Here is a 72,089-nt window from a genome sequence, read left to right on the forward strand (position 1 = left end):
AGTCCTCCACTGGGGAAGCAAACTGCCGGGACAAGGCGTCGGCCTTCACATTCCTGGAGCCAGGCCGGTAGGTCAAGGTGAAGTTGAACCGTCCCAGGAAGAGAGCCCACCGAGCCTGGCGTGAGTTGAGCCTGCGTGCAGAGCGAAGGTAAGACAAATTCTTATGGTCCGTCCATACTATAAAAGGATGGTTGGCTCCCTCCAGCCAGTGCCTGCATTCTTGAAGGGCCAGAACCACTGCCAGCAACTCCCGATTACCAACGTCGTAATTCCTCTCAGCAGGGGTCAGCCGACGAGAGAAGAACGCACAAGGGTGGAGCTTCTGGTCTGCGGGGGAACGCTGGGATAAAACTGCCCCCACTCCAGAATCAGAGGCATCCACCTCCACCACAAACTGGACCCCTGGATCAGAATGAGAGAGCACAGGAGCAGTGGCAAACAGACATTTCAGTTTTACAAAAGCTGCCTCAGCTGCAGGAGACCACTCAAAAGGCAACTTGACAGAGGTGAGTTTAGTCAGAGGCACTGCTACCCTACTATAGTCCCGAATAAACCTTCTATAAAAGTTGGCAAAGCCCAAAAACCTTTGCAACTGCTTCCTGTTAGAGGGAGTGGGCCACTCGGTCACTGCTTGGACCTTGGCGGGGTCAGTCCTTAATTGTCCCTTGTCGATGATAAAACCCAGGAAACTCACAGAAGAGGCATGAAACTCGCACTTCTCAGCCTTAACATACAGTCTGTTCTCAAGAAGTCTCTGCAGTACCAGCCTAACAAGCTGGACATGCTCCTGAAGAGTGCGAGAGACATGGAGAAGAGGGGACACATGTTGATGTAGAAGAGACATGAAGAAGAGGGGACACATGTTGATGTAGAAGAGACATGGAGAAGAGGGGACACATGTTGATGTAGAAGAGACATGAAGAAGAGGGGACACTTGTTGATGTAGGAGAGACATGAAGAAGAGGGGACACATGTTGATGTAGAAGAGACATGAGGAAGAGGGGACACATGTTGATGTGGAAGAGACATGAAGAAGAGGGGACACATGTTGATGTAGAAGAGACATGAAGAAGAGGGGACACATGTTGATGTAGAAGAGACATGAAGAAGAGGACACACATGTTGATGTAGAAGAGACATGAAGAAGAGGGGACACATGTTGATGTAGAAGAGACATGAAGAAGAGGGGACACATGTTGATGTAGAAGAGACATGAAGAAGAGGGTACACTTGTTGATGTAGGAGAGACATGAAGAAGAGGGGACACATGTTGATGTAGAAGAGACATGAAGAAGAGGGGACACATGTTGATGTAGAAGAGACATGAAGAAGAGGGGACACATGTTGATGTAGAAGAGACATGAGGAAGAGGGGACACATGTTGATGTGGAAGATACATGAAGAAGAGGGGACACATGTTGATGTAGAAGAGACATGAAGAAGAGGGGACACATGTTGATGTAGAAGAGACATGAAGAAGAGGGGACACATGTTGATGTAGAAGAGACATGAAGAAGAGGGGACACATGTTGATGTAGAAGAGACATGAGGAAGAGGGGACACATGTTGATGTGGAAGAGACATGAAGAAGAGGGGACACATGTTGATGTAGAAGAGACATGAAGAAGAGGGGACACATGTTGATGTAGAAGAGACATGAAGAAGAGGGGACACTTGTTGATGTAGGAGAGACATGAAGAAGAGGGGACACATGTTGATGTAGAAGAGACATGAAGAAGAGGGGACACATGTTGATGTAGAAGAGACATGAAGAAGAGGGGACACATGTTGATGTAGAAGAGACATGAGGAAGAGGGGACACATGTTGATGTGGAAGATACATGAAGAAGAGGGGACACATGTTGATGTAGAAGAGACATGAAGAAGAGGGGACACATGTTGATGTAGAAGAGACATGAAGAAGAGGGGACACATGTTGATGTAGAAGAGACATGAAGAAGAGGGGACAGATGTTGATGTAGAAGAGACATGGAGAAGAGGGGACACATGTTGATGTAGAAGAGACATGAAGAAGAGGGGACACATGTTGATGTAGAAGAGACATGAAGAAGAGGGGACACATGTTGATGTAGAAGAGACATGAAGAAGAGGGGACACATGTTGATGTAGAAGAGACATGAAGAAGAGGGGACACATGTTGATGTAGAAGAGACATGAGGAAGAGGGGACACATGTTGATGTGGAAGAGACATGAAGAAGAGGGGACACATGTTGATGTAGAAGAGACATGAAGAAGAGGGGACACATGTTGATGTAGAAGAGACATGAAGAAGAGGGGACACATGTTGATGTAGAAGAGACATGAAGAAGAGGGGACACTTGTTGATGTAGGAGAGACATGAAGAAGAGGGGACACATGTTGATGTAGAAGAGACATGAAGAAGAGGGGACACATGTTGATGTAGAAGAGACATGAAGAAGAGGGGACACATGTTGATGTAGAAGAGACATGAAGAAGAGGGGACACATGTTGATGTAGAAGAGACATGAAGAAGAGGGGACACATGTTGATGTAGAAGAGACATGAAGAAGAGGGGACACATGTTGATGTAGAAGAGACATGAAGAAGAGGGGACAGATGTTGATGTAGAAGAGACATGGAGAAGAGGGGACACATGTTGATGTAGAAGAGACATGAAGAAGAGGGGACACATGTTGATGTAGAAGAGACATGAAGAAGAGGGGACACATGTTGATGTAGAAGAGACATGAAGAAGAGGGGACAGATGTTGATGTAGAAGAGACATGGAGAAGAGGGGACAGATGTTGATGTAGAAGAGACATGAAGAAGAGGGGACAGATGTTGATGTAGAAGAGACATGGAGAAGAGGGGACACATGTTGATGTAGAAGAGACATGAAGAAGAGGGGACAGATGTTGATGTAGAAGAGACATGGAGAAGAGGGGACACATGTTGATGTAGAAGAGACATGAAGAAGAGGGGACAGATGTTGATGTAGAAGAGACATGGAGAAGAGGGGACACATGTTGATGTAGGAGAGACATGAAGAAGTGGATTTTGCATAATAGGTGACCTTTAAAAGGGCCTGAGGGTCAGATAAGGATCCACCATGAGGTGTTCAGTCAGGAGGAGAGTAACTGGCGGCAGCTGGTGAGCAGTCTGTGCACCTTTGTAGTTTTCTGCTGGACAGAGGAGCAGATGGCAGAAGAGAGGCTACCTAATGATCTTGGACACTGTGAGACACTTATCCTGAGCTGTTGTCTTGGCTGTAAACGAGGACAGGCACACACACACACACACACACACACACACACACACACACACACACACACACACACACACACACACACACACTGCAGGGAGTTTGAAGTGTGTAACGGCTGCTCGGCTATCCAAAGTTATGTCTCCAAAGAAGGAAGTCTCATAATTGACAAATCACATCAGTGTGTGGTCATGGTGGAGTACACGTCCCAAACTTTTTAGCAGATGATCGGACACACTTCTTTCTTTATTGGTCTGAATTGTAAATAATGACGTCACCTGAAGGGGGGCTAAAGAATGTACATTCAAAGTCAGAAAAAATACATCCAACATATCTAAATGCAAATATGTATTACATGTTAGTGCATACATTTGTGGGATGGATAGATTTACATACTAAACATTCCACACGCTAAGATTTGCATATATTAGACCCACATTGTGTGAAGAATCTGGACTAATAATCATATTTCTCCTCACTATAAAAACTTCAGGCAGTGGAAGGCAGCCACTTAACCCTCTCCTTCCTGCTGTATATTTCTCAGAGTTAATGGGAAATCAATGTAATCTTTAGAAAGCACGCATCTATCAATCAATGTTTATTTATATAGCCCAATATCACCAATGTTACATTTGTCTCAGTGGACTTCACAGTTTGTACAGAATATCAGTATGACAATACGACACCCTCTGTCCTTAGACCCTCTGTCCTCAGACCCTCTGTCCTTAGACCCTCACATCGTACAAGGAAACACTTCCAGAGAAAACCCACGGTTTAAAGGGGAACATGGAGAAACCTCAGGGAGAGCAACAAAGGAGGGATCCCTCTCCCAGGACGGACAGACGTGCAAAGATGCCGTGTGTAAATTGAAAAGATAATACATTTGCAACATAGGTAGTCCAGATGTTTGGAAATGCATGTGTGTATAATGATACATTAAGTCAAATGCAATCTGTTTTAATGAGAAAAAGTTGTTGAGTGTGCATCTGAAATTATGTCGAGAGTGCTTGTACATGTTTTCTCCAGTTTATAGAACAAGAATATTTGTATGGCAGTGCATGATGGGAGATGGCACTGGATTGACACACACTGCTTGTTTGCGAAATGAAATGAACATTTTCTAGATTACCCGTCTGTCACCAAGTCCTGTAACCATTTCTAGCTCAGCGGTTCCCAACCTGTGGGCGGCAGCCCCATGGTGGTCCGCGAGGGCATTGCAAGTGGGCCGCCAAATAATTTGCAAAACATTATGATTTGTGTGGAAACATTTCATTATTAAGATTTTTTTTTATTTGAACCCCTATTCCTTTTTCTTTCTTGATGCTCCTTAGCAACGGTCATTACAGTCCGTGACGGCGGTCTGTTCTGCTGGATTTACAATGTGTCACATGTTCTGAATTGACCAATCAGAATCAAGTATTCAACTAAACCGTGTAGTACAATTGTCTGTTTGTTACTGATGGCCAGCTCCTTTTCTGATTAAAATATAAAGTACTCTGAGAACTTTATTTAGCCTCCGTATTGTTTATGGTTGAATGTGGGCCGCGAAAAGAAAATGGTATTCTTAAGTGGGCCCTGAGTTGAAAAAGGTTGGGAACCGCTGCTCTAGCTCTTGTACTACTCTGGTTTCTAATATCTTTCATTTCCCCTTAGCCTCTGTTTTTGTAGGAAAGCCCAGAAACCTTTGCACAGTTACACACCTTCACATCTGGAAGCTGCCCAGTACAAACAGTGTCTGATCTGCAGAGGCTGGGGTTAAAAGCCCTGCTCAACGGCACCTCAGCAGGGGTAATTAGGGTCAGAGGATTGACCAGACCACATGCATCTCTAACCTTTAGGCTACCACTGCCTCCACCAGCAGGATGAATTCATTTGTTTGTACAAAAACGTTACACATAATAGCTGAGAGTTACTCAGTTTGGTTAGGTTTTGCGACAAGAGAACTAGAATATTTTGGCACAAAACAAGAGGGCTTTTAATGTACTAAGTATTTGGTTTGTTTATATTTCTTAATCAATACTAATAGTTCTACGGTTGCTCCTTTTTCACAGCTAATTAACCTTACTGTGTTAATGTATGCAGTATTTTTTCACCAAAGCACCAATTCCTTGTATGTGTAAGCCTAATGAATTATTAACCTGATAAACATCTTGAATGTCTGCACTTGCTGGAATGAATATTGACCCTGAAACTGAAGCAGTTAAATGGAATTAAACCCATAATTTACACGTGTATGTGACATGTCAAAATAGTCCTTTTCAAGCAAATGATCTTGTCCATGTATGGCAACACGAGTTATTTTTTTACTTGAAAATAGGCCAAGGTGTTGAGAGGGTTTTTCAGGAGAGTATCCAGATCACCTGATAACCTGATGTGAAGCTGCTTTGTGGGACAGATCCCTCAGGGCTGGAGCAGGGCATACATCTGCTTTATTTGAGCGCAAACTAAACATCAAACAAAACTTCCAGTCCTCAGCCTGACGTCCCCGTGCTTCTTGTCCCTCTTGCCTCTTCATGTCCTGTTTCTGCTTGCAGTCGCAGCCTCACTGCAAATGCCAGAGAGCGACACACAGCTCAGTTACTGGCATATTTATCAGTGTGCACATCAGCCTGATCAGCTGTGCCTCCAAACATTCAGAACTGAAACAACATCTCTGCTTCAACAACTTTTACATGATGTTTCAATGGTACTTTTGTGGATAGTTATGCACATTATAATCCCTGTAATGATGCTGTAAAATGTCCTTTTGTTGTTCTGTTTATGTTTTTTACGTTTCATGTGGAACCTACTTGAGCAGGTATCTACACTCGTATTTTATTTGTGATATTAAATGTAATTTATAAAAGTCATTTCATTTCAAACCTTTATTTATCCAGGTGTATCCCATTGAGGTCCACACCTTGAAAAAGAGATCAATGATCTCAATGGGATACACCTGGATAATTAAAGGTTTGAAATGAAATGACTTTTATAAATTACATTTAATATCACAAATAAAATACGAGTGTGGTTGGGCAACACACTCTCACTCCCTAAGCGTCCAATAGCGACGTTTGGTCAGTGTCCGTGGCGTCCAATTGTGACGCTCCTAGGCTCCTTCAGCGTCATAAAGGGAAGCAAATAGCTTTCAACTGATTGCAATGTATTCCCATCTGCGTCGGGATTTGACGCTCATGGAAGCACGGCATTCGTTTGTGTCGGCTGCCCTTAAAGGTAATGTGAGCGTCCATTCTCAGGAGTAAAGGATGGCAGAAGACACTACACTACCCAGAATCCCCAGCTATCGTTTGGACTACACCATGTGCTATGTTTGACAAACCCCGTGATAGTCCTCAAGCTCTGTGATTGGAGAGTGTGCTCCGAGGGTTAAGCCGATTCTCGAACAGCACTTGAAATGGGATGGAACCACGGCAGACTGTCCAAAACTGGATTTGAACGGGTCCACCGCGTCCACCACATGCACTTGTCAAGGTTCAGAGGCACATTTTGCAAATATGGCAGTAGCCATCGATCAGCTTAAGATAAGATATACTTTATTGATCCCAAGTTGGAACATTTGCGTTACATCAGCATGTGTAACAGTTACATATGCAGTTGTGTTTATTTGAAAATCATTTAGTATAATCACACAAATTCTGTGTTTTATATTCAACAATTCTGTGTTCTTTATTTATTGATTGTTCAATACCTGACAATGCCGGAGATGAAATATCTACATACATCTTATAAGAGTATAATACATTATGTATAATATCAGTTAAAATAAGTGCTTCAACATAGTTAACATTGCTGGAGGTATGCACACATATTGATAGATGTCTTGTAATGCACTATTGAGGAACCTGCAACCCAAGTTTTTCATTCAGTGCAGAACTACACCACAGTTGTGTAGGCCTATATGATATGTCAATAAACCTTATAAAATCTTGAAATCTTGAAAGGGATGTGCAAAATAGTCATTACATACAGTCTTTAATGAACTATTAGTAGAGAATAACGAGTAATGAATATACTTTATAGGGATCGTATTAATATCTAATAATACAAATAATTAAATTCAATAACATGCTTTAACCACCAGGTGTCCCTTTATATCAGCTGTGCACCTTTATGGTGTAAATACAGCCTATCTACAAATTGGATCAAATATAAAAGTGAGCCGAATTAGTGTTGATACTGCAAGGAGACGTATTGTGTGAAAAGAAATGTAAGATGTTGTTTAATGGCTGATATATTTATGATCCACGTCACGTTTTCAGTTCCTCATGTTTGTCTTCTCATCAGGGCTCTATAAATACAGAACTACGGCAGATATGTAATATGTAATGCAGCCGAACCGTGTATTACAATGCCGTTATGTGATGACTTTCAAAGAGAAAAGCAAGCACACTCGGAATAAAGTATTATTATTATTTTTGTTAAATGTTTTCGGTCTGTTTCCGGTATTTGTTAATGACGATGTGCTCTGAGATGTGAGACTGGAATTGCACAGGGGGAAAATAACGTAGGCTATCTTTAGATGCGGATTTTGTTAAACTAATATGTTTAGGCTGTGGACCAACACTATACATTGACGGGGAAGGGGGTAACAATAAAGATAACACCATTAAACAGTTACACAACATAACAGAAATAATATCGATAGCAGCGTCCCTAGCAACCACCTTGGTAACAATGAAAACGTCGCGATTTCCTGAAGTAATCTTCGTAATAACTAGCAAACTAAAGATCATGTACATCCACTGCACACATAATCTGAAATAACAACTCATATTTCTCGCATCAAATGACATCAAAACGCATTTTAATGGCCAAACTAACTTTAAAATAGGCATTTTACACCTAGAATAAAACGAAGTTCGGCCATGTTTTCTTTTTCTGCAGGGAGAAATTTGCAGATCATGTGACATAGACGCTGGGGATTCTGGGTAGTGTAGTGTCTTCTGCCATCCTTTACTCAGAAAACATATTTGTTTCTCCGAATCGAAGGGGGAAAATACAAAAGCATTTCACACAATTTAAACCAATCAATGTTGTGTAATTAACAAGGATAATCTGGTGTTTTTTAGTCGATGAGTAGTGCAGATATCACTGTCAAATCAATCGACAGTAAGAGGAATACTTACTTCCGGGTGTACAATTCTCCGTTATCCAATGGGAATGGACGCTCACATTGCCTTTAAGGGCAGCCGACATAAACGAATGCCGTGCTTCCATGAGTGTCAAATCCCGCCGCAGATGGGAATACATTGCAATCAGTTGAAAGCTATTTGCTTCCCTTTATGACGCTGAAGGAGCCTAGGAGCGTCACAATTGGACGCCACGGACACTGACCAAACGTCACTATTGGACGCTTGGGGAGTGAGAGTGTGTTGGGTTGGGAGAGGATTGGACTCGGAGGACATTTTCACATTGAAAGGCATGGTTTAAAGCCATGCAGTGAAATTAAAATACATCATTCTTGTTCATTTTTGGAAAAAACCTGATTCACTCTCCCATTGAATCCAAGTGAAATACTGCAATAATAGGAAAAGGGTTGAAAAAGAAAAACGTTGGATGGCCAGACATTAAATTAAACATGGACAAAGATCATTTCCAGGATTGGATACATCTGTTCATTTTGCTCCGTTTTGAATGTTGAATCACATTAAAAGTTGTTTTTGTGGCAGTGTCTTGTTCCTTCTGTTTATATTTCACCTAAAAACCCAGATGCATGTTAGGCTAAGAAGTGTGTTGCAACCTATTTGATTGCCAATTTAAAATAAAAGGATGGGTCATGACCGAAAGAACGAGATCGCGGATACAAGCGGCCGAGATGGGTTTTCTCCGCAGGGTGGCTGGTGTCTCCCTTAGGGATAAGGTGAGAAGTTCGGTCATCAGGGAGGGACTCGGAGTTGAGCCGCTCCTCCTTCGCGTCGAAAGGAGCCAGTTGAGGTGGTTCGGGCACCTAGTTAGGATGCCACCTGGGCGCCTCCCTAGGGAGGTGTTCCAGGCACGTCCAGCTGGGAAGAGACCGAGGGGTAGACCTAGGACCAGGTGGAGGGATTATATCTCTTCGCTGGCCTGGGAGCGCCTTGGGACCCCCCAGTCAGAGCTGGTTGATGTCGCCAGGGAAAAGAAAGTGTGGGGCTCTCTGCTGGAACTGCTACCCCCGCGACCCGACCACGGATAAGCAGGAGAAGATGGATGAATGGATGGAGTCATGAAGACACGGCCGCACACACACCAACACTTATTTGGAACATGTGCCAAACCAAATACTGCACGTTTAAACATAAAACTCCTTCGTCAGCGATGTGTTGTCACTTTCACGGACTCAGAGTTAGCGACTGCCGTTTGAAAGTTCCCGTGCCCTTTGAATGTGACAGCGCTTCATTGACAGCTGCTACTGGAGAGTGTATGCAATGAAATGCAATGTTTATTTAATGCAGTTGGAGAAGAGAGTTTCCAACTTTGTCCTCTGTGTTACATCAAGGGCAAGCTGGATCAGTGGAAAGTCGTCTGGCTCGCAGATATGAGTCTCGTAGGATGAAAGATTTAGACTCATTTGAGAGGAAGCCATTGTTCAAGCTATGATTAAAATGAGATAAAAACATTAAACAGAATAGGAAAGGAGGGTGAGGTGCTTTTCGTGGCTTTATACTCTCAATACTAACATGTGTTGACGAGCCAGTCAGGGCAATTTGGAATAAAACCCACAAACTCAATTTTTGCATAATAATGTTAAAATGTAAAATACGAATCCATTATTGAATCAGTATAAAGAGAGGAAGTAAACATTAGCAGTTAGTCGACAGCATTATACTCAATCCATAATTTGGCTAAATAATTGAGCTACGAGCTAACCAACATTAAGAAGCTATTGTACAGCGCCCGGGGAGCAATGGGAGTAAGGGAAGGGGGATGTCCAGTGCCTTGCTCAAGGGCACCACGGCAGGGCAGGAGGTGAACTGGGACCTCTCCACACTCCATATTTAGTTCTGGTCGGGGAATTGAACCGGCAACCCTACAGCTCCGAGTCCAAGCCCCTACTGACTGAGCCACTGCACTGGTGCATTGAGTTACAGTACATTATAATAATCCTTATATTTATTATAGCACTTTATCAATGACTCTCAAAGCGCTTTACAAATACATATATATATGTAATGGTCATCTACTGTGGACAATACCCACAGGAGCAAATTCGGGTGAAGCCCAAGGACACAACGGCCCGACGCAGTGGGGCGGGAGCGGGTTTCGAACTGGAGTTCCCCAACGCCCCTTTGATCTGATGATCAAACGCACAAACCACTACACCACCCGTCCCTATAAAATCCCTATTATGATGCTATCAATCAGGTTCAAATGTCATCTTGTAGGATTACGTTTTTGGGGAGAACATTGTATAAATACACTGAAGGAGATGTTTTCACAGCAAACAAGATAGAGGATATTACAATATGAATATGTTGCATTAACACTAGATCTAGACAGCCGAAAATACATAATTAAAGCCAATAATGCCAAGATAATCTCATAAAATGGAACAATTAACTTGGCAATTACCTAGTAGAGATATCACTAACACAATTAAAATGTTATTATTTGAGTATATAATCCACACAACAGTTCCTCAGGGAAATCAATCAATAATTGTTATTGATAAAATCTCATAACTTCCATCCTTATAGATACAGTTTTCATCCTAGTGTTTGCCACAGCCGGACTATACATTATGGCTGTTTGCAAATAAAGCTTTCCGTTAGCTCGTTTAAAGGGTGCTTGCTGTTGGGAGGGTTCGGCATGCAGCTTGGTGCAACAATTAGCTACTTCTGTAGATTCATTTATCAGATGCACGTCAAACTCGATCACCCTCAATCGTACAGAACAGCAACAGAAAGAACAAACTCTGTCCTCTGTCATTCACACATCTTAAAGATCCCCTATTTCATTAATTTATTATAAGTCTCAGATTGTTGCTGCTATTTGAAGGTTAATATATTCTCGTATAACATACCATTACAGATATACTATAATATACTATTCACGAAAAACTAATCTTTTAATCTGTACATTTATTTATACCAACTATTATTATATTATGTTTTCCCTTATCCGTATTTAATAATTTCATTTAGTTGTTGTTATTTTTATATATATATGTCATGTTCCATCCTCCATGGAGAGCACCTCATAGTAAGCACATCATTTACTTACATTTTGACTCTCTCCATTCATCACCTAAATATACACTATATTAACCTGTATTCCACCATAAGGCAATCTATTTTAACCCTTCGATGGCCTTCTCCCTGAGTTTCAGTCTGCTTACGTGACCAACTTGCCCACTTCTACCTCGATGATGGCGTTTTTAAGCTGGACCTCTAGCAGCAGGGCGTCAGCCGGACCTCCCTCGCTGGTCTTGTTGACGTTTGGGGAGAATATCCGCAGCATGCCCATGTAGCTGCCCACCACCACCACCGTGTCTATTAAGGCAGTGGTTCCCAACCTTTTGTGTCTCGTGTACCCCTTGAGCTGGTCCCCATTCTATAAAGTACCCCCTCACTCATCCGTTATAATTCGCCTAAATGTTTTCGTGTATTAAACCCTTTGTTATCGTGTTTAACCCAACTGCTCCTAAATGAAAATCACTTGTATAACTCTCATTCAATACAAATGCATTTAAACTTGAAATGTACACTTGTTGTCAGGTAAACAAATATGTTTAGACTCACTACTTATTTAGAAATGCAATAATGTCTTTTTTTAGGAGAAGACCCCTCCCCTCTGAACAGTCACTTTAATCCGTCATGTTTGAAAAGAAACATTGTTATTTTCTGTATTCATGTAACAAAAGTTATTTATTTATTTGGCGATGACCCTGCGGGCAACCAGGCACCCTCAAGTACCCCTAGGGGTCCCCGTACCCCCGGTTGGGAACCACTGTATTAAGGTGTAAACAAAAAGCGTGACACATGTTACATGAGATCATTCAGGATGGAAGTTATGACCTCTAACAGCAGGCAGACTGTCATTGCTTTCCCTTTGTGAGGTGCTAGCACTCTCACTGCTTAGGTACAACAAGATGTTTCTTGAACAACACAAACTAATTAGTCTCATTTACGCAACCTAAAGTCAATTGTATAAAAGAAGGCATTTGGTGGGAGGGCGTCAGCTCAGCATTAAGTGTCGAGGTTTTCAGGACATCATTTAGTTATGAACATCATGTTTTGAGTAGGTGAATATTTAAGTGTAAAGGTTTATAGTGAAAGGGGCATAAAACATATAAAATGGTTATTCTATGCTCTATTTAGTCTCCTTTGTATTTGCAGACATTTTTTACACATCTTTGGTGCTACATTTTAAAAAATTTACCACTTGGGGAAAAGAAAACAATCAGAAATCTCAATAAAAACACATAAAGATTGTACGTGCATCCTTTCCACATGAACATTAAAGAGCATGTCAGTGTCACAGAACAAGTGCTTACAAATGTTTCCGTTTAAAAAATAAAAATGGCAGATCAATGAATACAAACATTCAGCGCTATTGAAACTAATAAACGTAAAGCTAACCGTCACATATGTTCTATCTTGATTCCAGATAAGGATCGACTTGTTTAACTCTAGAGGGAGCGGGTTTTCTGTGAAAGTGGTTTAATTTTCTGATGGAGAAATATGGCGGGAAATGTAACACAAAGCAGAGCGGCAAATAAAAGTTAGCACACATTAGATCTTTTGGATCTTTAACCTTTTATAGGGCGCTATTAGTTTAACCCTAACCGTTTCAGGCCTCTGCTGATTGGTCAAATTCCCCAATGGCGCGCTCTGTGGCGTAGAGTGATCTTCGCTGATTGGCTGGGAGAAAACCACATGCTTCTCGACCTCACTGAGTCGCGGGGGGTCGCCATGTTTGGGTAACCCTAGGAAGAAAGACCTGCACCAGCTTCATCCATGCTGGGCGTAGCTGTGATCACTGGCTCAGTGTCATTTCATTTGACCAAATGTCTTGACACATACATTTAATAGATGTTAATATTATCCACCTTTTGGTTTGATGTCCTTTTATTTAAAACGTTCTTTGAGACTTCATCTTCTGGTTCAAATGTCAATACATTTTTATAATCATACTTTTGTCTTTATTCTACATGAAAATGTTAGAGATTCCAATCAAATCTGTTCATTATTCATATCTTCCTCAGGCTAGGAATAGTATGTTGAGTTTTTAATGGTAAATGTATTTCACTTTCTCACAGGATACCAAATGAGACAACACAGTTTGTATCCATTGTTTATGAATAAATGCTTCAGCTCTTCAGACCAACATAGTAAGCTGTGAGCATGTTTCTAATTGTGTTGGTATGCAGCCTAGGTCTGGTCTGTTTGAATGAAAACTCCACAGGAGGCACCAACACTAACGTGGCTGAGTGGACTCCGGAGTTTGCTGCATGAGTTGCACTGTACGATCTGTTGTGTAGTCAGCTGTCATTCAAAAACTGAGTAACCAATGGGGACGCATCCCTGAAAGTCCCGCCCACCTGGGATTTTTGTGCCAGAATCGCAAACAAAAAACGAAGGAGCGCAAACGAGAGGAGCTGCAGCGAGAGCAAAAGTCTGATCATCGAAAAGAAGCAAAGAAAACTGCAAACAAAAATATATGTTAAAACAAAGAAAAAAGGCTTATAGTTTACATGATTACACACTTTATTTGTTTGGGACTTATAGTTTTACTTTTTTAAATTAAATGTATTTTGCTTAACTCCGTTTTTTTCTCTCTTAAACTCTTAGTTTTGCTTGATTCAGAGAAAGTGTTGCTTTATCTTAATGGCACAAAACTGATTCCATACCAACAGGGAGAGACGTCAAAAGTGAAACTTAGAAAACAGACAGCCTGCCAGACTCCGTTTTAAACTTCAACAGAGCAGCAGAAAGAAAACAGGGTGAGTGTTAAAACCTATGGTTAAAACCAGGCTCTGCTGTTTTTGTCTAAACAATTCATGTTTACTCTGTTTTACTTTATCTCAGAAAAACACAGTCTCGATCAAAAGCAACATCTTAGAGTCCGATGTGGCATATTGAAATGTTGTAGGCCTAAACTTCCCCTTTCACCAAGTGTCACGTCCTTTTTAGAACTGCGCCATCGTGGTTACATAACTACAGTATACAGATGTATTTGTTGTTGTTTACACTAGTGGTGTTAGTTGATTTAAAACAAAAAAGTAATAGCGTAAATCACGATCATAAACTGTGATTAATCTTCATGGCATAAATCAGAAGTTTAAAATATTAGTAGGCCTTTTAACTTGTATTTTGGAGAGATATAAAACAAACGAAAAGTGTGTTGTAGTCTAATAAAGCGGGCCATGAAAAACTGCTGAGAAAAATAAGAGGGGTTTTCACTTTATTATAAATTATGATGATTTCCGAATTACTGGCAGACGTCAGAGCATATTGCGAGCACAATCTGCTCCTAAAGTAGTTTCCTGTCCATTTCCTGGATTCAGCATAATGCCACCCCTCCGTTTCACCAGACCTAAAGAACGAGTGCTCAACATTTGTCATGGATTAAATGTGCTTTTACACCGAGGTAGTTACGGGGACGGGTGGCGCAGTGGTCTGGGCATCTGTGCATCAGATCAAGGGGGGTGCTGGGGAACTCCATTTCGAAACCCGCTCCTGCCGCCACCTTGGGCAAGACACTTCACCCGGATTTGCTCCTGTGGGTATTGTCCACAGTACATGTATGATACTAATGTGTACTTGTGTACTTGTAAAAAGCGCCTCGATGACTTCGAGGCGTGAAGATGGACGGTGTGGCGCAGTGCGCAATGATCATCAGATCAAGGGGTGAAACCGAGATGGGTCTGGCTGCTGCAGACCGCAGCAAGGAGGCGTTTCCTATAGGGGCGTTTCCTAACTTTTTTATCCAATAGCAATTTAAGGGATTCCAGCTGCTTTTATAAATCCTCGCATTGTTCTAGTGATGGGAATTCCGGCTCTTCTTGGTGAGCCGGATCATTTGGCTCACCAAGAAGAGCCGGCTCTTTCGGCTCCCAAAGGGCTCTTCAGTTTACCACATATTATACCTTTTAATTAAATCAAATGTAGCCCTGTTTTGACTAATGATTTATATGTGTACACATATATCACTTAAATTATTCAAGACATCCTTTGTACTAAAGTATTCAAAAGTAAAAATTACATGTTTCATATAAATTATTTGCTGTGGCCAATTGTTTTCATTGCATTTACAGACCCGTGTAACTCTCTGATACCACCCAATTAATGCATTGACTTGCTTGTAGAACCACGCTACACAAAACAAATGGCAACACCTATAAAAACTATTTAAAAAAAGGGGCTACTGTATCAACCTATATAAAGTATATAAATATAGTTTTTCTCCCTGCAGGAGAGGGGAGAGTGCTTTGAGATCAACTGCTAGGCTGCAGCGGGGAGAAGAGGGGGACAAAGAGAGATCTCCGTCCTCCGTGTTTTATTCTTATAGAAGTAAGAAGAGAAGTAATGGGTCAGAAACCCTCCTTTTTACGCAGCGGTCCAGACATAGACATCATAGCTACGGCGACATATATTCAGTTGCCAGTTACTTTTGGCATTAGGGCAGGGATATCTTTCAAGGTTTGACATAATGAATTGTGCTACTTTTAAAGCAAGCAACAATGTTTTCAAATCTGTAATCATGAAGCTCCTCAAAAACACTATAGAAGCAGCTCCTGCCGTTGTTACGTTAGTTCAAACGGTAACAACGGACTACTTTTCTTAGCGGATGCATGTCAATTTAAATCAATACATAAAACTATTTTTTAAATCAATAAAATCTTTTTCTAAATCCATAAAAGCATTTCAATTATTATTGGGAGTCATGTCGTTACTTTGTTGAGAATGTGGCCATGTGTAATAAGCGGGATAATGTCCACATTGCACATTGCATAATGTGCCTTCATGCCAATCTAGATCCCTCCGCAAAAACAAAACAAAAAACGGCTTGTTCGCGGGCGAGAGCCGGCTCCCGTCGTTCACTATATGAAACGCCCCTATAGGAAACGCCCCTATAGGACACGCCCCTATAGGAAACGCCTCCTTGCTGCGGTCTGCAGCCAGACTCTATTGGTGAAACCCGCCGCTGCTGCGTCTGTAAAACCGGTGTGTCCTTGGGCAAGACACTTCACCTCAACTTGCTCCTGTGGGTATTGTCCACAGTGACCATTGCATGTATAAAAAAATATGTGTAAAGCGCTTTGAGCATCTGGAAAAGCGCTATAATAAATGTAAGGAATTATTATTATATTTCTTACTGATTTCTGGAGGTGGAAGAAGTACTCAGATCTTGTACTTGAGTAAAAGTACACAGATCTTTTAGAACTACCAGAGTGTAGGAATACTCTTTTAATTACAAGTAAAAGTCCTGCATACAAAATGTTTCTAAAAGTAGAAAGTATTAGCATCAAAATATACTTAAAGTACCAAAAGTAAAAGTAGTGATTGTGCAGATTGGTCCATTTCAGAATAATATATATGATATGTTTTATAATGATTGATCATTAAAGTGTTCTCAAAGCTGGTAAAGGTGCAGCTAGTTTGAATGACTTTGTATACTGCAGGGTAGCTTGTGAATTTACTCCAGGTGGAACTAAAGTCTGATTTAACACTTGACTATATTTCACATCATTAATCAAAATCTGTAAAGTAACTAAAGGTGTTAAATACATGTAGTGGAGTAAAAATACACCATTTACCTCTGAACTGTAGTGGGGTAGAAGTACAAAGTAGGGGAACATTGAAATAAAGTACAGGTCCCTCAAAGGTGTACTTAAGTACAGTACTTGGTACTAAGTCATCATTAAAAACTCACCTGTTCACCATGGCCTTTGACCCCTAACCCATCACAGTCCCCCTGCTTCCACTCCTACTGCTATTTATTAAACATTATTTTTTTACTTTATTATTTGCCCCTTTTGTTGTCATCTATTATTATTATTATTACTTGATTAAATGTACATGTAGCTTGTGCCAGTTCCTCGCTTTCCTTGACTTTCACTGCCATGCAATTCATGTTAAAATTCCAGCTGGAATTACGAAGGAAGTTTGGGTGAAACTTGGTAATATGAATATGTTTTGGTTAATTTCTTTGACATTTTAAGGTTTGCAGATTATTCACAAACATTCACGTTTTTTTTACAGCACACATTTAAACCAAAACGTATCATTATGATGGATTTGATTGAAATGCTTGCATTATAAAGTGTGTGTGTGTTTATGTATTTGTCTCCAGGGTTACTAGTTCATCTCTCAGAATGGAGACCATGAGAGATTTGGATGATGAGGAGGAGGACACATATTCAGTGTCCAGAAAACCTCCAGATTTGAGTAATACACTTGGACCCTCTGACACAAAGTAAGAATCTGTTTCTGCTGTAAACTGACCTGAAGAGGAGTCTGGTTTGATCTGAGTAGCAGGTCACAGTATATACACACAGTAAAGCATCACTGTGGAGTACAGTCATGAAACAAAGTACATTAGAGTAAAGAAACCCAGAAGAGGAAAGTGAAGAGGTGTCACTGAGCTCTAGCTGTGCTCCTTGGCATCATCAGCAACAGTCAATAATCTACTATTGTGAAATCATTCTCACATTCCAGATGTAGGACTTTGTGTTAAGTAAATCAACTTCGAACTTGTAACACTTTTCCCTCTCACAAATGAATTCTAACAACCGAAACCCTCAAGCACGACTTAAAAACTGAAAGTTCAGAGCAAGTCCAAACATCTTTAATAACGTAAACAAATTGAAATCAAAAGCTGCCCTTTACAAGAACTAGTTATGTGTGTTAAACATGTTGTTGCTTCCACAGACGGAGAGCAGAGTCTCCAGTCCCCAGCTGTGTTTCTATGAAGAGTGACTGGTCCAAAGATGCATTTATATACTTCAGTAAAGAACCTGGACCCTCAGACACAAAGTAAGAGTCTGTTTCTACTGTAAACTGACCGGAAGAGGATTCAGTTTTTATGCCATGTGATCATCTAAAGTGTTCTCTAAATAATGACATTTTACAGAACAGAAACACAGTTTGGTCAATTACAGTAAATTCAAACATGTAAGATTTGTCACTGTTACAAATTAATTGTAATGACAGACATCTGTGACGGCCGCACATTGATTTAAGGTGTTCCTTCTAAACTGTAGTGGCAGGGAAAAGGTTTAAGGCATGTTGTTTATCATGAAATGAACTATCTATGATACATGTATAATATCCTCCAACTGCCGTTGTTAATGTCCACTGGTATGTACGGGTTGAGGGTGCGGGTCTGCAAGCCTCACCTGCACTTTCACCTGTCGCGGCGCGCCCAGAGGCTTTTTAGTGGGCGCTTCACCGGGAGGCCAGGGGTTGGTTCTCACGGGAGGAGGAAGTGTGTGTGTGGCGAATGCGGGTATTCAGCGGGATATTTAAGTTTCCTCAGCATGTATACATATGTTAAAATACAACGGGAAATATAACTGAAAGTGGATATTGCATCGACCGACCTGGAAGCACGTCTCGTGGAGAGGACGCGCACAGATAGAGAGAGAGATTCTCTCCAACACAGGGTGAGATCGCTCCTTTGTGCCACGCCGATCATCGTGTTTCCTTTTTTGTGGATTATAACCTAAATAGGCCTACAAACATTTCCGTTTTTTGCTGCCGACGGGCGCAGGAGCAACAGCCTTTTTTGTCAATGAACTATAGTGGCCAGGATTAGGCAATGACAATTTCGGTTTATCGCCGAGCGGACTTTTTGTTGAGTTTTGCTTGGCTGGAAAACTGTCAATATAATTGAATAACGTATAAAACCCGTCTTTGTTTATGTTGTGAATGTGTGGATGGAGACAGTAGTAGATACACTTTTTGTGGAAAGAGTAGATTGTCCGTTTATCAGTTCTGTTTCGCCTTTATAATATTATTTCATATCAAGAACCCCTTGTGCGTTTATTTAACACAGCTATTTTTGATAGTTGATCGTTACAAACCCTCAAGCATGACTCGAAAACAGAAAGTTGGGAGCAAGTCCAAAAACCTTTAATCGGGTAAACGGGCTGAAATCAAGCGCTGTTTTTTATTACAAGAACTAATGATGTGTGTCACAAATGTCTTGTTTCCACAGACAGAGAGCAGAGTCTCCAGTCCCCAGCTGTGTTTCTATGAAGAGTGACTGGTCCAAAAGAGAACCTATACGCTTCAGTGATGAACCTGGACCCTCAGACACAGAGTAAGAGTCTGTTTCTACTGTGAACTGACCCGAAGAGGATTCATTTGATATGCCAACAGATAATATACACTGTTCTTTAATATGTACATCAGTGCAGTAAATAACAGCACAGAAACACAGTAAAACACAGTAAATAAATACAGAAAAGTACAGTAAAGACATGTGATTGAACGGTGTGCTCCTTTGCATCAACAGCAATAGTAAATAAACTACTATAGTGAAATCATTCTCACACCGGATACGTGAGAATGTGTGTTTTGTTAAGTAAATTAACCCTAAGCATTTAAAACTTTTCAATCCCACGGATAAATTGTAACAACAGAAACCCACAAACACAATTTTAAAACTCAGAGTTTGACCAAAAATCTTGAAATAAAACGCTACTTTTGACAAGAACTAATGATGTGTGTTAAACATTGTGTTGCTTCCACAGACGGAGAGCAGAGTCTCCAGTCCCCAGCTGTCTGTCTATGAAGAGTGACTGGTCTAAAGAGGAACCTATGTACTTCAGTAATGAACCTGGACCCCCAGACACAAAGTAAGGTCGCATTTGTTACATTGTTTCATTTTTCAGAAGGTTTGTTTTGAGTTCACGAGGGCAAAACTCAAACGGACTATAAACTGTAAACACAAGTCATGTGCACGGAAATACTGTTCAACCATTGGTCAGACATTAAGGGGGTAAAAACGCAAACCCCGCCATTTCTACCAGAGCCTCCACCATGGAGCATCGGCAGGTTGTTTTCATGCTGCTGTACATTTTACATTTATATTACATTTAACATTGAATAATCAATTTCTTGCACCATAATATCCTGCATTATATTTGTCATTGGAAATTTGTATTTCCACAAGTATATTTTCCACATCCACGTATATATATATATTTAAAACTTTTTAATGCTGTTTTATTTTTATTTCAGAAATACTGTTTATTTCTTGTATCTTAATTTCTCTTTCTCTTATTTCCCTTGTTTTTTATGCTGCTGCAACCCAAACATTTTCCAAATTGGGATCAATACAGTATCTATCTATCTATCTATCTATCTATCTATCTATCTATCTATCTATCTATCTATCTATCTATCTATCTATCTATCCATCTATCCATCTATATATCTATCTATCTATCTATCCATCTATCTGTCTATCTATCTATCTATCTATCTATCTATCTATCTATCTATCTATCCATCTATCCATCTATATATCTATCTATCTATCTATCCGTCTATCTGTCTGTCTATCTATCTATCTATCTATCTATCTATCTATCTATCTATCTATCTATCTATCTATCCATCTATCCATCTATATATCTATCTATCTATCTATCTATCTATCTATCCATCTATCTATCCATCTATCCGTCTGTCTATCTATCTATCTATCTATCTATCTATCCATCTATCTATCTATCTATCTATCTATCTATCTATCTATCCATCTATCCATCTATATATCTATCTATCTATCTATCTGTCTGTCTGTCTATCTATCTATCCATCTATCCATCTATATATCTATCTATCTATCTATCTATCTATCTATCTATCTATCTATCTATCCATCTATCCATCTATATATCTATCTATCTATCTATCCATCTATCCATCTATATCTATCTATCTATCTATCTATCTATCTGTCTGTCTATCTATCTATCTATCTATCTATCTATCTATCCATCTATCCATCTATATATCTATATATCTATCTATCTATCTATCTATCTATCTATCTATATATCTATCTATCTATCTAATCTGGAGAGCGTATCAACAAACTCTAGCGGACGGCCCATATGATTATACAATCAGACGACGTGCGTTAAAAAATATTATACCACATATAATGAGAGACGTTCAGCAGTCAGGAGGAGGTTTCATCGACGACCGGTGGCTCTGACTTTTATGTATAGTTGACGGAGCATTTTTTCTTTACACAACACTGTTCAACACTTCAATCTGCTTCACTCTTTCGCTAAAGATTTTGAAGACATCCGCGTTCTTGTGACTCGTAAATACTACGCTTCCTGTGTTTTGGTGCGTACTGCGTTCACACCAGCGATGAACCGCTCCAGAGTTCATTAGCAAGCGCTCTGAGACCACCTGTTTTAGGCGGACCAGAGTCCGGTTGTTTAGTTCACATCAGAGGTCTCGGACTGTGTTCACACCGACCCAAACGAACCGCACCAAGGGGTTCAACGCACCAGGGTTCAATTCAACCGGACAAAACCAGGCTGGTGTGAACGCGACCTAACGGCCCGTCCACACAGCGGCGTGCGTTGAAGCTTCCAACGCTTCTGCCCATTCACTTTGAATGGGGTGACGTCACTTTTAGCCGAACTGCATTTTGCGAAGCGACGTAGAGCGTTGCTGGCGTTGCTGTCATTGCTGGCTTCAAAACTTGAGCAATGTTCAACTTTTGACGCCTCGACGGAGGCATCAGCGAATGAAATCCCATTTATGCAAATCTGCCAGTACAAGCGCTAGCCAATCAAACCGCGTGTATGCTGGGAGAGACTACGCAGGTCATTTCCTCATATTCAAAAAAATTGAGGGAAAATTCATTATAGCGGTAGTGAATCACCCGGTGCTGTATGATCAGTCTCTGTTCATCTACCGGGATACAAACCGGAGGAGCGAGGCATGGAGGGAGGTGGCAGAGACAGTGGGGGAAACTGGTAGGTTTTCGCCTGTTTGGGGATTTTATATCCAGTTTACTTCGTTTTAACATTGCTATTGCTTTGTATGTCGGGGGCGGGAGATTCATGTGATTGGTTGTTGGTCGCGTTGCTCGCAAAAAATCCCCAAGCTTCAGACACGCCCAGCGTCAACGGAACTGCTGCTACAGGCATCACATTTTTTTTAAGCTGGGCGTGTCTGAAGCTTGGCGATTTTTTGCGACATACAAAGCAATAGCAATGTTAAAACGAAGTAAACTGGATATAAACTCCCCAAACAGGCAAAAACCTACCAGTTTCCCCCACTGTCTCTGCCACCTCCCTCCATGCCTGGCTCCTCCGGTTTGTATCCCGGTAAATAGTTCTGGTCAGAAAGAACCGGGTGATTTGCTACCGTGATTTCTCGTTTGGAATATGAGGAAATGAACTGCGGTCTGGCTCTCCCAGCTTGCACGTGGTTTGATTGGCTAGCGCTTGTACTAGCGGGATTTGCATAAACGGGATTTGATTGGCTGATGCCAGCTTCGAAAGCATCGGGAGCATCAAAAGTTGAACATTGCTCTACTTTTGATGCTCACGATGCTTGCAAAGCCATGCTCCACTCCCCACAATGCAGTTTGGCGAAGATTCAAAATCTTCTACGTCACCCCATTCAAGTGAATGGGCGAAGCGTTGAAAGCATTGTTCGATGCCTGTAGTGTAGACGGGGCGTAAGAGTCTGTTTCTACTGTGATCAGACCTGAAGAGCATTTAGTTTGAATGCTATCTGACAATTTAAAATATAATTTTATAATTATACGAGTGAAGTAGATTACAGTACAGAAGAATACAGTAAACATCTACAGTAGAGTTCAGTAATGAAACACTGTAAAGCGCAATAACACAGTAGGTAACTGTCTTGTTCTTGTACTATGTGTACAATTAATACTCCAGACGACAACGTGCCAATACTCAGTATTTATTAATAAACCAGAGACACAGGCTTATGTCTTGAAGGAAGGTGAAGTTCACACATTGTTTGAATGTCTGACTGTCTGTCTGATCATAAACAAGCATTGCTTATCCACATATTCTGTCAGAGTATTACAGTTACAGTAAAGAAACACAGTGCTGTAAATAATCGTAGTAGATTACTGTAAAGAAACGCATTAAAGTACAATCAAGAAGTTTGGTCGAACTCTTGCTGTTTGTTGTGCGTCGTCAACTGTGCAATGCGCAGAATGGTCACCAACCAGTCAAACCAGTCAAAGAGTACTTTGCACTCTCACAAAGAATTGTAACAACAGAAACCTACAAACACAATTTTAAAAACATAAAGTTTAGAGGAACAACAAAAATCTTAAAAAGGGGAAAGAAAATCAAAACTGAAATCAAATGCTGCTTTTTACAAGAACTAGTGATGTGTGTTAAACATGTGTTGCTTCCACAGATGGAGAGCAGAGTCTCCATTCTCCAGCTGTCAGTCTATGAAGAGTGACTGGTCTAAAGATGATCCTCCACTCTTCAGTAATGAACCTGGACCCCCAGACACAAAGTAAGAGTCTGTTTCTACTCTGAACTGACGAACATATGGACGTGGAGGAAATAAGTATTTGATCCCCTGCAGATTTTGTAACTTTGCCCACTTACAAATAAATGAACAGTCTATAATTGTAATGGTAGGTTTAAATAAACATTGAGATTAAGAATATCAAAAAGAAAATCCAGTAATGTACATGATATAAAAGATGAAAATGTATTTGCATTTAACTGTGGGAAATAAGTATTTGATCTCCTTGCAACAAACAAGGATTCTGGCTCCCACAGACCGGTTTAATAAGTCATCTTCCTTTAAAAAAGTACTCCTAATATCAACTTGTTACCCGTATAAAAGACACCTGTCCACAGAATCAATCAATCAGATTCCAGCCTCTGGGCTGGGCTGGGCTGGGCTGGGCTGGGCTGGGCTGGGCTGGGCTGAGCTGGGCTGGGCTGGGCTGGGCCATCAGAAAGCAGCTAGGTGAGAAGGAGACAACTATTGGTGCCATTATTTGGAAATGGAAGGAAGAAAAATGGGCATCAATCAACAATCAATCACCTTCAGTCTGAGACTCCACACAAGATCTCTCCCTGTGGGGTATTGATGATCATGAGAAAGGTGAGGGATCAGCCAAGAACTACACGGGAGGAACTTGTTAATGATCTCTAGGCAGCTGGGACCACAGTCCCCAAGAAAACTATTGGTAACTCACTACACCATAATGGATCAAACCCTGCAGCGCCCACAAGGTCCCCTGCTCAAGAAGAACATGAACGGTCCGTCTGAAATGTTCCAATGAACATCTGAATGATTCAGAGAAGGCTTGGGAGAAGACGATGTGGTCAGATGAGAGAGACGCTGACTATAACTCCCAGAACACCATCCCCACCGTCAAGCATGGAGGTGGAAACATTATGCTTTGGGGTGTTTCTCTGCTCAGGGGACAGGACGACTTACTGCATCGAGGAGAGGATGGACGGGGCCATGTACCGTGAAATCTAGGCCGATAGCCTCCTTCCCTCAGGCAGGACACTGAACATGGATGGGTCTTCCAGCAGGACAATAAACCTGAACATGCGGCCAAGGCAACACAGGAGTGGCTAAAGAAGAAGCACATTTAGGTGAGGGAGGGGTCCCAGTCTCCGGACCTTAATCCCATAGCAGATCAGTGGAGGGAGCTAAAGCTTCCAGATGCCAAACATCAGCCTAAAATCCTGAAAGATTTGGAGAGGATCTTCAGAGAGGAGTGGACCAAATCCTTCCTGAGATGTGCACAAGTCTGGAGACCAAGAAGAAGCGTGTTTCTCCACCAAGTACTAACACGTGTTTTGCAAGGGGATCAAATACTTATTTCCCACAGTTAAATGCAAATCTATTTTTATCTCTTATTGTCAATTTCTGGATTTTCTTTTTGATATTCTGACTCTCACTGTTTATATAAACCTCCCATTACAATTACAGACTGGTCATTTCTTTGAAAGTGGGTAAAGTTACAAAATCTGCAGGGGATCAAATACTTATTTCCTACACTGTTTATATAGATACAGGGTTGGGAGGGTTACTTTGTAAATGTAATCAGTTACTGATTACTGATTACATGGCTCTGAAAGTAATCCGAATACAGTTACAGTTACGTGCCTTAAAAAAGTAACGTAATCAGATTACTTTTAGATTACTTTTGGATTACTTTCTTTTTCCTGGGTATGTTTTGGTGAACAGGAGACACAAAAAGCAAAAGGAAACTGAACGTGTTTTTACTGCTTTAATGGCTTATCAAGAGTACCACTGAAACATCACATCTGAAACGATGCAACAACATAATACACTTGTTGGGGATGCAGCTTGGGATGTGAGGAGTGAGGGACACGGCTTAAAATGGGCGTGTCGCCTTCTGTCCTGCCAGTGTTGGCAGGACATGAATTAAAATGTCGAACTCGGACTTCATTTTAAGGACATTTCGGCCAGGGGTGTAGAGCTATATTTCTTTAAGCACCGGATTGGCAAAACAGGAGAGTGTGTGCACCAGTCTGCCTTGATCTATGAATTCATGGCCGTGACTCTCACAGTATCTGCTGCCCGCAGCTGTGTTATAGAAGCAACACCTCCTTCACTTCATGAAATCTCTGCAGCGCCAGGAGGCAGCGGGAGGGTTAACTCCGCCTCTGAGAAGACGAGCTCGCCGTGCCTTTCACGCACCGCCTTCACTGTGTTTACCTTCAGAAATAATCATTAGTAAGGCTAAAGAGCGACCGCAGGCTGATGTGTTTTAACCACACACACACCTATACACACACGCGATGTAAACGCAGACTGTTGTTCCTCCATGTTTCGTTGTTATTGTTTCACTGAGCGAGCGGACCCGCGATTTTTTTTCAAACGCTTTTTTGGTCCTTCTGCGGCGGCTCTGATGATTCGAATCGGCTGTACCTACTAGTAATGAATATTAAATGTTGAGAGGAAATCTTTCCACCAATAATTCCAATAAGTAATCCAAAATGTATTCACTTCAGGTTTACCAAAGTAACTGTAATCAGATTACTCGTTTTTCAAATGTAACGCGAGCTGAATACAGTTACTTGATTTTTGTATTCTGCTTACGTAACGCCGTTACATGTATTCCGTTACAACCCAACCCTGGATATATATATATATATATATATATACTGTATATTCTATATATATGCCATCGGATCATTTTAAACTCTTATTTAATGATTACATGAGTGCAGTAGCCCACAGTATAGAAACTCAGTAGCCCACAGTATAGAAACGCAGACGTACTTGAATCAGATAAGGAACATATCGACAGTTTTTCATATTGAATTGAAGTTAAACATGTATGTGTATCAACCATTGATGTTAGTTTGACTGTTAATGGAGCAGCCACAATGTCAGCTAAGTCTCACTCCACTCAATCTAATCCCCATTCATTAACTAGCATTTGTAAAGTGATTTGCTTTCCATGTTGTGGACAGACCTGACAAAGTGTTAACTGCTTTTACAAATTGGAATCATTATGTAGTTATTACATAAACCAGTTTAATTTCACCGTAGTACAACTTGTGAGGTACAGTGAACATGCTGTAGGCGATGATGCTACAGACAGAAGGGCGTTTTGGTTCATAATGATATGAATAACTAAATATCTACCACTTGGGAACAGTTATCAGGATGAAATATCATCTACAGATAAAGAACTTAAACAATCAGTCACCGTAATGTGCTGTAAAGGATGTGTTCATCTCCACAGACGGAAGAGGACAGGTCATGTTCCTGTGGAGGAGCAGCTGTCCAGCTGTGCTCTGTGTCAGGACGTCCTGAAGGATCCAGTCTCTACCAGCTGTGGACACTGGTTCTGCAGACAGTGCATCACCTCATACTGGGAGCAGCGACCTCCATCAGGAGACTCCTCCTGTCCCCAGTGTGGAGAAAGATCCAGAACCAGAGCTGGACTGCAGACAGCCAGTCAGACCAGAACAGTACAAAGTAAGTCTTAACCTCTGTCTCCTGGTGTCTTCATGCCTGAAAACAGGATTCTTCCTGTTGTGTTGTACATAATATAAGTTCATTTAAAACATTTTCATTATTCTCACGTGTCCTTCTCTTTCTGCAGAACGTGGTCTGCAGGAGGTTTTAGATGAACATAGGCTCAGTCTGAGGGGGAGATGTGAACAAGTGACTGAAGGAACTGATAAAAGTGAAACCAGCCTCAACAGGATCTTCACTGAGCTCTACATCACACAAGGACAGAGTAAAGAGGTTAACACCCAACATGAGGTGAGCCAGCTTGAGGCAGCTTACAAGAAGAATACCGTCCATTACACTCCAATCAAGTGCCAGGACATCTTCAAAGCCTCACCTGACCAGCAGACTCCCATCAGAGCGGTCCTGACCAACGGAGTCGCTGGAGTTGGAAAAACCTTCTCAGTGCAGAAGTTCACTCTGGACTGGGCCGAGGGTTTGGAGAACCAAGATGTCAGTCTGGTGATCCCGCTCTCCTTCAGGGAGCTGAACCTGATCAAAGGTGAGCAGTACAGTCTTCTCAGGCTGCTCCATGATTTCCATCCGACCTTACAGGAGGTCACAGCAGAGCAGCTGGCTGTCTGTAAAGTGCTGCTCATCTTTGACGGCCTGGATGAAAGCAGACTTTCTCTGGACTTCAGAAACAATGAGGTTGTGTCCGATGTCTCTCAGCAGTCCTCAGTCGACGTGCTGCTGACAAACCTCATCAGGGGGAAGCTGCTTCCCTCGGCTCTCGTCTGGGTAACTTCCAGACCTGCAGCGGCCAATCAGATCCCTTCTAAGTGTGTCGACAGGGTAACAGAAGTACGAGGCTTCACTGACGCCCAGAAGGAGGTGTACTTCAGGAGGAGATCGAGTGATGAAGAATGGTCCAGCAGAATCATCTCTCACATCAAGAGCTCCAGGAGCCTCCACATCATGTGTCAGATCCCAGTCTTCTGCTGGATCACTGCTGCAGTTCTGGACCGCATGTTGACTACAGACCAGAGAGGAGAGCTGCCCAAGACCCTCACTGACATGTACTCACACTTCCTGCTGGTCCAGACCAAGAGGAAGAAGCAGAAGTATGAAGAGGGACATGAGACGAGTCCACAGCAGCTGACGGAGGCTGACGGGGAGCTTCTTCTGAAGCTGGGGAGGCTGGCGTTTGAACATCTGGAGAAAGGAGACATCATGTTCTACCAAGAAGACCTGGAGCGCTGTGGTCTTGACGTCACAGAGGCCTTGGTGCACTCAGGAGTGTGTACAGAGATCTTCAAAAGAGAGAGTGTGATCTTCAACAAAACAGTATACTGCTTTGTTCATCTGAGCATTCAGGAGTGTCTGGCTGCAGTCTACATGCTGCACTGTCACACCAACAGAGACACAGCGGTGCTGAAGGACTTCCTGCAGGGAGACTATAACAACATGTTTAGCAGTGATCAGGATTACCCATCCCTGGATGTCTTCCTAAAGAGCGCCATGATGAAATCATTCAAAAGTAAAAATGGCCACCTGGACCTGTTTGTCCGCTTCCCTCCACGGCCTCTCTCTGGAGTCCAACCAGAGACTCTTAGGAGGCCTGCTGGGTCGCACAGACACACGTCCAGAAACCATCCAGAGAGCCATCAGCAACCTGAAGGAGATGAGAAGTGATGACGTCTCTCCCGAGAGGAGCCTCAACATCTTCCACTGTCTGACAGAGATGAACGACCACTCAGTACTTCAGGAGATCACAGAGTTCCTGAAGTCAGAGAACAGATCAGAGAAGAGACTCTTTGTGGAACGCTGCTCAGCTCTGGCCTCCAAGCTGGAGATGTCAGAGGAGGTTCTGGATGAGTTGGAGAAGTACGAAACATCACAGGAGAGACGACGGAGACGGACTCCAGCTGAGAGGAACTGCAGGACGGCTGTGTGAGTCCAGATGTGATTAACTTTATAGATTAGAGTAGATAAGGATTTTAGCCTTTCAAATAAACACGATACAACTTTTTGCTGTTTCACATTCTGTGAGAGCAAAATTGAATTAAAACAATTATTGTAATAATTTCAAAATTGTACAGTTTTTTCTTCTCTTCATTGTCCTTGTCAAAAAGACATGAAGGATGTTTTATCACAGCAACACGTGATCACAACATACAGAATCATTGTATTATGTCATTAAATGGAGTAAAGTTATTATGAAATGATTGCAGTTTCTTTCTCGTTAAATTAGACACAGAGTAATATCTGATTGATGTTGACTCTAGTCTAGAAGGTAGCTAGCAAAGAGGGGACAGACATGGGATCAGATCACACTCAGCCATCCAGTGGTGATCAGATCGTGATATTCAAAATGTTTTTCCTCAAATGCATGAAGTCAATATATTGTTTCCCCTTTTTTTATATTAACACATTCTGTAATATGTGTTATAACAGAATTCCTGACAGTGGATTCTTAGACTGGGAAGTCGTGGCCTCCAATCTGAGAGAGCTGGATCTGGAAGTCATTCCGCTGGATTCAGAGGAGGCGGAGCAGCTGAGTTCTGGACTGAAGAGTCCAAACTGCAGACTGAAGGCTCTGAGGTCAGATCACTGGCTGCAGTTCATGTGGTTTTGTACAGTATTTATAACTGATATATTTATAATTCCATGATTTGCCTGAGTACAAAGATATTTTAATAAGTTCACATTTCTTTCTAAATTGCTGAATATTTAACAAGACTAGCAGAAAGCAGAGAAAGTAGATGTGTGACGGACAGTGCTGGAGCTTCCACAGACTCTCACTGCGCTCCATGCCTCAGTGAAGATGCTGTCAGCACTGATGAGCTGTGAGGGAGATGAAGGAGGTTGTTCTGATGCATTATCACAGATACTTTTATATATTACATTTATAAAAGTATCTACATCATTTCTGACATTGACCTCTGAACCCTCTCCAGGTCTGAAAAGATGATGAAACGTTGAACTACCTCAAGCAGGACCATTGTTCTCTGAACTTACATTGTGTGTTATTTATTCAGTCTCTGGTGCTGCTGCTTTGTGAACTCTGTGGTCTTGAGTTGGATCAGTTTCTGTGGGCTTGTATCTGTCTGGCTGCACATCACGAGTTAGTGTAGAAGGAGCAGAGCTTCAGATGTGAAGTCACCACTTTGTATTGAAGGTGGAGCACGTTGTCTTTCATATTGACACGAAGGACTCACAAAGACTCAGATGCACGATTCTTTTGATTTCAAAAAATACCTTTTAATATACAAAAAGGTTTTAGGATCTACTAGGATACTCAATAGTTCACTAGGTTCGACTAGTATGCTCAATGTTTACACGAGGGAGTACAGACATGGACTTGGTATCGAGACGAACCGACAAAAGACAACAGGAGAACAGGGCTACATATACACAACAGTTAATGAGGCACAGGTGCACACAATCCAGAGCAGGAGATCACAATCAAGCTGGCAGGTGACACACCACGACAGGAAGTGATGACACCTGAAACGAGAGGACAGAGCCAACATCAAAATAAACTGCAAGGCCACCAGAATAAACACAAAACAATAAGCTCACAGACTCTAACGCTGAAACCTTACAAATATCAATCAGAGCTCTGTTCTCTTTCTGGAACTTACTGTGTTTAACCTGTCGGGAGTGTCCACTTTATAAACTTCTACATTCTCTACTTCTCCAGCTAATCAGATTATTAGAACTTTCATTATTTCAATAGGAACATTGTTTTCTAAACTTGCATCATGTGTTCTTTATTCAGACTGTGGCGCTGCAGGTTGTCAGAGATCAGCTGGGCTGCTCTGATCTCAGCTCTGAAGTCCAACCCTTCCCATCTGAGAGAGCTGGACCTGAGTCAGAACGCTCTGCAGGATTCAGTCGTGAAGCTGCTGAGTGATCATCTGGAGAGTCCAGACTGCAGACTGGAGGCTCTCGGGTCAGTTCTCCATCTTTTCCTTCTGTGCTGAGATGAATATGTGAGAGTTGTGTTGACTCTGAGCTGCAGACATCAGGCTGATATGACCCTGATCCTCACTGAGCATCTTAATGCTGAATTCTATTTTCTTCTTCTGTGGTTTAGTTCATTGACCGTGGCAGAGCAATGTTAAAGACAAATCATACTCTGCATAATTCACTCTGAACCTCTCAAAAACCTGAATTCATCTTATATTCTCCATCATGTTTTTATAAATGACATTATAAACACATGAATACAATAATTAAATATTTCTATTAAAACTATCAAACTCTAACAAATATGTTCAGTTTCTGCTGTTTCTAACATGTGTGTTAAAGGTCCCGTGTCACGGCCATTTCTACTGATCATATTTCCATTGCTGAGGTCGACTAGAACAGATTTAAATTGTGCAATTTTCCAAACTCACATTGGTTTCTCAAACAGCATCTCTGTATAGTCTGTGTATTCACTCTGTCCTATACGGCTAGTTGGAGCTCCTGCCCCCCCCCCCCCTCCCTGTGAGCCCAGTGTGCTCTGATTGGTCGAGAAGCTGACAGGCTCGTTGCTAGCTGGTAAAGGTGCAGCTCGTTTGAATGACTTTGTATACTGCAGGGTAGCTTGTGAATTTACTCCAGGTGGAACTAAAGTCTGATTTAACACTTGACTATATTTCACATCATTAATCAAAATCTGTAATAACTAAAGGTGTTAAATACATGTAGTGGAGTAAAAATACACCATTTACCTCTGAACTGTGGGGTAGAAGTACAAAGTAGGGGAACATTGAAATAAAGTACAGGTCCCTCAAAGGTGTACTTAAGTACAGTACTTGGTACTAAGTCATCATTAAAACTCACCTGTTCCCCATGGCCTTTGACCCCTAACCCATCACAGTCGCCCTGCTTCCACTCCCACTGCTATTTATTAAACATTATTTTTTTACTTTATTATTTGCCCCTTTTGTTGTCATCTATTATTATTATTTACTTGATTAAATGTACATGTAGCTTGTGCCAGTTCCTCGCTTTCCTTGACTTTCACTGCCATGCAATTCATGTTAAAATTCCAGCTGGAATTACGAAGGAAGTTTGGGTGAAACTTGGTAATATGAATATGTTTTGGTTAATTTCTTTGACATTTTAAGGTTTGCAGATTATTCACAAACATTCACGTTTTTTTTACAGCACACATTTAAACCAAAACGTATCATTATGATGGATTTGATTGAAATGCTTGCATTATAAAGTGTGTGTGTGTTTTGTATTTGTCTCCAGGGTTACTAGTTCATCTCTCAGAATGGAGACCATGAGAGATTTGGATGATGAGGAGGAGGACACATATTCAGTGTCCAGAAAACCTCCAGATTTGAGTAATACACTTGGACCCTCTGACACAAAGTAAGAATCTGTTTCTGCTGTAAACTGACCTGAAGAGGAGTCTGGTTTGATCTGAGTAGCAGGTCACAGTATATACACACAGTAAAGCATCACTGTGGAGTACAGTCATGAAACAAAGTACATTAGAGTAAAGAAACCCAGAAGAGGAAAGTGAAGAGGTGTCACTGAGCTCTGGCTGTGCTCCTTGGCATCATCAGCAACAGTCAATAATCTACTATTGTGAAATCATTCTCACATTCCAGATGTAGGACTTTGTGTTAAGTAAATCAACTTCGAACTTGTAACACTTTTCCCTCTCACAAATGAATTCTAACAACCGAAACCCTCAAGCACGACTTAAAAACTGAAAGTTCAGAGCAAGTCCAAACATCTTTAATAACGTAAACAAATTGAAATCAAAAGCTGCCCTTTACAAGAACTAGTTATGTGTGTTAAACATGTTGTTGCTTCCACAGACGGAGAGCAGAGTCTCCAGTCCCCAGCTGTGTTTCTATGAAGAGTGACTGGTCTAAAGATGCATTTATATACTTCAGTAAAGAACCTGGACCCTCAGACACAAAGTAAGAGTCTGTTTCTACTGTAAACTGACCGGAAGAGGATTCAGTTTTTATGCCATGTGATCATCTAAAGTGTTCTCTAAATAATGACATTTTACAGAACAGAAACACAGTTTGGTCAATTACAGTAAATTCAAACATGTAAGATTTGTCACTGTTACAAATTAATTGTAATGACAGACATCTGTGACGGCCGCACATTGATTTAAGGTGTTCTTCTAAACTGTAGTGGCAGGGAAAAGGTTTAAGGCATGTTGTTTATCATGAAATGAACTATCTATGATACATGTATAATATCCTCCAACTGCCGTTGTTAATGTCCACTGGTATGTACGGGTTGAGGGTGCGGGTCTGCAAGCCTCACCTGCACTTTCACCTGTCGCGGCGCGCCCAGAGGCTTTTTAGTGGGCGCTTCACCGGGAGGCCAGGGGTTGGTTCTCACGGGAGGAGGAAGTGTGTGTGTGGCGAATGCGGGTATTCAGCGGGATATTTAAGTTTCCTCAGCATGTATACATATGTTAAAATACAACGGGAAATATAACTGAAAGTGGATATTGCATCGACCGACCTGGAAGCACGTCTCGTGGAGAGGACGCGCACAGATAGATAGAGAGATTCTCTCCAACACAGGGTGAGATCGCTCCTTTGTGCCACGCCGATCATCGTGTTTCCTTTTTTGTGGATTATAACCTAAATAGGCCTACAAACATTTCCGTTTTTTGCTGCCGACGGGCGCAGGAGCACAGCCTTTTTTGTCAATGAACTATAGTGGCCAGGATTAGGCAATGACAATTTCGGTTTATCGCCGAGCGGACTTTTTGTTGAGTTTTGCTTGGCTGGAAAACTGTCAATATAATTGAATAACGTATAAAACCCGTCTTTGTTTATGTTGTGAATGTGTGGATGGAGACAGTAGTAGATACACTTTTTGTGGAAAGAGTAGATTGTCCGTTTATCAGTTCTGTTTCGCCTTTATAATATTATTTCATATCAGGAACCCCTTGGGCGTTTATTTAACACAGCTATTTTTGATAGTTGATCGTTACAAACCCTCAAGCATGACTCGAAAACAGAAAGTTGGGAGCAAGTCCAAAAACCTTTAATCGGGTAAACGGGCTGAAATCAAGCGCTGTTTTTTTATTACAAGAACTAATGATGTGTGTCACAAATGTCTTGTTTCCACAGACAGAGAGCAGAGTCTCCAGTCCCCAGCTGTGTTTCTATGAAGAGTGACTGGTCCAAAAGAGAACCTATACGCTTCAGTGATGAACCTGGACCCTCAGACACAGAGTAAGAGTCTGTTTCTACTGTGAACTGACCCGAAGAGGATTCATTTGATATGCCAACAGATAATATACTGTTCTTTAATATGTACATCAGTGCAGTAAATAACAGCACAGAAACACAGTAAAACACAGTAAATAAATACAGAAAAGTACAGTAAAGACATGTGATTGAACGGTGTGCTCCTTTGCATCAACAGCAATAGTAAATAAACTACTATAGTGAAATCATTCTCACACCATACGTGAGAATGTGTGTTTTGTTAAGTAAATTAACCCTAAGCATTTAAAACTTTTCAATCCCACGGATAAATTGTAACAACAGAAACCCACAAACACATTTTAAAACTCAGAGTTTGACCAAAAATCTTGAAATAAAACGCTACTTTTGACAAGAACTAATGATGTGTGTTAAACATTGTGTTGCTTCCACAGACGGAGAGCAGAGTCTCCAGTCCCCAGCTGTCTGTCTATGAAGAGTGACTGGTCTAAAGATCAACCTTACTACTTCAGTAAAGAACCTCGACCCCCAGACACAAAGTAAGGTCGCATTTGTTACATTGTTTCATTTTTCAGAAGGTTTGTTTTGAGTTCACGAGGGCAAAACTCAAACGGACTATAAACTGTAAACACAAGTCATGTGCACGGAAATACTGTTCAACCATTGGTCAGACATTAAGGGGGTAAAAACGCAAACCCCGCCATTTCTACCAGAGCCTCCACCATGGAGCATCGGCAGGTTGTTTTCATGCTGCTGTACATTTTACATTTATATTACATTTAACATTGAATAATCAATTTCTTGCACCATAATATCCTGCATTATATTTGTCATTGGAAATTTGTATTTCCACAAGTATATTTTCCACATCCACGTATATATATATATATTTAAAACTTTTTAATGCTGTTTTATTTTTATTTCAGAAATACTGTTTATTTCTTGTATCTTAATTTCTCTTTCTCTTATTTCCCTTGTTTTTTATGCTGCTGCAACCCAAACATTTTCCAAATTGGGATCAATACAGTATCTATCTATCTATCTATCTATCTATCTATCTATCTATCTATCTATCTATCTATCTATCTATCCATCTATCCATCTATATATCTATCTATCTATCTATCCATCTATCTATCTATCTATCTATCTATCTATCTATCTATCTATCCATCTATCCATCTATATATATATCTATCTATCTATCCGTCTATCTATCTATCTATCTATCTATCTATCTATCTATCTATCTATCTATCTATCTATCTATCTATCTATCCATCTATCCATCTATATATCTATCTATCTATCCTATCTATCTATCTATCTATCCATCTATCCGTCTGTCTATCTATCTATCTATCTATCTATCTATCCATCTATCCATCTATCTATCTTCTATCTATCTATCTATCTATCTATCCATCTATCCATCTATATCTATCTATCTATCTATCTATCTGTCTGTCTGTCTATCTATCTATCCATCTATCCATCTATATTCTATCTATCTATCTATCTATCTATCTATCTATCTATCTATCATCTCCATCTTATATCTATCTATCTATCTATCCCTATCCATATATATCTATCTATCTATCTATCTATCTATCTGTCTGTCTATCTATCTATCTATCTATCTATCTATCCATCTATCCATCTATATCTATATATCTATCTATCTATCTATCTATCTATCTATCTATCTATATATCTATCTATCTATCTAATCTGGAGAGCGTATCAACAAACTCTAGCGGACGGCCCATATGATTATACAATCAGACGACGTGCGTTAAAAAATATTATACCACATATAATGAGAGACGTTCAGCAGTCAGGAGGAGGTTTCATCGACGACCGGTGGCTCTGACTTTTATGTATAGTTGACGGAGCATTTTTTCTTTACACAACACTGTTCAACACTTCAATCTGCTTCACTCTTTCGCTAAAGATTTTGAAGACATCCGCGTTCTTGTGACTCGTGAATACTACGCTTCCTGTGTTTTGGTGCGGACTGCGTTCACACCAGCGATGAACCGCTCCAGAGTTCATTAGCAAGCGCTCTGAGACCACCTGTTTTAGGCGGACCAGAGTCCGGTTGTTTAGTTCACATCAGAGGTCTCGGACTGTGTTCACACCGACCCAAACGAACCGCACCAAGGGGTTCAACGCACCAGGGTTCAATTCAACCGGACAAAACCAGGCTGGTGTGAACGCGACCTAACGGCCCGTCCACACAGCGGCGTGCGTTGAAGCTTCCAACGCTTCTGCCCATTCACTTTGAATGGGGTGACGTCACTTTTAGCCGAACTGCATTTTGCGAAGCGACGTAGAGCGTTGCTGGCGTTGCTGTCATTGCTGGCTTCAAAACTTGAGCAATGTTCAACTTTTGACGCCTCGACGGAGGCATCAGCGAATGAAATCCCATTTATGCAAATCTGCCAGTACAAGCGCTAGCCAATCAAACCGCGTGTATGCTGGGAGAGACTACGCAGGTCATTTCCTCATATTCAAAAAAATTGAGGGAAAATTCATTATAGCGGTAGTGAATCACCCGGTGCTGTATGATCAGTCTCTGTTCATCTACCGGGATACAAACCGGAGGAGCGAGGCATGGAGGGAGGTGGCAGAGACAGTGGGGGAAACTGGTAGGTTTTCGCCTGTTTGGGGATTTTATATCCAGTTTACTTCTTCGTTTTAACATTGCTATTGCTTTGTATGTCGGGGGCGGGAGATTCATGTGATTGGTTGTTGGTCGCGTTGCTCGCAAAAATCCCCAAGCTTCAGACACGCCAGCGTCAACCGGAACTGCTGCTTTAACAGGCATCACATTTTTTTTAAGCTGGGCGCTGGTCTGAAGCTTTTGGGCGTATGGTTTTGCCGAGTCATACAAAGCAATAGCAATGTTGAAACGAAGTAAACTGGATATAAAATCCCCAAACAGGCGAAAACCTACCAGTTTCCCCCACTGTCTCTGCCACCTCCCTCCATGCCTGGTTCCTCCGGTTTGTATCCCGGTAGATAGTTCTGGTCGTAAAGAACCGGGTGATTTGCTACCGTATTTCTTGTTTGGAATATGAGGAAATGAACTGCGGTCTGGCTCTCCAGCTTGCACGCGGTTTGATTGGCTAGCGCTTGTACTAGGCGGGATTTGCATAAACGGTGATTTGATTGGCTGATGCCAGCTCCGAAAGCATCGGGAGCATCAAAAGTTGAGCAATGTTCAACTTTTGATGCTCACGATGCTTGCAAAGCCATTCTCCGCTCCCCACAATGCAGTTTGGCGAAGATTCAAAATCTTCTACGTCACCCCATTCAAGTGAATGGGCGAAGCATTGAAAGCATTTTCCGATGCCTGTAGTGTAGACGGGGCGTAAGAGTCTGTTTCTACTGTGATCAGACCTGAAGAGGATTTAGTTTGAATGCTATCTGACAATTTAAAATATAATTTTATAATTATACGAGTGAAGTAGATTACAGTACAGAAGAATACAGTAAACATCTACAGTAGAGTTCAGTAATGAAACACTGTAAAGCGCAATAAAGTAACACAGTAGGTAACTGTCTTGTTCTTGTACTATGTGTACAATTAATACTCCAGACGACAACGTACCAATACTCAGTATTTATTAATAAACCAGAGACACAGGCTTATGTCTTGAAGGAAGGTGAACTTCACACATTGTTTGAATGTCTGACTGTCTGTCTGATCATAAACAAGCATTGCTTATCCACATATTCTGTCAGAGTATTACAGTTACGGTAAAGAAACACAGTGCTGTAAATAATCGTAGTAGATTACTGTAAAGAAACGCATTAAAGTACAATCAAGAAGTTTGGTCGAACTCTTGCTGTTTGTTGTGCGTCGTCAACTGTGCAATGCGCAGAATGGTCACCAACCAGTCAAACCAGTCAAAGAGTACTTTGCACTCTCACAAAGAATTGTAACAACAGAAACCTACAAACACAATTTTAAAAACATAAAGTTTAGAGGAACAACAAAAATCTTAAAAAGGGGAAAGAAAATCAAAACTGAAATCAAATACTGCTTTTTACAAGAACTAGTGATGTGTGTTAAACATGTGTTGCTTCCACAGATGGAGAGCAGAGTCTCCATTCTCCAGCTGTCAGTCTATGAAGAGTGACTGGTCTAAAGATGATCCTCCAGTCTTCAGTAATGAACCTGGACCCCCAGACACAAAGTAAGAGTCTGTTTCTACTCTGAACTGACGAACATATGGACGTGGAGGAAATAAGTATTTGATCCCCTGCAGATTTTGTAACTTTGCCCACTTACAAATAAATGAACAGTCTATAATTGTCATGGTAGGTTTAAATAAACATTGAGATTAAGAATATCAAAAAGAAAATCCAGTAATGTACATGATATAAAAGATGAAAATGTATTTGCATTTAACTGTGGGAAATAAGTATTTGATCTCCTTGCAACAAACAAGGATTCTGGCTCCCACAGACCGGTTTAATAAGTCATCTTCCTTTAAAAAAGTACTCCTAATATCAACTTGTTACCCGTATAAAAGACACCTGTCCACAGAATCAATCAATCAGATTCCAGCCTCTGGGCTGGGCTGGGCTGGGCTGGGCTGGGCTGGGCTGAGCTGGGCTGGGCTGGGCTGGGCTGGGCTGGGCTGGGCTGGGCCATCAGAAAGCAGCTTGGTGAGAAGGAGACAACTATTGGTGCCATTATTTGGAAATGGAAGGAAGAAAAATGGGCATCAATCAACAATCAATCACCTTCAGTCTGAGACTCCACACAAGATCTCTCCCTGTGGGGTATTGATGATCATGAGAAAGGTGAGGGATCAGCCAAGAACTACACGGGAGGAACTTGTTAATGATCTCTAGGCAGCTGGGACCACAGTCCCCAAGAAAACTATTGGTAACTCACTACACCATAATGGATCAAACCCTGCAGCGCCCACAAGGTCCCCTGCTCAAGAAGAACATGAACGGTCCGTCTGAAATGTTCCAATGAACATCTGAATGATTCAGAGAAGGCTTGGGAGAAGACGATGTGGTCAGATGAGAGAGACGCTGACTATAACTCCCAGAACACCATCCCCACCGTCAAGCATGGAGGTGGAAACATTATGCTTTGGGGTGTTTCTCTGCTCAGGGGACAGGACGACTTACTGCATCGAGGAGAGGATGGACGGGGCCATGTACCGTGAAATCTAGGCCGATAGCCTCCTTCCCTCAGGCAGGACACTGAACATGGATGGGTCTTCCAGCAGGACAATAAACCTGAACATGCGGCCAAGGCAACACAGGAGTGGCTAAAGAAGAAGCACATTTAGGTGAGGGAGGGGTCCCAGTCTCCGGACCTTAATCCCATAGCAGATCAGTGGAGGGAGCTAAAGCTTCCAGATGCCAAACATCAGCCTAAAATCCTGAAAGATTTGGAGAGGATCTTCAGAGAGGAGTGGACCAAATCCTTCCTGAGATGTGCACAAGTCTGGAGACCTAGAAGAAGCGTGTTTCTCCACCAAGTACTAACACGTGTTTTGCAAGGGGATCAAATACTTATTTCCCACAGTTAAATGCAAATCTATTTTTATCTCTTATTGTCAATTTCTGGATTTTCTTTTTGATATTCTGACTCTCACTGTTTATATAAACCTCCCATTACAATTACAGACTGGTCATTTCTTTGAAAGTGGGTAAAGTTACAAAATCTGCAGGGGATCAAATACTTATTTCCTACACTGTTTATATAGATACAGGGTTGGGAGGGTTACTTTGTAAATGTAATCAGTTACTGATTACTGATTACATGGCTCTGAAAGTAATCCGAATACAGTTACAGTTATGTGCCTTAAAAAAGTAACGTAATCAGATTACTTTTAGATTACTTTTGGATTACTTTCTTTTTCCTGGGTATGTTTTGGTGAACAGGAGACACAAAAAGCAAAAGGAAACTGAACGTGTTTTTACTGCTTTAATGGCTTATCAAGAGTACCACTGAAACATCACATCTGAAACGATGCAACAACATAATACACTTGTTGGGGATGCAGCTTGGGATGTGAGGAGTGAGGGACACGGCTTAGAATGGGCGTGTCGCCTTCTGTCCTGCCAGTGTTGGCAGGACATGAATTAAAATGTCGAACTCGGACTTCATTTTAAGGACATTTCGGCCAGGGGTGTAGAGCTATATTTCTTTAAGCACCGGATTGGCAAAACAGGAGAGTGTGTGCACCAGTCTGCCTTGATCTATGAATTCATGGCCGTGACTCTCACAGTATCTGCTGCCCGCAGCTGTGTTATAGAAGCAACACCTCCTTCACTTCATGAAATCTCTGCAGCGCCAGGAGGCAGCGGGAGGGTTAACTCCGCCTCTGAGAAGACGAGCTCGCCGTGCCTTTCACGCACCGCCTTCACTGTGTTTACCTTCAGAAATAATCATTAGTAAGGCTAAAGAGCGACCGCAGGCTGATGTGTTTTAACCACACACACACCTATACACACACGCGATGTAAACGCAGACTGTTGTTCCTCCATGTTTCGTTGTTATTGTTTCACTGAGCGAGCGGACCCGCGATTTTTTTTCAAACGCTTTTTTGGTCCTTCTGCGGCGGCTCTGATGATTCGAATCGGCTGTACCTACTAGTAATGAATATTAAATGTTGAGAGGAAATCTTTCCACCAATAATTCCAATAAGTAATCCAAAATGTATTCACTTCAGGTTTACCAAAGTAACTGTAATCAGATTACTCGTTTTTCAAATGTAACGCGAGCTGAATACAGTTACTTGATTTTGTATTCTGCTTACGTAACGCCGTTACATGTATTCCGTTACAACCCAACCCTGGATATATATATATATATATATATATACTGTATATTCTATATATATGCCATCGGATCATTTTAAACTCTTATTTAATGATTACATGAGTGCAGTAGCCCACAGTATAGAAACTCAGTAGCCCACAGTATAGAAACGCAGACGTACTTGAATCAGATAAGGAACATATCGACAGTTTTTCATATTGAATTGAAGTTAAACATGTATGTGTATCAACCATTGATGTTAGTTTGACTGTTAATGGAGCAGCCACAATGTCAGCTAAGTCTCACTCCACTCAATCTAATCCCCATTCATTAACTAGCATTTGTAAAGTGATTTGCTTTCCATGTTGTGGACAGACCTGACAAAGTGTTAACTGCTTTTACAAATTGGAATCATTATGTAGTTATTACATAAACCAGTTTAATTTCGCCGTAGTACAACTTGTGAGGTACAGTGAACATGCTGTAGGCGATGATGCTACAGACAGAAGGGCGTTTTGGTTCATAATGATATGAATAACTAAATATCTACCACTTGGGAACAGTTATCAGGATGAAATATCATCTACAGATAAAGAACTTAAACAATCAGTCACCGTAATGTGCTCTAAAGGATGTGTTCATCTCCACAGAGGGAAGAGGACAGGTCATGTTCCTGTGGAGGAGCAGCTGTCCAGCTGTGCTCTGTGTCAGGACGTCCTGAAGGATCCAGTCTCTACCAGCTGTGGACACTGGTTCTGCAGACAGTGCATCACCTCATACTGGGAGCAGCGACCTCCATCAGGAGACTCCTCCTGTCCCCAGTGTGGAGAAAGATCCAGAACCAGAGCTGGACTGCAGACAGCCAGTCAGACCAGAACAGTACAAAGTAAGTCTTAACCTCTGTCTCCTGGTGTCTTCATGCCTGAAAACAGGATTCTTCCTGTTGTGTTGTACATAATATAAGTTCATTTAAAACATTTTCATTATTCTCACGTGTCCTTCTCTTTCTGCAGAACGTGGTCTGCAGGAGGTTTTAGATGAACATAGGCTCAGTCTGAGGGGGAGATGTGAACAAGTGACTGAAGGAACTGATAAAAGTGAAACCAGCCTCAACAGGATCTTCACTGAGCTCTACATCACACAAGGACAGAGTAAAGAGGTTAACACCCAACATGAGGTGAGCCAGCTTGAGGCAGCTTACAAGAAGAATACCGTCCATTACACTCCAATCAAGTGCCAGGACATCTTCAAAGCCTCACCTGACCAGCAGACTCCCATCAGAGCGGTCCTGACCAACGGAGTCGCTGGAGTTGGAAAAACCTTCTCAGTGCAGAAGTTCACTCTGGACTGGGCCGAGGGTTTGGAGAACCAAGATGTCAGTCTGGTGATCCCGCTCTCCTTCAGGGAGCTGAACCTGATCAAAGGTGAGCAGTACAGTCTTCTCAGGCTGCTCCATGATTTCCATCCGACCTTACAGGAGGTCACAGCAGAGCAGCTGGCTGTCTGTAAAGTGCTGCTCATCTTTGACGGCCTGGATGAAAGCAGACTTTCTCTGGACTTCAGAAACAATGAGGTTGTGTCCGATGTCTCTCAGCAGTCCTCAGTCGACGTGCTGCTGACAAACCTCATCAGGGGGAAGCTGCTTCCCTCGGCTCTCGTCTGGGTAACTTCCAGACCTGCAGCGGCCAATCAGATCCCTTCTAAGTGTGTCGACAGGGTAACAGAAGTACGAGGCTTCACTGACGCCCAGAAGGAGGTGTACTTCAGGAGGAGATCGAGTGATGAAGAATGGTCCAGCAGAATCATCTCTCACATCAAGAGCTCCAGGAGCCTCCACATCATGTGTCAGATCCCAGTCTTCTGCTGGATCACTGCTGCAGTTCTGGACCGCATGTTGACTACAGACCAGAGAGGAGAGCTGCCCAAGACCCTCACTGACATGTACTCACACTTCCTGCTGGTCCAGACCAAGAGGAAGAAGCAGAAGTATGAAGAGGGACATGAGACGAGTCCACAGCAGCTGACGGAGGCTGACGGGGAGCTTCTTCTGAAGCTGGGGAGGCTGGCGTTTGAACATCTGGAGAAAGGAGACATCATGTTCTACCAAGAAGACCTGGAGCGCTGTGGTCTTGACGTCACAGAGGCCTTGGTGCACTCAGGAGTGTGTACAGAGATCTTCAAAAGAGAGAGTGTGATCTTCAACAAAACAGTATACTGCTTTGTTCATCTGAGCATTCAGGAGTGTCTGGCTGCAGTCTACATGCTGCACTGTCACACCAACAGAGACACAGCGGTGCTGAAGGACTTCCTGCAGGGAGACTATAACAACATGTTTAGCAGTGATCAGGATTACCCATCCCTGGATGTCTTCCTAAAGAGCGCCATGATGAAATCATTCAAAAGTAAAAATGGCCACCTGGACCTGTTTGTCCGCTTCCTCCACGGCCTCTCTCTGGAGTCCAACCAGAGACTCTTAGGAGGCCTGCTGGGTCGCACAGACACACGTCCAGAAACCATCCAGAGAGCCATCAGCAACCTGAAGGAGATGAGAAGTGATGACGTCTCTCCCGAGAGGAGCCTCAACATCTTCCACTGTCTGACAGAGATGAACGACCACTCAGTACTTCAGGAGATCACAGAGTTCCTGAAGTCAGAGAACAGATCAGAGAAGAGACTCTTTGTGGAACGCTGCTCAGCTCTGGCCTCCAAGCTGGAGATGTCAGAGGAGGGTCTGGATGAGTTGGAGAAGTACGAAACATCACAGGAGAGACGACGGAGACGGACTCCAGCTGAGAGGAACTGCAGGACGGCTGTGTGAGTCCAGATGTGATTAACTTTATAGATTAGTGTAGATAAGGATTTTAGCCTTTCAAATAAACACGATACAACTTTTTGCTGTTTCACATTCTGTGAGAGCAAAATTGAATTAAAACAATTATTGTAATAATTTCAAAATTGTACAGTTTTTTCTTCTCTTCATTGTCCTTGTCAAAAAGACATGAAGGGTGTTTTATCACAGCAACACGTGATCACAACATACACAATCATTGTATTATGTCATTAAATGGAGTAATTTTATTATGAAATGATTGCAGTTTCTTTCTCGTTAAATTAGACACAGAGTAATATCTGATTGATGTTGACTCTAGTCTAGAAGGTAGCTAGCAAAGAGGGGACAGACATGGGATCAGATCACACTCAGCCATCCAGTGGTGATCAGATCGTGATATTCAAAATGTTTTTCCTCAAATGCATGAAGTCAATATATTGTTTCCCCTTTTTTTATATTAACACATTCTGTAATATGTGTTATAACAGAATTCCTGACAGTGGATTCTTAGACTGGGAAGTCGTGGCCTCCAATCTGAGAGAGCTGGATCTGGAAGTCATTCCGCTGGATTCAGAGGAGGCGGAGCAGCTGAGTTCTGGACTGAAGAGTCCAAACTGCAGACTGAAGGCTCTGAGGTCAGATCACTGGCTGCAGTTCATGTGGTTTTGTACAGTATTTATAACTGATATATTTATAATTCCATGATTTGCCTGAGTACAAAGATATTTTAATAAGTTCACATTTCTTTCTAAATTGCTGAATATTTAACAAGACTAGCAGAAAGCAGAGAAAGTAGATGTGTGACGGACAGTGCTGGAGCTTCCACAGACTCTCACTGCGCTCCATGCCTCAGTGAAGATGCTGTCAGCACTGATGAGCTGTGAGGGAGATGAAGGAGGTTGTTCTGATGCATTATCACAGATACTTTTATATATTACATTTATAAAAGTATCTACATCATTTCTGACATTGACCTCTGAACCCTCTCCAGGTCTGAAAAGATGATGAAACGTTGAACTACCTCAAGCAGGACCATTGTTCTCTGAACTTACATTGTGTGTTATTTATTCAGTCTCTGGTGCTGCTGCTTTGTGAACTCTGTGGTCTTGAGTTGGATCAGTTTCTGTGGGCTTGTATCTGTCTGGCTGCACATCACGAGTTAGTGTAGAAGGAGCAGAGCTTCAGATGTGAAGTCACCACTTTGTATTGAAGGTGGAGCACGTTGTCTTTCATATTGACACGAAGGACTCACAAAGACTCAGATGCACGATTCTTTCTTGATTTCAAAAAATACCTTTTAATATACAAAAAGGTTTTAGGATCTACTAGGATACTCAATAGTTCACTAGGTTCGACTAGTATGCTCAATGTTTACACGAGGGAGTACAGACATGGACTTGGTATCGAGACGAACCGACAAAAGACAACAGGAGAACAGGGCTACATATACACAACAGTTAATGAGGCACAGGTGCACACAATCCAGAGCAGGAGATCACAATCAAGCTGGCAGGTGACACACCACGACAGGAAGTGATGACACCTGAAACGAGAGGACAGAGCCAACATCAAAATAAACTGCAAGGCCACCAGAATAAACACAAAACAATAAGCTCACAGACTCTAACGCTGAAACCTTACAAATATCAATCAGAGCTCTGTTCTCTTTCTGGAACTTACTGTGTTTAACCTGTCGGGAGTGTCCACTTTATAAACTTCTACATTCTCTACTTCTCCAGCTATAATCAGATTATTAGAACTTTCATTATTTCAATAGGAACATTGTTTTCTAAACTTGCATCATGTGTTCTTTATTCAGACTGTGGCGCTGCAGGTTGTCAGAGATCAGCTGGGCTGCTCTGATCTCAGCTCTGAAGTCCAACCCTTCCCATCTGAGAGATCTGGACCTGAGTGAGAACGCTCTGCAGGATTCAGTCGTGAAGCTGCTGAGTGATCTTCTGGAGAGTCCAGACTGCAGACTGGAGGCTCTCAGGTCAGTTCTCCATCTTTTCCTTCTGTGCTGAGATGAATATGTGAGAGTTGTGTTGACTCTGAGCTGCAGACATCAGGCTGATATGACCCTGATCCTCACTGAGCATCTTAATGCTGAATTCTATTTTCTTCTTCTGTGGTTTAGTTCATTGACCGTGGCAGAGCAATGTTAAAGACAAATCATACTCTGCATAATTCACTCTGAACCTCTCAAAAACCTGAATTCATCTTATATTCTCCATCATGTTTTTATAAATGACATTATAAACACATGAATACAATAATTAAATATTTCTATTAAAACTATCAAACTCTAACAAATATGTTCAGTTTCTGCTGTTTCTAACATGTGTGTTAAAGGTCCCGTGTCACGGCCATTTCTACTGATCATATTTCCATTGCTGAGGTCGACTAGAACAGATTTAAATTGTGCAATTTTCCAAACTCACATTGGTTTCTCAAACAGCATCTCTGTATAGTCTGTGTATTCTCTCTGTCCTATACGGCTAGTTGGAGCTCCTGCCCCCCCCCCCCCTCCCTGTGAGCCCAGTGTGCTCTGATTGGTCGAGAAGCTGACAGGCTCGTTGCTGCTCGCACACACAGACACACACACTGCTGTGGGCTGCTGCAGGAGCAGACAGGCTTGGCGATACAGGAGAACAAGCGAAACTCATCCTGAGCACACACACACTCACAGCCGAAGTAAAAACAATCAGTGTGGCTTGATATTAAGTAAGAAAAAGGTTTATAACGCTGTGAGAATGGGTCTGCGAGAGCATTTAGCCGCCATCCCAACGTAGAAGTCCGAAAAACGTTTACCCATTTAAGCAGTCGTGGTAGATACTTTGTTTGTTTTAAACATCATAAATACACAAACAACTATGAATACTTACAGGTTGTGTACCCGAATCTCCCGCTGGTCCAAACAAAGTAGGAACAGCATCGTTCTTCAGTGCCCTACGCTGTGCATATCCGGCATGAATCGCTGAAAGGTTTGGGAAGCTTTGTTTCGTGAAAGGCTGGCAGTGTGGCCATAGCTCTGGGCGTGGCTACTGAGTATCCCTACGGAGCGATACCCAGGCGTTTTGGGGAGGTATTGTCTGTGTTAGAGTTGTACTCGCTACAGGGTGTACTTTGAGGGTTTGTGACTCTGCAGACCGTTCACATGCAGAAAAAGCTACATGACACACAAGGGGACGGGGAATAACCGGAGAAGCATGACATGGGACCTTTAAGCTACAAGATGCTCATGTGACTGAATAGTTTAAACTGAAGATGCTTTGTATTTATTGCTCCACCTTTTCTGAAATAAATATTCTCTATTTATTTTGATCAAATTTCTTTAAAATTCATCCTGACATCTTTGTGATCTTTGTGAACTCTGTGGTCTTGAGTTGAATCAGTTTCTGTGGGCTTGTATCTGTCTGGCTGCACATCACGAGTTGGTGTAGAAGGAGCAGAGCTTCAGATGTGAAGTCACCACTTTGTATTGAAGGTGAAGCACGTTGTCTTTAATATCAATCAGAGCTCTGTTCTCTTTCTGGAACTTACTGTGTTTAACCTGTCGGGAGTGTCCACTTTATAAACTTCTACATTCTCTACTTCTCCAGCTATAATCAGATTATTAGAACTTTCATTATTTCAATAGGAACATTGTTTTCTAAACTTGCATCATGTGTTCTTTATTCAGACTGTGGCGCTGCAGGTTGTCAGAGATCAGCTGGGCTGCTCTGATCTCAGCTCTGAAGTCCAACCCTTCCCATCTGAGAGATCTGGACCTGAGTCAGAACGCTCTGCAGGATTCAGTCGTGAAGCTGCTGAGTGATCTTCTGGAGAGTCCAGACTGCAGACTGGAGGCTCTCAGGTCAGTTCTCCATCTTTTCCTTCTGTGCTGAGATGAATATGTGAGAGTTGTGTTGACTCTGAGCTGCAGACATCAGGCTGATATGACCCTGATCCTCACTGAGCATCTTAATGCTGAATTCTATTTTCTTCTTCTGTGGTTTAGTTCATTGACCGTGGCAGAGCAATGTTAAAGACAAATCATACTCTGCATAATTCACTCTGAACCTCTCAAAAACCTGAATTCATCTTATATTCTCCATCATGTTTTTATAAATGACATTATAAACACATGAATACAATAATTAAATATTTCTATTAAAACTATCAAACTCTAACAAATATGTTCAGTTTCTGCTGTTTCTAACATGTGTGTTAAAGGTCCCGTGTCACGGCCATTTCTACTGATCATATTTCCATTGCTGAGGTCGACTAGAACAGATTTAAATTGTGCAATTTTCCAAACTCACATTGGTTTCTCAAACAGCATCTCTGTATAGTCTGTGTATTCTCTCTGTCCTAAACGGCTAGTTGGAGCTCCTGCCCCCCCCCCCCCTCCCTGTGAGCCCAGTGTGCTCTGATTGGTCGAGAAGCTGACAGGCTCGTTGCTGCTCGCACACACAGACACACACACTGCTGTGGGCTGCTGCAGGAGCAGACAGGCTTGGCGATACAGGAGAACAAGCGAAACTCATCCTGAGCACACACACACTCACAGCCGAAGTAAAAACAATCAGTGTGGCTTGATATTGAGTAAGAAAAAGGTTTATAACGCTGTGAGAATGGGTCTGCGAGAGCATTTAGCCGCCATCCCAACGTAGAAGTCCGAAAAACGTTTACCCATTTAAGCAGTCGTGGTAGATACTTTGTTTGTTTTAAACATCATAAATACACAAACAACTATGAATACTTACAGGTTGTGTACCCGAATCTCCCGCTGGTCCAAACAAAGTAGGAACAGCATCGTTCTTCAGTGCCCTACGCTGTGCATATCCGGCATGAATCGCTGAAAGGTTTGGGAAGCTTTGTTTCGTGAAAGGCTGGCAGTGTGGCCATAGCTCTGGGCGTGGCTACTGAGTATCCCTACGGAGCGATACCCAGGCGTTTTGGGGAGGTATTGTCTGTGTTAGAGTTGTACTCGCTACAGGGTGTACTTTGAGGGTTTGTGACTCTGCAGACCGTTCACATGCAGAAAAAGCTACATGACACACAAGGGGACGGGGAATAACCGGAGAAGCATGACATGGGACCTTTAAGCTACAAGATGCTCATGTGACTGAATAGTTTAAACTGAAGATGCTTTGTATTTATTGCTCCACCTTTTCTGAAATAAATATTCTCTATTTATTTTGATCATTTCTTTAAAATTCATCCTGACATCTTTGTGATCTTTGTGAACTCTGTGGTCTTGAGTTGAATCAGTTTCTGTGGGCTTGTATCTGTCTGGCTGCACATCACGAGTTAGTGTAGAAGGAGCAGAGCTTCAGATGTGAAGTCACCACTTTGTATTGAAGGTGAAGCACGTTGTCTTTCATATCAATCAGAGCTCTGTTCTCTTTCTGGAACTTACTGTGTTTAACCTGTCGGGAGTGTCCACTTTATAAACTTCTACATTCTCTACTTCTCCAGCTATAATCAGATTATTAGAACTTTCATTATTTCAATAGGAACATTGTTTTCTAAACTTGCATCATGTGTTCTTTATTCAGACTGTGGAACTGCAGGTTGTCAGAGATCAGCTGGGCTGCTCTGATCTCAGCTCTGAAGTCCAACCCTTCCCATCTGAGAGATCTGGACCTGGGTGACAACGCTCTGCAGGATTCAGTCGTGAAGCTGCTGAGTGATCTTCTGGAGAGTCCAGACTGCAGACTGGAGGCTCTCAGGTCAGTTCTCCATCTTTTCCTTCTGTGCTGAGATGAATATGTGAGAGTTGTGTTGACTCTGAGCTGCAGACATCAGGCTGATATGACCCTGATCCTCACTGAGCATCTTAATGCTGAATTCTATTTTCTTCTTCTGTGGTTTAGTTCATTGACCGTGGCAGAGCAATGTTAAAGACAAATCATGCTCTGCATAATTCACTCTGAACCTCTCAAAAACCTGAATTCATCTTATATTCTCCATCATGTTTTTATAAATGACATTATAAACACATGAATACAATAATTAAATATTTCTATTAAAACTATCAAACTCTAACAAATATGTTCAGTTTCTGCTGTTTCTAACATGTGTGTTAAAGGTCCCGTGTCACGGCCATTTCTACTGATCATATTTCCATTGCTGAGGTCGACTAGAACAGATTTAAATTGTGCAATTTTCCAAACTCACATTGGTTTCTCAAACAGCATCTCTGTATAGTCTGTGTATTCTCTCTGTCCTAAACGGCTAGTTGGAGCTCCTGCCCCCCCCCCCCCCTCCCTGTGAGCCCAGTGTGCTCTGATTGGTCGAGAAGCTGACAGGCTCGTTGCTGCTCGCACACACAGACACACACACTGCTGTGGGCTGCTGCAGGAGCAGACAGGCTTGGCGATACAGGAGAACAAGCGAAACTCATCCTGAGCACACACACACTCACAGCCGAAGTAAAAACAATCAGTGTGGCTTGATATTGAGTAAGAAAAAGGTTTATAACGCTGTGAGAATGGGTCTGCGGAGAGCATTTAGCCGCCATCCCAACGTAGAAGTCCGAAAAACGTTTACCCATTTAAGCAGTCGTGGTAGATACTTTGTTTGTTTTAAACATCATAAATACACAAACAACTATGAATACTTACAGGTTGTGTACCCGAATCTCCCGCTGGTCCAAACAAAGTAGGAACAGCATCGTTCTTCAGTGCCCTACGCTGTGCATATCCGGCATGAATCGCTGAAAGGTTTGGGAAGCTTTGTTTCGTGAAAGGCTGGCAGTGTGGCCATAGCTCTGGGCGTGGCTACTGAGTATCCCTACGGAGCGATACCCAGGCGTTTTGGGGAGGTATTGTCTGTGTTAGAGTTGTACTCGCTACAGGGTGTACTTTGAGGGTTTGTGACTCTGCAGACCGTTCACATGCAGAAAAAGCTACATGACACACAAGGGGACGGGGAATAACCGGAGAAGCATGACATGGGACCTTTAAGCTACAAGATGCTCATGTGACTGAATAGTTTAAACTGAAGATGCTTTGTATTTATTGCTCCACCTTTTCTGAAATAAATATTCTCTATTTATTTTGATCATTTCTTTAAAATTCATCCTGACATCTTTGTGATCTTTGTGAACTCTGTGGTCTTGAGTTGGATCAGTTTCTGTGGGCTTGTATCTGTCTGGCTGCACATCACGAGTTAGTGTAGAAGGAGCAGAGCTTCAGATGTGAAGTCACCACTTTGTATTGAAGGTGAAGCACGTTGTCTTTCATATCAATCAGAGCTCTGTTCTCTTTCTGGAACTTACTGTGTTTAACCTGTCGGGAGTGTCCACTTTATAAACTTCTACATTCTCTACTTCTCCAGCTATAATCAGATTATTAGAACTTTCATTATTTCAATAGGAACATTGTTTTCTAAACTTGCATCATGTGTTCTTTATTCAGACTGTGGAACTGCGGGTTGTCAGAGATCAGCTGTGCTGCTCTGATCTCAGCTCTGAAGTCCAACCCTTCCCATCTGAGAGAGCTGGACCTGAGTCAGAACGCTCTGCAGGATTCAGTCGTGAAGCTGCTGAGTGATCTTCTGGAGAGTCCAGACTGCAGACTGGAGGCTCTCAAGTCAGTTCTCCATCTTTTCCTTCTGTGCTGAGATGAATATGTGAGAGTTGTGTTGACTCTGAGCTGCAGACATCAGGCTGATATGACCCTGATCCTCACTGAGCATCTTAATGCTGAAGTCTAGTTTCTTCTTCTGTGGTTTAGTTCATTGACCGTGGCAGAGTAATATTCAGCTTTAAATGTAAATATTACAATAAGAATTATACTGTATATTTCACGCTGAACCTCCGTCACGTTTTATTTTACTACATTATATAAAAGACAAATGAGCAAAATTAATAAGTATTTCCAATCAAACACTAAAAATATATTCAGTATTTGCTTCTTCCAACATTTGTATGAAGCTAAAAGATGCTCATACTGACTGAATGGTTTAAACTGACCATGTGATCATGTGTTCTTTATTCAGCCTGCAGCTCTGCAGGTTGTCAGAGATCAGCTGTGCTGCTCTGGCCTCAGCTCTGAAGTCCAACCCCTCCCATCTGAGAGAGCTGAACCTGAGAGGCAACAATCTGCAGGGTTCAGGAGTGAAGCTGCTGAGAGATCTTCAGGAGAGTCCAGACTGCAGACTGGAGGCTCTCAGGTCAGTAAGGGGTCGACTCTCTGCTGGTTCAGCAGGATTGTATCAAACACAGGGAGGTGGATGTGTTCCTCTCACTGGGGAATCTCTCCAGTTCCACCATCCAGCCGTAGCCTAGCTTAGCACAACACATCAGTGATGTTACCGTTTATCTGCAGTTCCTCCTTTTCTTCATCTCGCGGTTCTTTACTTTCATTATTATCAAGCAAGATAATACAAGCTGACAATGCAAAGCCACATTTCAGTCTGCTGCAACTCCTTAACAGACACATGGGATGTTACAGTTAAAAAGGTAGTCTGTTTGTTTTTCCTATGACGTTTTTTAGTTCCTGGACTAATGCCTAGTTAATTCTCTCTTGCAGCTGAGCGCTGTGGACAGTCAGTCGTAGTGTTTGCAGAGAAGATATGATGTGATGTAAAGCATTGGATCACTCAGGACTGTGAAGCTCACTAACTCAAAGAACAAACACTTATTTTAACTCTATCTATAACTGTTGGATTGTGTTCATCTCTGCAGGATCGATGACTAGACAATGAAAGCCAAGAAACAGAAGAAATGTGAGTATTGAACCCATATCCTCCAGATATATCCAAACTCTCGTACATGCAATCAAATCAAAGGTAATATATGTATCACTTGATGAAATCTGTGCCTCCCATTTATGGCTAACATGGAGTGGCTAACAGGAGCTAACCTGCTCCAACGGCCCACAACACTTACATTAGGAGAAAGGCGCTGAAGCTTCAAATACAATGCAATATAAAAACACAAATGTTCCAAAACACATGCAAATGAAGAAACATCTTCACCAACTTGACAACACATGCTCGGCATTTAGAAAATATTTACCAACTTGAGGAAACATGCGCAGCGTTTACTAAAAGCCCTTCATTAACGAAACGCTGCAAGAAGCAAACGCTGCAAGAAGCAAACGCTGCAAGAAGCAAACGCTGCAAGAAGCTTAAAACAGAACTGAAATGCGGACACTAAAAAGTGTGGATATTATAAAGATATAGAACAGTATAATGACAGTTGGTCAACATTATAAAGTTGGAAAGCTGTCTCTGTTGGTGGCAGAGTCTGTTTCATAGTAAGTGTTTTGTCAGTATATCTGAAAGGACAAGGTTAGCTAGCTTACAGCAGATCTGCAGTAATACCTGAAGGAATCATGCGATCACATTGTTAAAATAAACCGATAAAACTTGTGACAGTTTAACAGATTTAAACGTTTTGCTCAAGAACTGCGTTTAGGTCTGATCCAAACAAAGGATGCGTAGAGTATCCCTTGAAAAGTGAAATTAAATATAGTGATTGAATCGAATCTGTGTAAATACCAATAGACCAATCTACTTTCTCTTTCAAAGTCAACTTTAATATCAATTTTTCGGTGTGTTTGTACAGACAGAGAGATCGAAATAACGTTTGCAACAATCCCGAATACAAAATACGATAATACAAAAATAAAATATGGATAGGCTACACCAGGGTTTCCGCTAGGACGCCTGAAATAATGTGATTAACAACATTTTAAGAAATGTTAACGTTAGACATACTTATATCCAATAAATACCACACTGAATGTTGAGGTTTATATGTGTCTGAAGCGGCCGAAACCATATAGAAATAAAACAGATAATTAACTTAAAATAACCCTGCAGCTGAGGCACCAGTTATTGAATCTTACGAACTGATACAAGTTCAGACAAGAATCTCCGTTTGTGCATTTATTTATTTTCATGGTCCAATATCATTAACAAAAGTACAATGAGTAGCTTTCCTATCGATTCCTTTCCTTCAGCCCTTTTGTATGGCTTTCCTCGTGTTATTTTTAAATAAATAAACCCACCACTGGGAAAGTGGAGGAATATGAACATCTCTCTGAACATCACATTGAACTTTTGTGTAACTTATTACTAATTGTTTAAGAGATCTGTTTTCAGTGATCGTTGGTTATATAACAAGAGTACTCTCCCTGTTTATCTTCCAGGTCCATGAGGGAATATCGTCTTCTCAACAAATGGCAGTGCGTTCAGCCCCGTAATCCTGCATGAGGTTCAATTTCTGTCCCTCAACTCTTTGGAAACAGTCAGAGGAACGGCTACGGAGAACACGAAGAACAGTTTTCAATTATGAAATGTTTGCGTTAATCACCCCGACTCAATTAATCCCACGTGACTATTTTTCAGTTAGCTGAGTTTCTTCCCGTTAAATGGGTATGACATATTATTAGGTTTTTAAATATTAAGAAGCCCTGAGACTAGGGTTGCAAAGGGGCGGAAACTTTCCGGTACATTTCCGGAAAGTTTCCATGGGAAGTTAAGCTGGGGAATTTTGGAAATATTCGATGCAAAATTAAACAAAAAACATGACATTTCAACAGATTTTTTTAAAAAATATTACTCATCCCCCCCAACCCCACTCATTAAAAAACGAACAAAAATGCACCCCCCATCCAAAAATCCCCACAAAGTCCCATTCGAAATCCATCCATCCATCTTCTCCCGCTTATCCGTGGTCGGGTCGCGGGGGTAGCAGTTCCATTTGAAATGTTAAATGAAAAGATGTGGTTTCATTTGTCTTGTGCTTTGGGCTCAAAAGTGTGATCCAGTCTTCTCGAAATCATCTGTGCATGTGATGGAGGAATGCACAGTGCCTGTAGAGGGTGTGGTCTCAACAGCCATGCAGTACGCAGTGTGCTATGGCATGGATATTCAAGTGTACTTGAATGGCATCTGTTTGTTTTAGTCAAGATTATGTTAAAATATACTTTCCCCAACTATATTTAAGTTCCCTATGAAGAGCCAACCTTCAATTTAGAAAATTCCCGTTTATTCCCGTTAATTCCCATGGAAAGTTTCCATCTTTGAAAATTCCCGGAATGTTGGAACCCTACCTGAGACACAAACACCCCTCAGCCCCTCGGGGTTAACAGGTTAATACTTTGTTATGCATGCTTCATAACACACAAGGGGACGGGTAATAACCGGAAAAGCATGACATGTCACCTTTAAGAAGCCCTGAGACGCAGTCTCGAAAAAAAACGGTGGGGGGGGGGGGGGGGGGCACTGGGGGGGCCACTGGGGGGACCACCGTGCTTAAGAGGTTAATGCATGCTTTAGGTAACATTAAGCTGTCTTTGGCTCTTTTCTGCTGTAACAATGTACATTTCCCCATTATTTGTATTTTTTTATTTTGTGCTTTTATACCACATTTTGCTGGTTGTGAATGCTGACACCTGACTGTATGGACGGAGACAACATGAAGCTTAGTTTGTCACTCTTACAACCTCAGACCCAGTGCCTGGATACGGGTCCAGGTTCCTGCCGTGCGGACTGAGGCTGGGAAAAGGAGTATTTTTCATTATGGTCCTTGGTCTTGGAATGACCTTCAATCACGCCTCAAACTGACGGCACTTGTCTCAATAGCATGTTTCAAATTGAAGTTGTCTGAAGTCCTTACCACCAGATGCTCTTGCAGTAGTCAGGGTCTAAGGACAGAGGGTCTAAGGATAGAAGGTGTCGTTTTTCTCATACTGATATTCTGAACAATCTGTGCTGTTGTATTTGCTGTAAAGTGTCTCTACTGTAGGCTATTTTTATTATATGTACACTACAGCACTTTGGCTCGACCAAAAATCGTTTATAAATGTGCTATATAAATAAAACTTGATTTGATTTGATTTGATAATAAGTAGTGCACCTTTCTTACTGTCCTAATGTGCACAATGTAGTGACTGCTTTTTCATCTTTTGTTTTCTTAGTTATGTTCTCTGTATTTTATATGTTTGTGTTATGTGTAACGTTGCTGCCTTCTTGGCCAGGTCAGCGTTGCAAATGAGATTCTATCTCAATGCTTGTATCTTGTTAAATAATGGTTAAATAAAAAAAAGCTTTCTCTCCTGAGGGGACTGACAACAACAAATACCCAACTACCACACCTGGGCAGAGATAATACATTTGATATTTGAATTTTTGTTCCTGAAACTTTCAGAATCTCTTTTCACACAGAGGGGACACATGTTGATGTAGAAAAGACGTGAAAACGTGGATTTTGCATGATAGGTGACCTTTAAATCCGAAAGAAAAGGCCGAACCATGAACACAGTGACGTTGGGAGGCCTTGTTGCCTGACTTCAGTTCATGCTGGCTCTTGAAAAGCCTCCCCAGAGGGCAGAAGTCGGTGCTCCTGATGTAAGACATGTGAAGAGTCCGGTTTGATTTAGTCAGACTGTCAGAGGGTTCAGTTAATGCAGCTGTTTAGGAGTTCTCCACAGAGTGACCAAACACCTCGGAGCAGATCCTGAGGAGCCGTACTGTCCCAGCTTTAAGTCGAACGGACAGGCCAGTGAACCAGAATAAGCCTCCGTACTGCAGGACGCTTTCAATGATGGAGAGGAAGATCAAACTGAGCTCTTCCTTACTGTCTCCTAATGACCTTAGCCTCCTTAATGAGGCCCTATTGCGCTTTGTGTTTTCTTTTCAAGATTCAAAGCTTTTATTGTCATTTATACATAGCTACAGTTTAGTTATGACAATGAAATTCTTAGATCCAAGGCTCCTCCAACAGTGCAACACAATAACACGGATAATAGTGTAGTGTGTTATATAAGTTTTAGTGCATTGAAATGGTCTGAAAGTTCCCTACGGAAGGAGTTTCTCTCCCAAACAATAACAAAATAAAACCTGAAAATTAACAAAATGTGTCCTCTTTAGGTTCACACACGGGAAACAAAGGGGAATTGACACATCGTTGTGGAACGCCACAGCTATTGAGCAATCAAACTATTTGTATTGGTCCAAATGTCGCCCTGAAAATGAGCACTTAGTACAGTTAAAACGTATATTTTGCTGAGATAATTCCTGTTGTTCAGATGTATGGAAACTGATGTTATCAAGTCAAAGTGCTTGGTTGACTGGGATTCTTAAAAAACATCATATTCACACATACTGAAATCCTTTAGTATCATACAGACAACATGCTTGTGTGGTTGTTGCGGCTTCCTTTTGAAAATGAATCTGAATAACTTTTGTATATCTATAAAAGTTGATATAACACCTGTGGCTTCCTCATGAAACATTCGCTTTCATAAACTTTGAGAGTAAGCCTATGGCAGGATTTTATCTCCCAACTGTTCGCTGGATTCTATCTACGATTCACAGACGGGATTCATTTCTCTTTGTGATCCTTTTTTTGGAAAGGTTTCTTGTGATATATATTTTAAACGCTTTACATCACGTACCCTTTGGAAACAGTTAGCTTTCATCCAATATTTTAAATAATCATCTTAGGGTCGGCGCTATAGTGATCCTTTCTGCACGTTTAATTTCCTTTCTCAGTGTGACTCTGAATTACCCCCGAAAATCCGATTAAATGTGCACGTCTTGTTTTACTGTTTGATCCATCAGAGTGCTTTAATAAATTCATAAGAAGTGAAGCAAAAGTCAGAGAGGCAGAGAGCGAGAACAAGTGGCGCAGAGGCTGACTTTGAAAGAGTTTAATGAAGTTCTGAGAGTGAATGAAGAGGCAGTTGTGAGGCGGGTCAAGTGGAGCTGAAGTGAAGACGACGGTACATTTGATGTGGAGATAACAGGATGAGCTGACACTCCGATGACTGCTGCTGCCGACTGGGAGACTGAACACATTTAATGAATACAGAGAGTTTTCACTTGGACGGACTCCATTTTGTCAACACAATTGCTTTTCTTTTGCAAAGGCAGCACAGCCCAGAAGAAAGTGTCAGAAGGTTTGGGGGGAAATGTCGCTTTAGGAACGATTGCAAAGTTAAATAAACTTCCGATTGCCCTGCAGTTGTGTAAGAGAATATGGTACTGCAAACCTGATAGGATACTTCAGAGAGACCTTTATTTTAAAATGGCACTATTATGCTTTTCGGGGTTTACCATTTACCGTAGTGACATCACTATGTAACACTCGCACTTCTATTGGCTAGCGCTCCAACACATTGTACGTGATAGGCTAAGGGGCGGGACATCTCTCAGCGGTTGACCATTCACAACAGAGCCAGCCAGCTAACCAATCAGAGCAGACTGGGCTCTGGTTTCAGACAGAGGGTGAAAAGAGGTGCTGCAGCACAGGCAGTATGAGAAATATAAAGAGCTTTGTGAACATTAAAGCAAGGAGACATGTCCCAGTAGAGCATATTAGAGTCTCTTTAAACATTCAGAGGAAATTGTGGGTGGTATATTTCAAATGAAAACATACATACAAATATAGTAATGTCATTTAGTCTAAGTCTTACTGTTTGAAGAGGCATTATGGGTCTAACTACAAGTTTTTAAATTAAAGAAAATTGGCAGCTTAGCCATCAGTAATGAGTTGTTTGTATGGGCTGCAGAAACCAAAATGTCTGGGGAAAGATTGGGCTCTGAGTCGGCGCATCACTGGTGTGTTCAGCCATACGTGTATTTTAAAAAGCTAAGGAACAAAGCAAATACACTGCAAGTAAAAGCGGAAGATTTCAGTTGTTATTGTAGTTTTTACATAAAGCAATTGTGACATTTTTGACACAAAAAGTCGAAAACTAGTTCAATGATAATGACTGAGGTGAGACCACAATGTTCTAGTGAATTACAATCAGCAATAACAGAAAAGTGAAATTCAACTTATAGATGATTCTTCAATGAGCACATTTGGAGAGTAGATAATAAATAGACATGTATATATCTCAGTTAACTTCTGAATAAATCTGTTTGTCTCTAAATGTTGCTATAACACCATTACTCATGAAACTTGTACATTTACAGTCACTAACGATGAGAATTCAGCAGGACATTATCTCCCAACTGTTCATCGGATTAGCTTTATGACAACAGATGGGATTTATTTCTCTCTATGATTGTTTTTTTGTGTTCTTCCAACGAGAGCATTTGGAGAGTAGATAAAATATGCTTGTGAATATTTTCCTCAGAGAATTAGTCAGTTAAAGTGTAACGACTATAGATGCAACAACACGTTTTACTGAATAAATGTTTGATGAGTTAATTTAACTCCATGATAATTCAGGCTACAAAAAAGAGAGCCAGCTGGGTAAAGCAGTCAGAGAAGAGATTTGGAGATGGCAAAAACAACTATTCTGGTGAAAGCATTTCAACAAATGAATAATGACCTGGCAATAAAGAAGTTTTGAAATCGTTTTTTTCAGTAAAGTTGGTAACTGCACATAAAACAAGTGATGATGGCTTTCCAAGAAACACATAAAAGCAAGCTGATGCTCTGAATTTGTGTCCTGTAAGCTTGGGATGTCAGCTAAATTGAATCTGATGTTATGATGAAGCAAATTATCTGCAATTAAGGCCCCGTCCATGCGGAGACGATTTCAGTTGTATCCGCTAAAGTTCTTTATCGTATAGACGGTTCGTCCACACGAAGCCGAAACGGAGCCCCATACGACCTTTTCCTGAATCGATGACGCCATAGCCCCGCCTCTCCCCACCTCTCCTGCTGACCCCCGCGTCATTGCTGATGCGTTTCGCCAACAGCAACAACAATGGCGGATCACAGGGTTGCATTCGTGCTCCAGACGCTACCGACCATGATACCTTGTTTGTTTGTTTATGCCTTATGCCCATGCTCGGAGGGTCTTATTCGCTGCTTTTGGTGTATTTTGTGGCGGAAGTACAGCGCCACTTACAGGCCCGGCATATGTACTACAGCGTCTCCAGCGGTTTCGTTTGGACGGACACATTTCATGAGCCGATTCCGTGTGGACGGAAGACTTTTTTTAAATCGACTTCGGTTCGAAATTGGTTTCGTCTCCGTGTGGACGGGGCCTAAAACTCTTGCTTTGAAAACAGTTGCAGCAATCAATATAACCAGAGCGCCAAACTCAGTGAATCTAAATATGTTTAGTAGTGGGTCTAAGTGAGGTGAACCCCTGCAGAAAGGTTCTGTATGAGGAAAAATGGCTTAAGGCTTTTTCAAAAATGATTTGCTGGATTTCCAAAACAAGGCTTAATATCAATAAAAGGCATGCAAATAATGCTTTGAATATAACATTTTCTCCTCCAGAAAGTCCTCCTCTGTTTGACTATATATATTTAGCTTTTCTTTAATATCATTTACCGCTGTTATGTATTTGTTAGTGTATTTGTTTGTTTATTTATTTGCTTATTTGTTTGTTTATTTATCTGTTTATTTATTAATCGTTTTATGATTATGTAATTAAGTAGATCATTTGTTTATACGTAACTTAGAATCAGTAATGTTTTTGTATATCAATTTGACACTGCTTACGTTTGTATGTATAATTCTCATGTTACATTTTTGTATTATTATTGTTGTACACATTCGAAATAAATCTAATCAAATCAAAATATATGACTTGCTGTTTGTGGTTCCCTGCAGTCTCCCTGTCTGTTTGTTTCCGCCTCCATTTCCGATTCCCTCTGAGAGTCTGATTCTCTGGGTGACGGCCCATTCCTCTCCGGCACTTGTTTGCATCCCTGCATCTCTGACACAGTGTGCAGCATGTCCTCATTACTAAAACATCAGCGTGTTGCATTAATGCGCCCTGACAGCGCTGCATGCCTCCATTGATGTATGTTTAACTTGACATTTCTCAAGGACCAAGAGCTCCCTGTCTCGACACCATAGGGAGAATCTGTTTGTTTTCATCCGTTTGTCATCCGTCTCTCCCCCTGACATCTGTGATCTGTTTGGACCCCATTTGCTCAAGTACTATACTTATTGATGGGAAAATACTGAATGGTATCTTCTAATATCAGAGTACACATGATAACAAAGGCCCTACGTAGCTTTGTACGTAACCAGATGTATGATTACCTAGAAGAGCATAAGGACTGTTTTAGGCATATGATAGCTATGTGATTAACATGATGATTCAGCCTCTATGGAGATAGACATATGACTGTCATGTTTATTGCTTACGCAGGCCTTAGCTAATCTTAACTAATGTCAGAATACTGCTTTGAACCGGTATTCCTCCATCTTGATGACTGTAACACCCTCTCTTGTCTATCAGCATATCAAGGACTCTACTCTGCGTAATCTTTAGGCGCGTTCACACCGCAGTTCTTTTCCCACTTTAGTTCATCAGAACTCTTTAGTTCTCATGAACTAAGTACAGATCGCGTTCACACCGGAATAAGTCCCTGAGGGAGGATTAGGCAAATGAAGCCGCTGACGTCACTTCTTCTTCTTCTTCTGCTTTGGGTTTACTGGCAGGCCGCAAACCACTTCACGGTGTATACTGCCGCCCAACTCCGGAAGTCCCTGGAGTTGGGGACTGGCTTCAGTAGAAGCTGCTGGGAGTCCCAGCAGCTTCTCCTGGAGCCTTCCGAGTAAATCGCCAGAATGCCGACACCTCCTCATCTCCACCGCTCCCATGTTTTATTTTGTGTTGCCATAAGTTAGTCTCTCTGCGTTTCTGCGCCCGGCTAATGCTAATGCTAATAATGCTAATGCAAGGATAATAAAATGTCGGCTTCACAAAACCTTTTGGGAGTTTTACGGGGCGTGGTTTGCAATCCGCCCAGCCAATCAGACACAGGAACCTTTTTCTCCTACGACCTGCTCTCTAGCAGGGACGGAAAACTAACGGAAAAGGGGGTAAAAAGGTTCTGATTAACTCATTTTAGTTCCGGCTCTTTTTGGTAGGAACGCGACATTTCGGAACTATATCGGAACTAAAGTGGGAAAAGTACTGTGGTGTGAACGCGCCTCTTGTTCCACGCAGCCCTGTGTGTGATGACTACTTCCATTCTTGCAAGGATAATTAATACATGTTTCCTGATATTGAAGACCGAGGCGGTGACGAGTGATATTTTTTATATAAAGTTTAAGTAAGTTTAAGTATTTCCTTGCCATGCTACTCTGCTCCACTTCAGAGTGGGTCAGTGCACTCTTTACTTGACTGCATAATTGCAACACATTACTTTTTACATTAAAAGAAAACTAGGACAGACACATTGTGAAACGGTTGCAGTTTTAAACATGTGGTTGATGTTGTGAATTGGGACAAATATCCTTAGTTAGTTATAGGAAAAGATCACGATAAGGATAACATGTGTACGTTTGTTATGTCACATAAACACGCTTTGCAAGTTGATTATGCCAAATAGGTAAAATGTTGACTTTTAGTTTGACATTGGACATGATTAGCGGTATATGCACCCCCCATCTCCTTCGTTTCCAGATTGTTTTTGGTTTTTTGCTACGTAAACAGATTTTTGCCACGATAGGTCAACACCTGTCAACAAGCAGAAATATTGTTCGTAACAAGCTGCTCACAGAGATAAAATATACAGCCATTTTTGGATGGATGACGTCTTTTTAAAACCATATTTCATGCTTTTATGATATGCAGTACATTACTACTATACTAAATAAATTGCCTAACGTTGAAGAACTAAACCTTATAATGCTCTTACATATATTTGATACTGATAGAAAGTATTCTATAATAATAAAACACTGAAAGTTGTCATATGTCGTAAATGCTATATTGCACTGCCATGTCATAAATACTTGTATTTGCTGCTCTTGCTCTTTTGCACCTTTTTGCATATCATGTATTTTGTTTTTGCTACATTTGTAAACATCCATCCATCATATCTCATCCATCCATCTTCTCCCGCTTATCCGTGGTCGGGTCTCGGGGTAGCAGTTCCAGCAGAGAGCCCCAAACTTCCTTTTCCCTGGCGACATCAACCAGCTCTGACTGGGGGATCCCAAGGCGCTCCCAGGCCAGCGAAGAGATATAATCCCTCCACCTGGTCTTAGGTCTACCCCTCGGTCTCCTCCCAGCTGGACGTGCCTGGAACACCTCCCTAGGGAGGCGCCCAGGTGGCATCCTAACTAGGTGCCCGAACCACCTCAACTGGAGGAGCGGCTCAACTCCGAGTCCGTCCCGGATGACCGAACTTCTCACCTTATCCCTAAGGGAGACGCCAGCCACCCGGCGGAGAAAACCCATCTCGGCCGCTTGTATTCGCGATCTGGTTCTTTCGGTCATGACATTTTATTTCTTAAATGTTTTATGTGAGGGACTGCGGATGGAAATGAGCTCAAAGCTAAATCTGGCACTGTTACGCTTGATACATTTGAATGTTTTAAGTGTTCATCACTGTGCATTGTCCCTGCCAAATAAACGATTACATGAAAAATTATAAGGACTTTCATTAATACTTATGTCCTTTTAATAAAGAAACCTTTAGATAAGGACCTTTATCTGATTTGAGTTTGTTTCGCAATGTAATTCTACTTGCAATTAAGTAAAAGTAAAGCGAGTCTCCACACACTGTATCCCAACACCTCTTATATCACTGTTTAAGGTATTTGTTGTGTCTCGTCAAATCTGTTAAGATAATGTATTTAGTTCAGTCTTGTATCCTGTTTTATTTTGTAGTAACCTCTCCTTCTTGTTGCAGATCACCTCACTTCCTCCCTTTGTGTGTTTTCCCTCCACTGTGGTTGTCGACCCCGCCCTAATTGTCTGCATCTGTGGCCCATAGCCTGTATAGTTCCTGGGTGTTTCTCAATGTTGAGGACGCTTCCTTGGTAGGACATGTCTTCCGAGTCACTTCCTTCAGAAGCGAGGCAAGAATCCTTCCTAGCCTCGGAAAACGAAGAATGGTGGAACAGGCAAACAGGTGTGCGTCATATGCGAGGCCCCGCCTTAAATGGAGCACGATTTCCGTCACAGATTTTGGAAATTGGTCCGTGTGCAAAGCATTGTGGGGATTTTAAGACCGCGGAGGATACACATGTGCGGCCTCGAAATGTCTCGCTACAAAGGACGCCGGGCTCGGTAGAGTTCCAAGGAGCCTGAACATTGGAACAGTCCTTCGGCGGGACTCGATGACGTAGCATCCTTGAAATAGTGGCTCTGGAGCATTGAGAAACACCCCCTGTCTCCCTTGTCTTGTTGCCAGTTTGTTTCGTCCCATGTGTCAGACAGCCAGCGTCAAGTCCATGTCTTTTTCTCATGGTATCGTAATTGCTAAGAGCTAAGAAACGAGTTTTGGAATGTACTTTATCCTTTTGCATTTTTTAAACTACCTCGGTTACCTTTTCCTCGTAAGGCTGTTTTTTTTGTTATGTACCCGTTACCTCTACGGAGTGATTTTCTGTTGTACACATAGTGCAATTTTTTCAGTAAAGACTTTCTTTTGTAAATTGTTTGTTGAGTCGTGCTTTTGGGTTCATACTTGTTTGCCTAGTCGGGACAGTATTATGAATGCCATTGGTTCTGTTATAAATAGACCCTAACGGCCCCTACACACGGCGACGTGCGTTGCCGCTTGGCGGTGGGCGTGTCTTGAGCTTGGGGAGTCAACACGAGCAACACGACCAACAACCAATCACATGAATGTCCCGCCCCGGACATACAAAGCAAAGCATTCATGCTACATCCATGCTGGCTAAATATACTGTCTCTGCTTGCTAGCTGTCCATTCAAACGAAGTACACTGGATATAAACTCCCCAAACAGGCGAAAACCTACCAGTTTCCCCCACTGTCTTTGCCACCTCCCCCCATGCCTGGCTCCTCCGGTTTGTATCCCTGTATGTAAAGAGGGACTGGTCATAGAGTACCGGGTGATTCCCTTCCGCCACAATCATTTTCTCCTCCATTTGTTGACATATGGGAAATAACTGCGGTCTGGCTCTCCCAACATACACCCGGTTTGATTGGCTAGTGCTTGTACTGTCAGATTTACATACGAGGGATTTGATTGGCTAGTAGATTAGTAGAAAATTGCTCTACTTTTGCAGCGAGCACCTCGAGAGAAGCTACGCTTTGCTCCCACAATGCAGTTCGGCGAATCGTGACGTCACCCCATTCAAAGTGAATGGGCAGAAGCGTTGAAGCGGCAACGCACGCCGCCGTGTGTAGGGGCCGTAAGTCTTGTAATGTCCAACAAGCACCTTTTTTTAAGAGGATAACATATCGTATCTTAGTGAATCTTGCCGTTGTGTTTCTGAATTAAGTGACAGCAGATTTTCGACGGTGAGGTTAGTTTCTGGTGGGTTGTGACCATGATAAACGGATTGAGCTTGTTCAGCTGTTCAAGCACATGTTGGACAACCTCAAGACATCCAACACTGACCCATTTATCTTTGCTACTGAAGCCCTGACTTGGGATTTTTCATTTTTCATTTTCTTGAAGTGCTCTCTAAAATATTCTGCCGCCAAAGTGATACAATAAGAAAATGCAGAGACAATGTGACTGATTGATATGTGAACGTAAGGCTCACTCTGCGCTTCATTTCAACAACGACTGCATCCGTACTCAATAACAGATCAATGACAATCTAATGCTGCCGTTTGCTGCATTACTTCATCTGCAGCTACTCAACATATATTTGCAATTCTTCCTCAAGACAGCTTGACAGTCAGATGGAGCTGGATGGATGCAGACAGATTTCAAATGATCTGGGAAAACATTCAAAATTGAAACAAGGACCGACTACAGATTGAGAGAAATCCTTAAACCAGTCGGACATTTTCCATCACGAACAATTGTTTAGAGTATGAGGTGAGGCCCCGATTAATTTATTCCGGTAAATTACTCTGACCTCACTAATTGACCCGACCGAAGTTACTGAGTCTATGTAAGTTTACTGCTTGGCTCAGATCCACCAAACGTCAGCAAGATCTCACCTCTATTAACTCCCCGAAGAACCAGGTTCAATTAACTGCTGTTTCAATTCAGACAACTCTTTTTAATCTGTTTAAGCGATCCCGAAGGATTTTGGTATCAGTGAATGGGGTGTGTTCCTACCTAAACATGTGTGTGTGGCAGGGTGCAGTCTTACCTTTGAAGCAGGAGAGGAGAGCACAGGTGTCCTTTAAGTTGTCCCAGTCCAAAAGGTGGGATCAGTTTATTTGAAGAAAAATAGGTCCAAACTAATACAGGGTTTTTTCCTTCTCTCTTTACAACATTATAATTATACTAAACAACACACAAAAATGATGCTGTGATCATGTTCACATATGAAACTTTAATTCACAGTCTTACATTTATTACCAAAATGTTTCCCTTTACCTGGACAATTCAGTTCTGACATTCTCTCATACAAAGACTGGTGATAATAAAAACCCATCAAAATCCCGCAATGATTCGGAGGGATTTCCTCACGTAGGCAGGTATCACTAAACCCTCAAAAAACCTCTTCCATAAAATCATTCCATGCAGCATTCAAATCAATTCACTCAGCATTCAAAGCAATTCACTCAGCATTCAAAGCAATTCCCTCATTCAAAGCAATTCCCTCAGCATTCAAAGCAATTCCCTCATTCAAAGCAATTCCCTCAGCATTCCAACCAAGAAATGCAAGAGATATTCACCCAGTTTGAGAGAACCTTACCGAGAGCTATTAACCCAGCTCTGAAAGACAGAGCCTACCGGGAGAAAGTATACCAGGGGTTTCCCCCCCTCTCCCCGACGAAATCCAAAAAAGCCAGTCTTTTTATGCTCAAAAAACCAGATAGAAAACCCACAAACACCTCCTCTATACCCAACCAACATATTCTATTGGCTCTGGCATAAGACACACCTTCCCAAGTTTGTGTAAAACAAAACATGACTAGACATATTCTATGACTATGACATAACCACCTTTTTGAGGCCTCAAATGTGTTTCTGCTTAAGTCCGGAGCCCCCCTCCCGGCTGTGAGAGGAGAGGAAAGAACCTGCCTACTCTCTTATCAGAGATTAGGGCATAAATCATTATAGGCCTTACACTCAACTTAACAAACCACTTTGTTTTGTTTATGCTGTAAATATAGAAAAACCTAAAATATGAAGCATTTTCATTGTGGGTTATACAAGAATATAATTGATTATATTTGATTATAACTAACTTTCGTTTTAAGTATTCAACATACTATGAAGCTCTCAACACAATGCATGCAGAAGAATAATAAGCAATACGCGCAGGAATACACACTATTGCAATCACAATTTTGACATTTAACGAAGTATATTTGTGTTACCTATCATAGATGAAGTATTTCTCATAATGTAACAGCAAAAAGTGGTCAAATCTGGTGCCTAGGATAAACTTAAATATATAACGCAGATAAAAGTTAGTTGATAATTTAACAACGGAAAATGATTGGTTGATTCTGATTGATTCTTAATGTTGAATGGTTGGCATTTAAATATCCAAAACACCAAATATTTACAAGTTCAATCATTACAAATGTGTTGATTTGCAGCTTTTGCTTATTTTACGTCGACTATAACTGAATATGCAGGCTTGTGGACTATGGATAGGACGAAATAAGACATTTTAATGACAGAAATCGACATGGGAAAGAAGAAGAAAGATTGGAAAATACGTGCAGCCCTAATACTGTAGACTGTAGAAAAGTCTAAAGGAAAGACAAGGATGGAATACGAAATCCGCAGGGTATTAAAACAATGTTATCAGCAATGGAAACCAACTTCATGTCACCTAATGTGTCGTCAGAAAAAGCAGAAACATTCATTTATCAGTTTGACTTGAAGAGCTTCTTGTACATTACTGCACTGCTGTGATGATAGCATGTAAGTCAGTGTGAATGAACTCTTCTGCTGCCAAAACCTCCTGGTTGCTAATTGCTTCTGTTACAACCTGCTGACTTCAGACCGGCTGAGGCAGGCGTGACAACATGAAAACACTCTCAGGCCAAAACGTTTGCCCACTCTCGCTTCTCTTTTGTCTCTTTCAAAAATGGTAGAAGGAATTTTGTGGAAAGCTATTCTTCGGTAATTGTGATTCTCGCATGGACTTGAATTGCACAAATGTCGGACTGTATGTGTCTAGTCAGTTAGCATGCTCATTTAATTAGATGTTGCTGCAAGACTATACTGTACATACATAGACTTCTCTGACCTTACATCATCACTATAGGATAGCGCTCCAACACATTGTACGTGAAGGGGCGGGACATCTTTAAGCGGTTGACCAATCACAACAGAGCCGGCCAGCTAACCAATCAGAGTAGACTGGGCTCTGGTTTCAGACAGACGGTGAAAAGAGGTGCTGCAGCACAGGCAGTATGAGAAAAATAAAGAGCTTTTTGAGCATTAAAGCATGGAGACATGTCCCAGTGGAGACACTACACACACTTATTAACTGGAAAATGAACATAATAGGCGCACTTTAACACATAAGACATTAGACCTTGATATAATATACCACGTCTAATATACTCGGAGTCTACTTCCTGCCCTCTAGCGGTCAGCGTCACTTGCATTATGCAGTTTTAATAATAACCATCATTTTTCGAAAAAGCAGTGTTTGAAATGTGTGGTCCAAAGCCTCTACTGAAACACTGAGATATGCCGACTTAATGCACATCCAGACAACAAGATAAACAGCCGAGTACCTACAACATACGTGTCCTGCCAGATCTGTGGAGCCATCGTTATGCCGTGTGTGGGGAAATGTCATTGTTCAGCGCCTGGAGGAGGCATGTCAGACACTATACAGATCTCCCTTTGTTTGGCTTATCCTGACAGGACTAATTCATCACTGTTGGCTTAGCCTTCAGCACGACCACCGCAACATTTCCACCGGATTAATGCTCGTACGCTTTTCCACATCTCCTCTGGCTTGCTCCTCTCCTTTCTTGCATCCTTTATGATGTTCCTTTTGTTGCATTCTCTAATGCACTCATTTGCACTACATCATATATTTTATATATACATCCTGCTTACTTGAAGTAAACGGTTATTTTGTGTTTTTTTGTAAATGATTGAGTGTTCTTGCATTTTAATGGGTGAGTTTGTTATACCTCGGGACTTTGAGAAACAGTATTTCGATCTTTCTGTGTGTACAAACATATTTTGAGATTGACAATAATGTTGACTTTGACTTTTAACTTCAATGTTCTTGTATCTTTCTTCAGTTTGTCTCAATGCTTTCCTTTTATACTCATTCTTCACTTTGTTTACATATTCCTGCTCATCCTTTTTGGGCCCATTGACCCTTTTCACATTATTCTACCAAAGCCTTACTACCATTGTGATAAAATGACATTATTTACACACAATTAAATACTTAATACACAATGTTACTACAGTTGGAGGTTGGAGAGAATCGGGGGCTACAGGGTAATGTTAATTGGTTGTTTTGTTGGGTGAGTGTTAAACCAAAATAAATACACAACTGTACACAAAGAAATACATAATCAGTGCATTGCTTAAAAACACTGTAAAGGATAATAAGGAGGATTAACATTTTACCTTAACATTTTTACACTGATATAATAATAACAATAAATAATAATGCATTACATTTTTTATTAGAGCGCTTTTACAGGTGCTCAAAGCGCTTTACAAGTACACATTACACATATTAGACATGTAAGAGTCATTACTGCGGACATTACCCACAGGATATGTTATTGTTTCTTATGTCTACTCAAATACAAATAATATGAACTACATTACTGAATATTAACTGTTATTTAAAGTCATATTAATGCTAATAAGACTTGATGTTTGCTGCTGCCATTAAATAAATCAAATACATTTCAATATCTTACATTGTCAGTTTTATTCTTGTATTTTTGTCCTATTGTGTTTAAGTGTTTTTTCTTGACTGTTTTTAAATGTATTTCAAAGTAATCCTGATGCCTGTAGTGTATTTTGTAAAGCACTTTGAATTGCCTTTAGCCAAAATGTAATATATAAATAAACGTAACTTATCGAAAAGCCATTTATCTTCAGGTTTCGCTCACTGAGCATCTGATCTACTTAGTTGGCGACCAAGCTCATACAATTACTGTGTATCTCTCTAGATGCAGTACATCATCTCTGACCTTATTAGCGGTCCCATTATCTGGGTTAAACTGACGCTGATGTGTGTATTACATACATAAAAACATGCTTTTCTCCCAGGCTACTAAACCACGATGAATGGAGGATTATTGTTGTTCTCCCTGCAGATATACATCTCCTGTCATTATGATGAAAGCACGGGGAATAACAGCCTGTGCCCTCACTGTCTTCAGTATTGATGACCCAGCGATGCATCTTGAATGATTAGCAGATTGTTGAGGAACATATAATCCTTTTAAGGCCATATTCATAATGTTTTTCCAAGACAGATATCACAAGTAAAACAGTACAAGGATAATACCGAGGCACAGACAAGAAAAAACATTTGAAGTATGGGGTGAGGGAGGTTTTAAAGTGTTCGTTGAATTACGCAGCGTCCACACGGCGGCGTGCGTTGAAGCTTGCCGGTGGGCGTGTCTGAAACTCGACCAACAACCAATCACATGAATCTCCCGCCCCGGACACACAAGCACGCGGTTTGATTGGCTAGAGCTTGTACTGGCATATGATTTGATTGGCTGCCGCTTCCGTCGAAGCTTCAAAAGTTGAACTTTTCTCAACTTTTGAAGCGAGCAACGCGAAGCGACGGAACCTCAATGCAGTTCGGCAAAGCGTGACGTCACCCCATTCGAAGTGACTGGAGTGACGTCAAGCTTTTGACGCTTTCGTCAACGCACGCCGCCGTGTGGACGGGCCGTTACATGCATGTTTTGTTTTCAACAGGTTATCTAGAGCAGGGGTGTCAAACTCAATTTCAAGTCTCTTCAGTGAGAAAGTCAAAGTGATTTAAAAAGAAAAGGCAAATTCTAAGAAAAAAGCATATTTTGAAAAAAAAAAGTTAAATTCTGAGAAAAAAGGCATATTTGAGATGCATTGTGGGACACGTAGTTAATGGACAACGTGTTTCTGTACATCGGCTCGTAACCGTATAATAAACATATTATATTCTTTGCAAGCTCTTGTGGGGCCACAGAAAATTAAGTCAGAGGCCGGATTTGGCCCCCGGGCCTTGAGTTTGACACCCCTGATCTATAGGAACTAGGGCTGTCAGTCGATTAAAATATTTAATCGCGATTAATTCGCAAATTAATCGCACTTTTTTTATCTGTTCTAAATGTACCTTAGAGGGATATTTTTCAAGATTTGAGTACTCTTATCAACATATGAGTGGACAAATATGCTTTACGCAAATTGTTGTTTATTATCATTTGATCAAGGACAAATATTCTCATGAATATTAAACGTAAAAACCTCTGAACATAACAAATATCCTGTTCGGGTGAGTGAAGCAGGCAGGACCCAAATGGAGAAAAAACTGAAAATACCTTTATTTCAAGGATATGGCACACGGAAAATCAGAACATTCCCCGGTGAACACAGTCACAGACAAATGACGAACCAACACTGAACACAGTAAGAGACAAGACTAAATACAGGGAGGGGTAATCACAAGATGAGAAACAGCCGGGCAGGGGAGGAGAAACACAAGGGCAACAGGTGAACACAATCAGACAACTAGACACACCAGGGAAACTAACGACAGGGGGAAAACACAGAGAAAAGGACCAGACAATATACAAGAGGAAAACATGACAGGGAGAACAGCAAAACACCCAAAACAAGACATAGAAAACGTGACATAACACATTAAACGTAACATATCCGCCTCAATTCAACCTGGAACCTCTCTCATACAATACAGCACACCAACGGAGAGGGACTGACTTATCGGTGGAGTGATGAGGAGGTGTCGGCGCTTCTGATGATTTACCCGGGGCTTCGTGTGGCGATTTACTGACACCCAAAGTCCCGGACTCCGGGGGGCTCCGGGACTTCGGGTGGCAGTATAGGCCGTGAAGGCGGCTGTGGCTCAGTGGATAGAGTACTGGACTTCGAATCAGGGGGTAGCAAGTTCGAGTCCCACTGCAGTCAGCATGTCGTTGTGTCCCTGAGACACTTCACCCCAAATTGCTCCTGTGGGGATTGTCCACATACTGAATGTATGGATAAAAGCGTCTAACAAGTGACATGCAATGAAGTTGTTTGCGGCCTGCCAGTAAACCCAAAGCAGAAGAAGAAGAAGTGATGTCAGCGGCTTCATTTGCGT

At 41.6% G+C, this 72,089-nt stretch overlaps 1 protein-coding gene across 1 annotated transcript; it reads left to right on the top strand.

The window, feature by feature from the left end:
* Window positions 1–13,815: 13,815 nt before the first annotated feature.
* Window positions 13,816–55,211, top strand: LOC117440119 (uncharacterized). Its single transcript, XM_071201927.1, is given in 27 exon segments — window positions 13,816–14,166; window positions 17,520–17,642; window positions 18,098–18,202; window positions 19,386–19,490; window positions 19,924–20,028; window positions 23,606–23,710; window positions 26,946–27,181; window positions 27,309–28,732; window positions 28,734–29,110; window positions 29,615–29,761; window positions 30,942–31,139; window positions 32,200–32,238; window positions 32,411–32,533; window positions 32,989–33,093; window positions 34,276–34,380; window positions 34,809–34,913; window positions 38,478–38,582; window positions 41,827–42,062; window positions 42,190–43,990; window positions 44,495–44,641; window positions 45,826–45,999; window positions 47,689–47,862; window positions 49,550–49,723; window positions 51,413–51,586; window positions 51,996–52,169; window positions 52,684–52,724; window positions 54,155–55,211. Coding segments are annotated over 25 exon segments (6,552 nt in total). The 5' UTR covers window positions 13,816–14,166; window positions 17,520–17,541; the 3' UTR covers window positions 52,697–52,724; window positions 54,155–55,211.
* Window positions 55,212–72,089: the final 16,878 nt, after the last annotated feature.

The sequence above is a fragment of the Pseudochaenichthys georgianus genome, chromosome 24 (genome assembly GCF_902827115.2).
Source record: "Pseudochaenichthys georgianus chromosome 24, fPseGeo1.2, whole genome shotgun sequence".
Classification (NCBI taxonomy): domain Eukaryota; kingdom Metazoa; phylum Chordata; class Actinopteri; order Perciformes; family Channichthyidae; genus Pseudochaenichthys; species Pseudochaenichthys georgianus.